At 43.8% G+C, this 72,089-nt stretch overlaps 1 protein-coding gene across 1 annotated transcript; it reads right to left on the reverse strand.

The window, feature by feature from the left end:
- Positions 1 to 6,198: 6,198 nt before the first annotated feature.
- LOC122946557 (3-galactosyl-N-acetylglucosaminide 4-alpha-L-fucosyltransferase FUT3-like) lies at positions 6,199 to 36,606 on the reverse strand. The gene is made up of 2 exons (XM_044306275.1): positions 36,416 to 36,606; positions 6,199 to 7,979 (listed from the first exon to the last, which is right to left on the reverse strand). Exons 1-2 carry the CDS (start codon positions 36,427 to 36,429, stop codon positions 6,872 to 6,874), a joined length of 1,122 nt encoding a protein of 373 aa, XP_044162210.1. The 5' UTR covers positions 36,430 to 36,606; the 3' UTR covers positions 6,199 to 6,871.
- Between the last annotated feature and the right edge of the window lie 35,483 nt (positions 36,607 to 72,089).

Genomic DNA, 72,089 nt, shown 5'->3' on the forward strand with positions numbered 1-72,089 from the left:
GTAACCCGGTCCCCGCCACTGCTTCTGGGACGCTCGTATTTACCTTTCTTATTGCCGTGCACCGCACTGTTCTGTACTTACTGTAGTACCGTATGTATAGCATTAAGATGGCGCAGACCGGCAGCTCCCTCGGTCATGCGCCGCCTGCCCCGCCTGCCGCAGCTCCCTCCTCATGCGTCGCCTGCCTGTTCATTCATAAAGTGAGATAAGCGGGCAGGCGGTGCATGAGGAGGGAGCTGTGGCAGGCGGGGCAGGCGGCGCATGACCGAGGCAGCTGCCGGTCTGCGCCGTCCTAATGCTATACATACGGTACTACAGTAAGTACAGAACAGTGCAGTATACATTAAGCTATGGATCGGATTGAATGTACTTAACAGCTGAGGGGGCCCGGTGTATTAGAGTAGAATCACTGCACCGGGCCCCGCCATAAGTGTCATCCACAGAGCCCCATCAGTGTAATCCACAGATCCCCCATCAGTGTCATCCACAGATCCCCCATCAGTGTCATCCACAGATCCTCCATCAGTGTAATCCACAGATCCCCCATCAGTGTCATCCACAGATCCCCCATCAGTGTAATCCACAGATCCCCCCCATAACAGTGCGTCATCCACAGATCCCCCCCATAACAGTGCGTCATCCACAGATCCCCCATCAGTGTCATCCACAGATCCCCCATCAGTGTCATCCACAGATCCCCCATCAGTGTCATCCACAGATCCCCCATCAGTGTCATCCACAGATCCCCCATCAGTGTCATCCAAAGATCCCCCATCAGTGTTATCCACAGATCCCCCATCAGTGTCATCCACAGATCCCCCATCAGTGTCATCCACAGATCCCCCATCAGTGTCATCCACAGATCCCCCCCATAACAGTGCGTCATCCACAGATCCCCATAACAGTGCGTCATCCACAGATCCCCCCATAACAGTGCGTCATCCACAGTCCCTCATACCAGTGCAGCATCCACAGACCACCATTAGTTCAAAACCTACCAAAAGCACACCTTTTGGTTCAAAATATATTTTTCTTATTTTCCTCCTCAAAAACCTCGGTGCGGCGTATAATCAGGTGCGTCTTATAAAGCGGAAAATACTGTATATTAAGAGACACTATAGTCACCAGAACCACTACAGCTAAACATAGTAGTTCTGGTGTCTATAGCATGTCTATGCAAGCTTTTTAATGTAAACACTGCCTTTTCAGAAAAAAAGGCATTATTTACATTACTGCCAAGGAACACCTCTAGTCGCCACTCATCAGACGGCCACTCATCAGATGGCCACTAGAGGTGCTTCCTAGTCCAGTGTTGCACAACGCTAAACACTCCTCATAGAAATACATTGATTCAAAGCATCTCTATGAAGCCACGTATGCTCAATAGCCTCCCAATGCTTCTCTATGGGAAAGCAGTGGGTTGGCTATGATATACTCACACACTGCACTTTCCTGTGCATTTTATTGCTGAGGTGATCTGTGAAGTACTTGCACATCGCACATTACTGTGAGTTGTATTGCTGTGGAGCTATGAGATACACTGAGACTGAGTGGTGGAGGGAGTGATTTTTTTAAAATTAATTTGTAAAAATTTATTTTGAAGATAACGAAGAGAAATTCTGTACCAAGTGTAGGTGACGTGGGCAGCGAGATATATGGGTGGGGCTGTGTGTGGGTGTGGCTTGAGGGTAGGCAAAGACAAAGGGGCCCCATAATCTCCTATTGCCTGGGGGCCCCATGAGTTGTCAGTCCGCCCCTGGGCCTGATGACCAGGTACAAACAAATACACTGTGATGAGATGAACTCCAGTAAACACTCAATAAATCCATAAAATGTCTTCTTTATAGTATAATCACATTAAAAACCACCTGCCATAGATGTGATGTTTTTTGCTCTGTTTAGCAACTCATGGGTGTATCCTCTCTCTCACGAGTATCAATAATGTGACGTTCCTGATCACAAGACTCAGCGTTAGAAAATGAGCGACATATGAACAAATATTCCTCCACAGGTAAATTATGGATTACATGATGTGTATACTGCTATTAGCATGTACAGCATCCTCCTCCAAGAGCCACATTAGTCTGCAAAGTGCAAAAATATCTTTGTCATGCTATATATGCATTTACTGTATATTTCCTATGCACATGGTAATCACAAGTCATATCTTTAGCCACCACTAGATGGGGAAGGTGTCATTCAGTACAAAAAATAACGGTCGCAGTCTTTGTTGTTCGTAGTGACACATTAGCCGTACATGCTGGTTGTCAGGGGCAACACATTGTTGTCGCAGCATGTATGGGCTTTGCTTCCCTTCTCCTGGTTCCTCCCCTGTCTGGCGCAGGAGGGGTTAACTCCCTAGCTGGGTTTTATCACCTGTGGCTTCCAGGCTGTAGTCAGTTGTACTCCAACCTTGGTGTGCACTGAAGTTATGCTCCTGGTCTGGATTTGCCATCTTCCTGTGTGAGGGCCACCTTGTGGGACATCAATGTCTCACCGATGTCTTCTATGTCATCCCGTTGTTTACCTTCCCTTCACTACCCTTGCATATGTTTGGTGATGTTTATGTATGGGTGGTTGTTGTCTTGTCTAGTGATTGTTACATGTCTGCTCTGTTGGTGTCTGTAGTCCAGCATGTTTGCTAGACATGTTCCCTGTGTGAAAGCCTCTGGAAGGGGGTCTCAGGGTTTCCCGGAGGGGGAAAAGGGGGTCTCAGGTTTCCCCGGAGGGGGAACCACAAGTCAGTGTGCAGCTCTGCCGGGGGTTGCCATGCATCCTGTCTGCATGGGGCTCCAGTTGTTGTTGCCACGGCAGGTAAGTGCGTGTTGTTTCTGGGCACTTGCCTGCCGATTCAGTAGCAGTGCACTGTCTGTCTCTTCCCTGGCAGCTAGGCCAGTGAGACTCCTGTTAATCCGTGTCTGGGATGAACAGGTCGTCTCAGCCCTTTCCTTATTTGAGGGATTATCAGGGCGACTAGGTTCCTGGGTGCAAAAAATCCCCCCTTATAAGGCCTCATGCACACGACCGTTGTTGTGTTCCGTGTCCGTTGTTCCGTTTTCCGTGATTTTCTGCAGACCCATTGACTTTTAATGGCTCCGTTGAAAACTCAGATGATGCACCGTTTGTCATCAGCGTCCGTGATCCATGTTTTCAGTCCGTCAAAAAAATATGACTTGTCCTATTTTTTTCACGGACAACGTTTCACAGACCCATTCAAGTCAATAGGTCCGTGAAAAAAAACGGAGGCATACAAGATTGTCATCCGCGTCCGTGATCCATGTCTGTTTTTTTCCTATCATTTGCAAGGCAAACTTTTTTTCCTTTTCCTTCATGTCTGGTAATCCTCCAAAAATCGAGGAAGACACACGGAAACAAAAACGGAAACGGATCACGGAACAACAGAACCCCATTTTGCGGACCGTGAAAAAAATACTGTTGTGTGCATGAGGCCTAATGTGCACCAGTGCAAAAAAAATGCCCCCTTATAATGTGTACCAGTACAAAAAGTACCCCATTATAATGTGCACCAGAACAGAATATTCCCCCATTATAATGTGCACCAGTACAAAAAATATCCCCTTATAATGTGCACCAGTACAGAAAATGCCAACTTGTAATATATGCCAGTACAAAATATACCCCCTTATAATGCACAGTACAACCCACCCCCCTTATAATCTGCACCACTACAAAAAATATCCACTTATAATGTGTACCAGTACAACCCCCCCCCCCCCTTACATACAAGCTTACCTTTTAGATATGATGTAATGTCTGGAGGTTACAGCAGCACTGGAGCGTTATATGAGGAGCGGCTGATATCAGTCACATATGATGTAATGTCTAGAGGTTATATAAGCACTGGAGCATTATAAGAGGAGCTGCTGATATCAATCACATATGACTGTGGATAGGTCATCAGTATCTGATCGGTGGGGGTCTGACATCCGGTGCCTCTGCTGATCAGCTGAGAAGGCATCGGTGCTCCTGTGAGCTCTGTGCCCTTCTCTGTTCTTTTCCTAGGCCATGTGACGTCACATTCATTGGTCAAGTGGCCTCAGCCCCATAGAAGTGAAAGGTGCTGAGCATGATACCAAGCACAGCCGCTATACAATGTACGGTGCTGAGCTTGGTGAGCTGTGAGGAGGCCGTGGTGCTACTGCGATTACTTCAATAAACGTATCTTTTGACTGGGTGGTTTATCTAGGACATGGAATGTCCACGTGTGGCTGCTGTCCAAACTACTGACTGTACATAACAGACACAGTTATCAACTAAATGAGTTGCTTAAGGGTACTTTCACACTTGAGGCAAAAGATCCGGCAATCTGGACACAAATAGATGCATTTGTGAGATGTGTCCGGATGTGGATCCGTCTCACAATTGTATTGCAATACTGAATCTGTCTTTCCGGTTGTCGTCCGGAAAAACGGATCCGGTATTATTTTTTTTCACAGATTTAATGGTCTGCGCATGCGTGGATAGAAAGAACTGATCCATTTTTTTCGGAACACTTGGGGCCAGATCCGGCATTAATGCATTTAAATGGAAATTAATGCCAGGTCCGGCATTCCGGCAAGTGTTCAGGACGAGGACGGAAATCATCACTGAAAAACAAAAACGCTAGTGTGAAGGTACCCTTATGGAAAACTATTTGATATAGTGCAGTGCACAATACTGTTCTGTTTAGCACATTGTATTTTGTGCTAAAATGCATACATTAATGTGCATGAGACTGAAAAATTAACAAGTAATATCTCCAGCTCTAGGGTGGCCCCGCAAAATCAATTCCACTGGTGGGCCCTAGTCACCCCAGTCTGACACTGACTCAGACCCCCATATCAGACACCCATATTAGATCTTTAGATCAGAAACCCATATCAGACCTCAAATCAGAACCCCATATCAGACCTCCAATCAAAACCCCCGATTAGATTCTCAGATCAGACCCCAATATCAGAGACTCAGATCAGACCCCCATATCAGATTCACAGATCAAACCCATATCAAATCTTCAGATAAGACCCTCATATAAGTTCCTCAGATAAGACCCCCATATCAGACTTCAAATCAGACCCCCATTTCAGATCAGACCCTATATCAGACCTCAAATCAGAACCCTCATCTATAGTGACTGTCCCCCTTTACCGTTATTTAGGAGACCTACCTGCTTTGACCATCGTTTTTTAGCATTTATATATTTAAATAATTTTTGGGGATTTGATTTGCTCTCTTTTGCCACCCGCTGTTTGTTTTGGATTTTTGCAGATTTTATCTCCTTTTTACAGATTTTATGATGAATCAATAGACAGATGGATAGATTTTTTTTCTTTGTGTTTCTAGCCATGGCAGCGTGCACCCGCGCATTGGGATGTGCTGACTGACCCCCTTTATCTTTGCAGTTTGTACTGGAGGCGTGGCTGACTCCATTTAGTCTTGCACCCCAGACCAGCTGGTCTGCCCCATAGGCTGATTTTAATTAATGTAAGTATAAAGCTGTAGCCTGCTCTCCCTGCACTCACTGGAAGCCTTTTGGCATCAGGAGAGGTATAGAGTGGACTCTCATTGCATTTATTGGAAGCCGTCTGGCACCAGGAGAGGTATAGGGTGGGCTCAGCATGCATGTTGGTACCTGCATCCCCGAAATTTAATGGAGGCCATTTTGGCACCAAAAATGATAAAAAGCAGAGTGGACCCAGCATGCATGTGGAACCTGCACTCCCTGAATTTCATGGTGGCCGTTATGGCACATAACAGGTAGAATTTTGTGTTAGGTTCCTGTCTTACAGAGATCGCCTTGACGTGTGGCAGACGGTCCCAAATAATTGTGTACAAAATATATTTGCAAAGAATCTCAAATTCACAAAATAAGCGTAGCATTTGCACCAGAATATTTTCTATTGCTGTGGCTTGATTTTTTTCTTAGATAGATAGAATGGATGGATAGATCGATATTGCTGTTGCATTGTGTTTTTTGCTTTAGAATTTTTAGCCACAGTGACATGTCCTTTTGATTTATTAAATTGTACAGGTTATGCTGACTTTGTCTTTTGTTTTTTTCAGTATGCATGTGGAGATGCAGCTGCCCTCATGTTGGATTTACACTCTAACCAGTAGCCACCATTGTTCTCTGATTTCATGTGAAGCCCAGTGGCACAAGGATGGGAGTCAATCTAGAGTAAGGTCACCTCGCCATGGTAGATGGGCAAATATTATTTTTTATTAAAATGTATTTGCTTAATACCTTGTTTGTATTTATATAGTGAGTGCAGCATTAGTAGCATTTAGAATCCATGTATTCAGTATTTGCAAAGAGCTGTTACATTGTGTTTTTGCTATTAGATTAATAGAAAGACAGACAGACAGATAGGTGGTATAAAATCCAGTCCAGAAAGGACCCTTTGGGGTGCACATCCCATTGTTTGAAAGAAAATGTCTATATATTTCTACTATTAGTAGCTCAGCTTGACTCTGATGACCACACACAGCCAAGAACTGATGACTATCAGGGGTGTAAAGAGAGAAAATGGCCACAATACAGTTACCCTTCACTTTAATTATATTCACTCCTCGTTCCATTGTGAAATTTAATTTTCTTAATGTGAAAATATAATTAACACTCGTACATCAATTATAAGAATAATATAGAGTGATGACCTAGTGACCGAGAGCTTCTGAACCACCACAGCAGCTGATATAACACTGAGTAGCACCAGTACTCATCCACTGATACTGTAGCTCCTTTAAGGGATTCCTTCCACTTCGATTAGTTTCACATTTAATTTATCTTTATGGGGTCCTTTAATGTCAACCTACTCGTGTTAGAGTAGAGACAGTAGAGATATCGGTTTTCAACTTTCTAGGTCAAAGATTACACATCTTCCAGAAACCACTTTTCCACACTATGAAGGACCTGGTAAACGGGACTTTCTCTGATGATTGCACATATTTTGCAGTAGCTATATGATGCTCCTCTACTAAAAGCAACACGATATTGAAATCTCCAGTTAAAAAACTTCCTGTACTTCTCATCGTCCTTGTCCAACTCTAGAAGATAGGCAGCCAATTCCTTAGGACTTGTGAAATCATCAACGTGAATGAAGGCATCTCCAGGGACAAAACGTTCATAGTTCTTCCGAGATGTTCCTAACACAACTGGAACCGCCCATGATCCAAAAGCATTGGACCACAACTTCTCGGTGATATAATCCTTGTAAACTGAATTCTCAAAGGCGAGGTAGAACTTGTACTGAGATATGGTGGCAAAGAAATCATCCCAGCTTAGTTTCTTGTGCTTTGCTCCATATACATCAATAGTAATGTGATTCTTTAGCTCCTCATAATATGCAATGCGGGGGGCACCAGGGTACCACTTACTGACGACCCAAGAGACCAGCTTGGATTTTTTGGGAATGGTAAAGTTTTGCCCTCTCTTTTTTAATGGCTCCATCTGACCATATGGACAATGTATATCTGAATCGCGCCGGAAGGTCATGGTCATGTTGAATAGGTTATCTAACATTTTCAAGTTCTGGATAATCCGTGGTGGTTCCATATTGTACCAGATCCAACGCTGAAAATTAGGTTTTGACTCTTGGGGCAAAGAGTTTTTGTCATACATAATATCTGCGTGATGAATGAGGACAGCATCGGCAACACCATATAGACTTCTATCTACTGTCAACTTGCATCCAAATATACCATATTCAGGACACTTATCTAAAGGAGATTGATATCCCCAGGGCCACTTCCAAATGAGGACAATAATGTCCTCCTCGTGTTTCTTTGGGGGCGTTGGGCTTTTTACTGCTGTCTCATTTTGGTTCTCTTTTCCTTGACAAATTAACTTTTGAATATTTGTTGACACCCCAGAGGTGATACTTGCACGTTTCCATACAAAGGATAAGATGAACAGGAAAAGAAAGAGGGCCAATATATTTAGATGTTTGCAGTTGACTGAAGACAAGATCATCTTTAGTCTGTAAGGAGATGGAGAATCCAAATATTAGTTGTGTAGATTAAAGGGTTTCTGTCATCAGAAATACCTAAATTAAACAGTCTGACATTAACGATGTGCTAATGTCAGCTAAACCTAACTAGCCTATTTCTAGCTTTATCCATGCCCCCGTTACTCCTTAAATGTACCTTGTATAATATGTAAATTAGCCTCTAGGAGCAGGGGGGTGTTGATCCTGCTCCTAGAGGCTCTGTTCTCCCACCTCTGTCACCTCTCTCCAAGTCTTGATTGGCAGGCCCAGGCAGCGTTCGCATCCTCCTGCTGGCCCTGAGTGCATGTTAAATCTCGCGTCTGCGCACTGCCGCTCAGTATTTGGCGCAGGCATAGTGAAGGAAGGGACGCTCACTGGCTGCCGACTTCCTTACTGCACCTGCGCTGAATACTGAACGGCACTGCGCAGGCGCAAGATTTACCATGCACTCAGGGCCAGAAGGAGGATGTGAACGCTGCCTGGGTATGTCAATCAAGACTTGGAGGGAGCTGTGTGTCTCCATGGTAACAGACTACAGATAATCCCTGCAAGTAGTCCGATCTGGCAAATATGCTCTCTTACATCTATCAGCATTGCCAGTTTTGGGTGGTTTTGGTTAATATATACCATCTCTAACTCTGACCTCAAACTAAAGATATTACATTTTACATGTATGATTGACCCATTTTGGATCCTCAATTTTGACAATGATGTTTTCATTTTTGCAATAACATTTTTATTGTTTGATCAACATATCTATCTATCTGAAGGCTCGTTTTGTTTGCAGGGTGAGTCATGGTGCAGAATAGAAAAAAACATTGTCCTTGGAATTCAAATGGGTGCCTCATTCATTGAGTCAGCATGTTCATGCTCATGCCAAATTACTCCTCTACTCTAGTTATTTAAATATCTCCGTGTCCCATTATTTTAACACCCCTAACTTTTTTTTCCCATTAACTGAGGTGTGTAAGGAAGGAAGAAAAAAGTCTCAAGGGAATGTTCACATTGAGTGCAGCAACACCTGAACAGTGTGCCGTTCTGCTATATGCGCAGCTGAATATACTGTACAATAAAAAGTTTGTTTTAAAGCTGTGCAACCTACTATTAACTTTTAAGTTGGGGGTGGGGTGAGCTTTAATTTTTATCTTTTATTCCATTTTTTGGATCAGTTCTGATATTCCTTTCTACAATACATTGCAATACTTCTGTATTGCAATGTATCATGTTGCAGAAGGATGGCTTTATGTAATCAGGGACATAGGGGGCCCTCCCTCTGTCTAACCACAAAGATGCCATGTTACAGATGTGTCCACACTTAACTGATCACAACATGTCCTGAGATGTGTGTCACGAAATGACGTTATATCTAAATTGGATCAATTGCAATACAACGTTCAGACAGCAGGTGGCACTTTTTTTTTACTGTGCAAAGATTACTTACCATATATTTTGACCTGTGCCATTGTTCACTACAATTCTATATGCCGTATACTATGATTTAGATACACTTGGTGTCAGTATACAGTGCTAGTTTAGTATTATATTTATTATATTCAAAATAACACACACCAACCACAGTATTCTGCAGAGAGTATTATATACATTTAACAGTCCCATCACATGTTACAAATGTACATAATACAATTCAGACACATTGGGTGTTAGTAAATACCACAATTTTTTCAAGACATTTAAAATACTTATTGATTATTGATTGTCTGCTGAGCTGTGTATCTAATCCTTCCATGTGTGATACTGCCTGATGAGTTGTGTATCTAATACTATTATGTGTGATACTGTCTGCAGAGCTGTGTATCTAATCCTATTATGTGTGATACTACCTACTAAGCTGTGTATCTAATACTATTATGCGTGATACTGACTGATGAGTTGTGTATCTAATTAATACTGTGTGATACTGTCTGCTGAGCTGTGTATCTAAGCCTATCATGTGTGATACTGTCTGCTGAGCTGCATATCTAATCCTATCATGTGTGATACTGCCTGCTAAGCTGCATAGCTAATCCTACCATGTATGATACTGTCTGCTGATCTGGGTATCTAATACTACCATGTGTGATACTATCTGCTGAGTGGTGTATCTAATCCTATCATGTGTTATACTGTCTGCTCAGCTGTGTATCTAATCCTATCATGTGTGATACTGTCTGCAGAGTCGTGTATCTAAGCCTATTGTGTGTGATACTGTCTGCTGAGCTGCATATCTAATCCTATCATGTGTGATACTGTCTGCTGATCTGGGTATCTAATACTACCATGTGTGATACTATCTGCTGAGTGGTGTATCTAATCCTATCATGTGTTATACTGTCTGCTCAGCTGTGTATCTAATCCTATCATGTGTGATACTGTCTGCAGAGTCGTGTATCTAAGCCTATTGTGTGTGATACTGTCTACTTAGCTGTGTATCTAATCCTATCCTGTGTAATACTGTCTACTGAGCTGTGTATCTAATTCCTACCATGTGTGATACTATCCGCAAAGTCGTGTATATAAGCCAATTGTGTGTGATACTGCCTGCTGAGTTGTGTATCTAACACTATCATGTGTAATACTGCCTCCTGAGTGGTGTATCTAATCATATCATGTGTGATACTGTCTGCTCAGCTGTGTATCTAATCCTATTATGTGTGATACTGCCTGATGAGTTGTATATCTAATCATATCCTGTGTAATACTGTCTCCTGAGCTGTGTATCTAATCCTATTATGTGTGATACTACCTGCTAAGCTGTGTATCTAATACTATTATGTGTGATACTGACTGATGAGTTGTGTATCTAATCCTATAATGTGTGATACTGCCTGCTAAGCTGTGTATCTATTCCTATTGTGTGATACTGTCTGCTGATCTGGGCATCTAATACTACCATGTGTGATACTGCCTGATGTGTAGTGTATCTAATTAATACTGTGTGATACTGTCTGCTTAGCTGTGTATCTAATCCTATCATGTGTGATATTGTTTGCACAATCTTGTATCTAATCCTATTCTGCGTGATACTGTCTTCTGAGCTGTGTATCTAATACTACCATGTATGATACTGTCTGCAGAGTTGTGTGTCTAATCCTTTTGTGTTTGATACTGTCTGCTGAGCACCATGTGTGATACGGTCTGCTGATCTGGGTATCTAATACTACCATGTGTGATACTATCTGCTGAACTGTGTATCTAATCCTATCATGTGTGATACTGTCTGCTGAGTTGTGTATCTAATCATATCGTGTGATACTGTCTGCTAAGTGGTGTATCTAATCTAATCCTGTGTGATACTGTCTGCTGAGCTATGTATCTAATCCTATCATGTGTGATATTGTTTACAGAGTTGTGTATATAATCCTATTCTGTGTGATAGTGTCTGTTGAGCTGTGTATCTAATCCTACCATGTGTGATACTGTCTGCAGAGTTGTGTGTCTAAGCCTATAGTGTTTGATACTGTCTGCAGAGTTGTGTGTCTAAGCCTATCCTGTGTGATACTGCCTGCTGAGCTCGATATCTATTTCTACCATGTGTGATACTGTCTGCTGAGCTGTGTATCTAATTCTTTCATGCATGGGCGTAGGGATCACCATAGCAGCCATAGCAATGGCTATGGGGCCCTACGCCACTGGGGGCCCGGGCTGCCTGCTGAGGATTATTATAATTTTTTTTTATTCATGTGGTATAGCTACAGGGGTCGCAGGCCCCTCCAGGACAGACATAGAAAGCGCTATCTGCAGGTCCTGTAGGCTGTGGGCAGTGCGATAGGGGGCGGCCGGAGGCAGAGAGGCGTACCTGCAGTGAGGAGAGGGAGTGGTCCCGCTCCCAGTCTGGGCGGCAGTCCTACTGGCCGGAAGTGGAAGAGGTGGAGTGTACAGCGAAGCTGCGTGCTGCTTGGCCTGGCAGCACTGCTGGAGTGTGGGCGCGTAGACGTTCAAGTGGCTGTGAGGTGAGGGCTGGCTGACTCTGGGACTGGTAAAATTTACTCTGGAGTCCTGGACCATTATATCTTGGGAGGAGGGGGGAGCAGGACCCTGGAGGTCTGGACCAGTACATTTAAGGAGAAGGGGGGAGCAGGACCTGGAGGTATGGTCTGGACCATTATTTAGGGGGGAACACAACACTTGGACCATTATATCTTGGGAGGAGGGGAGCAGGACCCTGGAGGTCTGGACCATTATATTTAGGGGGAAGCAGGACCCTGGAGGTCTAGACTAATTTATTGAGGGGGGAGCCGCAGGATCTCCAAGGTCTAAACCATTAAATTGTGGGGGGGAAAGCAGGACACTTGATGTCTGGACCATTATATCTGGGGACTGTCGGTGGGAGATTTAGGATGGGTGTGGGGGTGGGAGGTCTTGGAGAAGTGTGGGGATGCTGGGGTGGGAGGTACTGGAGGGGTGTTTTGGTGGGAGCTCTGGAAGGGGTGGGAGGTCTGAGAGGTATGTGGGGGTGGGAGATCCGGGAGGGGGGCCCATAAATTGTTTTGCTATGGGGCCCAGTCATTTCTAGCTACGCCCCTGCTTTCATGTGTGATATTGTTTGCACAGTTGTGTATCTAATCCTTTTCTGTGTGATACTGTCTTCTGAGCTGTGCATCTAATACTATCATGTATGATACTATCTGCAGAGTTGTGTGTCTAAGCCTTTTGTGTTTGATACTGTCTGCTGAGCTGTGTATCTATTTATATCATGTGTTATACTGTCTGCAGAGCTGCGTATCTAATCCTATTATGTGTGATACTGCCTGCTGAGTTGTGTATCTAATCCTATCATGTGTGATACTGTCTGCTAAGTGGTGTATGTTATCTAGTCCTGTGTGATACTGTCTGCTGAGCTATGTATCTAATCCTATCATGTGTAATATTGCCTGCTGATCTGCGTAGCTAATCCTACCATGTGTGATACGGTCTGCTGATCTGGGTATCTAATACTACCATGTGTGATACTATCTGCTGAACTGTGTATCTAATCCTTTCCCCTTTCGTCCTCCGGCAGCACATCATGGGTTAATAGGTTGGCATTTTCCTTTTAGGACCGCCCACCTAGCAAACAGGTAATCAATCAATTAATTAAACTAATATCCTGGCCTATAAGGGTCACCTCCCACAATGCCTTGGTGTGTTTTTTTTATTGTCCTCTTCAACATAGGATGTAGCCCACCTAAGAAGATTACTGCTTGGCCGCATACCTTGACACGGTTTTAAGGCCTGGGAGTAGGAATAGCCATGGTGTCCCCTGGCTCCACTCCTGTCCGCTCCAGCGCCATCCCCGAAGTCCCTGGGTTCTTCGGTAGCGGGGCTTGGATCTCCGGTTACAGCACTATCTTTTTACCGGAAGTCAAGTGCCGAACTTCCGGTTTTCGCGTGTGGAACGCATCGTGACACGCAGGCGCTTCCGGATGACGTCACAGGTGCCCCTCCGGCCCCGTTTGAGAGCCAAATTCAAATTGCTTAAGGTATTTAAGAGAGGATCTAGCTGGAGCTCGATGCCCTTTGTACCAGGCAGCAGAGCTCCAGCATTTAGAGGTATTATTTAGGATCTCTTCACTCTCTAAGGAGAATGTATTTTTCTCTTTCTTCCGCATGATTTATTTTACCTCCCTTAAATTTCAGATGTCCAGCGCATCAAGCAGGGGGGAAAAGAGATCCAGGAAGAGCAAACATAGGATGTGTCAGGCCTGTGAGCAACCGCTCCCTGATGATTTCCTGCAGGATCTATGTGCCAGGTGTCACCATGATACTCAAGATTCCTCGCCATACAAAAAGAAATCTCAGTCATCCCTCTGTATTTCGTGTCTTCACCAGTTACCCGCAGATCATTCCTCCAATATTTGTAAAGGATTGTACTCAGCCAGATAATCCGTCAGATGCCGAAACAGAGAAAATTATGTCTCTGTTCAAAGAGTTCCTCAAACAATCTAAGAATAAGGGGTCAAAGAAGCCGTGTTTATCCCCATCATCTTCTGAGGAGTCTCTTCGTTCGGAAGGCGAGATTTCTTCTGATTCAGATTCGCACTTCATAGAAGATAATTTTTTATTTAATAAAAAAGATGCGAATCGATTAATAAAAGAAGTCAAAAATATTATGGAGGCCAGTAAGGAGAAATCTGGCACTCGTGAGGAAGATTATCTTTTTCTACTTCCCCTACTTCCCCAAAAAGAAGGCTCCTGTGTTTCCCAGCCACCCGGTCTTGGACGCAATAATGCATAAAGAATGGGAGCAACTGGTGGGAAGGATTAATCTAGGATCTAGATTCAAAAATATCTACAAGCTTGATCCTGCGGAATCCACAAGTTGGAAGTCTCCCTCCAGAGTCTATTCAGCAGTAACCAGATTAACAAGAAAATCTTTCTTTCCTTCAGATGATTCAGCATTATTAAAGGACCCTATGGAGAAGAAGGCGGATGCTCTACTTAAGAGACTACATACGTACCTCGCTTCTATGAACAAAGCAGCTATGGCCACGGTACCGCTAGCCCGTGCTCTGAGGGTATGGCTTAGCCAATTAGGCAGAGATATTGAAGATGCCGTTTCCAGGGAGGATTTACTCCGGCAACTACCGACTTTGAAGCTGGCGGCAGAATTTCTTTGTGACTTTCCAGTTGATTCCTTAAGGCTTATTGCAAAAATGATGGCACTCACCAATTCCGTTAGAAGAGTCAGATGGCTAAAACTCTGGTCTGGAGACCCCTCTTCAAAAAGTAACCTATGTTCGCTTCCCTTTGAGCCAGGCAAATTATTCGGCTCTCATCTGGATAAACTGCTTGAGGCCAATATGGAAGATAAGGCGTTAAGTTTTCCACAGCCTAAACGCAGAGAGAAAAGATTTTTTCGTCCCTACAGGGGTAAAGATTCCAGGAGATCTACCTTTTAGAGGGCGTCCCAGTCGTGGAAGATCTGACCGTAGGACCTGGATTCCTGCGGAGAAGTCTAGAAAAAAGATCGACCATAACAGATCTACCAAGCCTGAATTCTGACGCCAGAGGTCCGAAAGTGGGAGGACGCCTGGCACTCTTCTACCCCAGATGGCGGCAGATTACCTCAGATGGCTGGGCACTGAATGTTGTTCACAAAGGCTATACACTGGAATTCAACCATCTCCCAAGAGACAGCTTTCTTCTCAATGATGGAAGAGACCTAAAGATCATTCAGCTTTTAGAAGAGTTCGTGGAAAAAGGAGCTCTAGAACCAGTTCCGGTTCATCAAGAATATTCAGGCGTCTACTCCAGGGTGTTTCGTGTTCCCAAACCCGACGGAAAAAGATGCTTAATTATAGACCTCCGCTATGTAAACCGCTGCATGAAAAAGATCCATTTCAAGATGGAAACAATAAGGTCCATTACTGCGGTCCTCAGAAAGAATCAGTTTATGTCCTCACTGGACTTAAAAGATGCATACCTCCACATTCCGATCCAGTTACAATCAAGAAAATACTTGAGAGTCGCCATCAGGATGGGGAAGAGAACGATGCATTTCCAATTCAAGGCCCTCCCGTTCGGCTTGTGTTCTGCCCCAAGGATCTTCACAAGATCGCTGTCATTGTTGTTGTGGAATTTCGTCTTCAGGGGATTCAAATCTTCCCCTATTTGGACGACTGGCTTGTCGTTGCAGAGTCAGAGAGTCTACTTCAGCATCATCTAGAAGAGACCATAAAACTTCTCCAGTCTGTAGGTTTCCTGGTAAACTGGGGAAAGTCCGATCTGATTCCTTCCACTTCCAAGATTTTCCTTGGCTTCCTGATAGACACAGTATCCATGAAGTTATACCTTCCTCTACCAAAGATGGAAGCATTGATGAAGGAAGTAAAGACACTAATATCTCTGCCTTCACCTTCCGTTCACAGAGTTATGAAGACACTGGGACATCTGACAGCTGTTGCGGATGCGGTGCCTTGGGCGAATAGCCACACCCGAGATCTTAAGCAGAATTTACTCCAATCCTGGCGGCACAGCCGTTACCTATTGGGGGCGAAGGTGAAGTTATCTTCCTCCACAGTACAGAACCTCAGGTGGTGGCTTCACTCCAGCAATCTGGTCAAGGGAAAGAATTTCCAGTTTCTCTCCTCAGTAACCATCACGGCGGATGCATCCAGCCAGGGCTGGGGAGCGCACCTCCAGAACAAGTGGGTGCAAGGCCACTGGTCCCCCAAAGAAAGGAGGCAGTCTTCAAATTACAAAGAATTGAAAGCTGTACTGTTAGCACTTTACAAGTTCAAAACCGAGGTATCAGGGAAGTCAGTACTGATCCGTTCAGACAATCTTGTCACGGTATTCTATTTGAACAAACAAGGGGGCATGAGGAGCAGCCTCCTGCTGCAACTATGCAAGAAGATTTTCGAATGGGCAGAATCACATCTTTCGGAGTTGAAAGCTCTGCATATGAGAGGGTGCACGAATACTCAAGCGGATCTTCTGAGCAGGAAGATAATCAACCAAGCGGAATGGGAACTAAATCCTATTATCTTCCAAAGCCAGATGGGGATGTCCGTCCTGGGACCTGATGGCATCTGCGACAAACAAGAAGTTAAGCAAATTCTGTTCTCTGAAGATCTCTGACAATCCTGCAGTGGTAGATGCCTTCTTAATGAGTTGGAAGAACCTCTCTGCCTACGTTTTTCCCCCAGTTCCTCTCATTCCGAAGACATTACGGAAGATTGTAGAAGAGAAGACTCTATTTATAATAATAATAACCCCCTTTTGGCCAAGGAGGTCATGGTTCCCGCTCCTCCTTCATCTATCCAGGGGAGAATTCTGGAGACTCCCTCTACGTCCAGATCTTCTTCTCCAGAACGGCCTATATCATCACCGTCTACATCTTACAGTCTGGAGGCTGAAAGATCTGAATTAGAGGGAAAAGGTCTTTTGTAGTCTGTCATTGATACCCTTCTTGCCTCTCGCAAAGACTTGACTAAAAAGAAATACGCGAAGATATGGAAGAAATTTGTTTCCTGGAGGTCTGAGTCTGACCATAAAGATCTTGATGTCTCCTCAGTTCTGCAATTTCTTCAAGAGGGTTTTCAGAAAGGGCTCAGACCCAATACCTTGAGAGCCCACATGACTGCCATTAACTCCATGACGGAGAATAGATTCCTTCATCACCCGCTGATCTTCAGATTCTTCAAGGCAGACTTTCTTCAGAACCATTTGATCCTTTACAGGAGGTAGACATCAAATGGCTTTCCTATAAGGCTTTATTTCTCACGGCTATCACATCCGCAAAAAGATTGGGAGAACTGCAAGCCTTGTCATCCAGATTCCCCTATGTACGCTTCCTACCAGATGGAGTATTATTATATACAATTCCAACTTTTCTGCCTAAAGTGCCTTCTTCAGCTAATAAAAACAGAGAATCATTTCTTCCGGTATTCTTTCCTGATTCAGTTAATGAGCAACAGACCCTTCTGAATATGCTAGATGTTAAAAGAACATTACAGATCTACCTCCAAAGAACTAAAGATTTCAGAAAAAAAGAAAATCTTTTTGTTCTCTTTGCTGGTCCAAGAAAGGGACTTCTGCCTTCCAGGAACTCTCTTGCGAGGTGGATAAAGTCTACAATTATGGAAGCCTATTCTCTCGAATCCATGCCTCCACCTTTTCCAATCAAGGCCCATTCCACCAGAGCTGCAGCAACCTCCTGGGCAGAGATGGCGCAAGTTCCTATTGAAGATATTTGCAATGCCGCATCATGGTCCTCGTCTCTGACGTTTGCGAAGCACTATCGTCTGGACATCAATGCTAGGAGCTCAGCCTTTGATACTGGGGTTTTGTCAGCAGCCTTGGATGAAGGTCCCTCCCTATGAGATCTATAAAAATCCCATGATGTGCTGCCGGAGGACTAAAGGGGAAAGGAAAAATTCGTACCTGGGATTTTACTTTCCTTGAGTCTGGAGGCAGCACAAGTTTACCCTCCCTAATAAATTACTTCTTTGCATATATTTGTCTGAGTCAATTTCTTAAACACGCCGAGGCATTGTGGGAGGTGACCCTTATAGGGCAGGCTATTTGTTTATTTAATTAATTGATTACCTATTTGCTAGGTGGGCGGTCCTAGAAAGAAGATGCCAACCTATTAACCCATGATGTGCTGCCTCCGGACTCAAGGAAAGTAAAATCCCAGGTACGAATTTTTCCTATCATGTGTGATACTGTCTGCAGAGTCTTGTATCTAAGCCTATTGTGTTCAATACTGTCTGCTCATCTGTGTATCTAATCCTATAATCTGTGATACTGTCTGCTGAGCTGTGTATCTAATCCTATCATGTGTGATACTGTCTGCTGAGTTGTGTATCTAATCATATCGTGTGATACGGTCTGCTAAGTGGTGTATCTAATCTAATCCTGTGTGATACTGTCTGCTGAGCTATGTATCTAATCCTATCATGTGTGATATTGTTTACAGAGTTGTGTATATAATCCTATTCTGTGTGATAGTGTCTGTTGAGCTGTGTATCTAATCCTTCCATGTGTGATACTGTCTGCAGAGTTGTGTGTCTAAGCCTATTGTGTTTGATACTGTCTGCAGAGCTGTGTATCTAATCCTATCATGTGTGATACTGCCTGCTGAGCTCCATATCTATTCCTACCATGTGTGATACTATCTGCTGAGCTGTGTATCTAATTCTTTCATGTATGATACTGTCTGCTGAGTTGTGTATCTAATCCTACCATGTGTGATATTGCCTATGAAGCTATTGTAGGTATGTGTATAGAGTGTTATACAGATACAGAGATAAGGAGCCCTCCTCTGTGCACATACTGTACACTCCAGCCACTTCTGAGAAAAGGGAGATGCAGATGGATTTCAGTCCCTGTATTTCTTGTCTTGTGGATGAGACCTGATTACAAGTTAAATAGTTATAGAATCCCATTCATGTTGCTATTGAAAACATAACACAAAACATTCTTAGGCCCCTTGCAGACGAACGTGTCCGGATGCGTTGCGTCTGCGATCAGGAAAAATCGCAATTTCAGTCAGTTTTGACTGCGATTGTGTTGTGTTGCTCTGTTTTTTCCACGCAAGTGCGATGTGTTTTGCTTGCGCGTGAGAAAAAACTGACTGTGGTACCCAGACTCGAACCGGACTTCTTCACTGAAGTTTGGGTTTGGTGTTCTGTAGATTTTATTATTTTTCCTTATAACATTGTTATAAGGAAAAATAATAGCATTCTTAATACAGAATGCTTACTAAAATGGGGCTTGAGGGGATAAAAAAAATTATAAAAATTAACTCAACCCATCCTCTTGTTGCACAGCCGGCATCTTCTTCTTTCTTCTTCTTTCAGGACCTGCCAAAGGACCTTTGATGGTGTAATCGCTCTCACCATGTGGTGACGTCGGCACAGGTCCTGCTGAATGAAGATAGAAGATTCTATCTTCATTCAGCAGGACCTGTGCTGACGTCACCACGTGTTGAGAGCGATAACGTAATCAAAGGTCCTTTGGCAGGTCTTGTAAGAAGAAGAAAGAATATGATGCCGGCGGCGCGAACAACAGGATGAGGTGAGTTAATTATTATTTTTTTTAACCCCTCAAGCCACATTTTACTAAGCATTCTGTATTAAGAATGCTATTATTTTCCCTTATAACCATATTATAAGGGAAAATAATACAGTAAATTAACTTGAATGGTGTCCGGGGTTGCTTTCATCCCTATCATCTCCTTAGCAACCATGAATGAAAATCGCACCGCATCCACACTTGCTTGCGGATGCTTGTGATTTTCACGCATCCCCATTCTTTTCTATGGGGCCTGCGTTGCGTGAAAAACGCAGAATATAGAACCTGCTGTGATTTTCATGCAGCGCACAAGTGATGCGTTAAAATCCCCGCTTATCTGAACAGCCCCATTTAAGTGTCACAACCAGACATCTGAGAAGCTCTGACAGATGTCTTTCAGAACCTCCTCCTTGAGCTTCTTTGTTTTGGTTTTCAGTTCCTCATCTCGTTAGCCTCTCTCAGCTGTCTTGTAGTTGGACTGATTGCTTCCCTTTAAATTCCTCCCCATAATGCATTAGTGTGCGGTTTATACAACTTCCTGGCGTGTGTGTGCATGCTGATCCATTTCCCAGTCTTCTACAAGATAAGTGTTGTACATTCATTTGTGATTTTATGTTTGCTGGATCCCAGGTGACCCTGACTCCCTCCGTGTCTAGTGTAGGGAGCCGGTGGTTGTGTCCCCTCACTATTGTAGGGTGTTCAGGTGTTATATAGTCGAGGTTCGTGGATATGCGATCATCCACCATTGGGGTGTTTGCATAGGCTGAGCAGAGTCAGGGAGAGTGCCAGGTCTTATGCAGGGGTCTCCCTTTTGTTCCTTAGTTTTGGATCCAGTGAGTCATATATTCGTTTTTGCATTGTCTTGTTTCCTGTACATCTTCCGTGACATTAAGTGAATGGGTCCAGATTCAGTGCTGGTGCAATGCGTTCACCTCCCGCATTGCACCCGCATGGAATTCTCGTCCGTGTGAAAGGGGCCTTATTGTCTTGGGTACCTGAGGCGGTGCTTATTTTTATGAAAAAAAAAAAAAAAAACACTTTCCACAAAGCATTACATGCCACTAGTTTTGTCCCCCTTACATTTTTTGGGGGGCGGTTCAGACCTTCACCCAGTAGCAGACCCAGGTATGTGGACCTTTAGAAAAAATGCTTGAGTACTCCTGATTCAGGGTTTAATTTTAATAAATTTTTATTATGGGTTTAACGTAGAAAATAACAATTGCACCATTTTCATTTACAACATTTCCCAATCCCAATGAATTACAATGGTGCAGCTGTAGTCCAGGACCACATCATGGATCTACAGTAGGTCTGCCCAATACTCTTCCATGACTGTATAAAGTCCTTCCATCACTAATGGAAGGACTTTATACAGATGATCAAAGTAATTGTTGCATTGTTGTATAGTTAGGACATCATCCCAGAACTTAAGTATCCCATCAATCCCATAAACTCCTGCTTAGTCCTTGGCTTTTTTCAGACCTTATAAATCTCCTGGAATTCCATACAGGTGTAGTACACCGGCACAGCCAACGCAGGACCTACCTATAAATGACATCCTTGCCTTCTCTGGGAGAGCTGTACCTGACATTTCTCTGACTGTCATCACCCCAGAACTGGCCGAATTATTGTTTGCCACAAGTCACGGACAGCTGCAATCTTCCAAGAGCATGAGCCACATGCGATGTACCTGACCTGGGTCAAGACTGTGAACTTTGATGGCAGTCGGGCAAAGAGAGCTCTGCCCAGCAACTTGAAGGAGGATATTTTATCCAGCTGCTGGTATAGGTTCAGGCTGAGACTAACAGAGATTGGCATTATCCGTGACACCTTAAATGCCTTGCTACGGATGCCCAGAGTCCAGCCATGGAAGAGCAATAAAGAACTAGCATCCCAGCAGCCATTGGGACGTTTCATTCCCTTTCCAACTGTTTTTGACTTTATAAGTCTGAGAAAGTTGCAAGTTATTAGATTCTGTAAATTAACAGTTTTATTGTGTGAGAAGACATGCTACATTAGCACTTGCCCATTGCAAATATAATGTATATGGTGTGGTTATACAGAATGTACTTAGATTTGTGTGATTGTTTTTGCTGGTGTTATTGTAAGTAAAATATATTTAAAACAAAATAACCACATGTATCTGTTGGGTTTTATATTTTAATTGTAAAGTAAAAATATGACTTTAGGCACAATAAATACAGGACAGTTAATAAAATAATATAGAAAAAGGTATAAAAAATTTAATTTACAATCAGAAGTGTAAAAAACAACTTTGGGACTGTGAGTTAACCCTTTCCCAACCTATTCTATATGGGGAGGAGCGATGACATTAGTGTTTGCTCCTCTTAATAGTATGAAGGAGATCACTACATGTAATAGCAGCGGTCTCCTTCAATGAGCAAAGCAATGATTCCCAAGTAATAATATCACCATAGTGCCCTCAGTATTTATAATGCTGCCCCTGCAGGGCCCAATGTAGTTCTAATGCCCTCTGCAGTTATAACGCCCCTGTACTGGATATTCAGGAGATACTCGGGAGGTAATCTGGAGGTGGATACAATCTAAAAAAGTAAGATTTGTTTGTTTAAAATCTTTCCCCTCTTTAAAATGGCAGACCTAGTTCTGTGCAGGAATTGTTGTGCTTTTATTTCATGTTCCACTCTTTGGAGGTTTGGATGCTGTCTGATCTGTAGACAGCTCTCCATAATGCAGCAGGAAATTCCATTCTTGAAATCTGAAATTTGTAAATTAACTGTTAAACAAACTCAGGCTGGGAATGTTACAATGCCACTGCCACAGAGGCCCCCTAGAAATGGAAGATGGGTTACTGCAGGTTCTGGTAGACTGAGAGTTGTGGATACAAGACATGTCCCACAGTCTGTTGCTCTCCATAATTCATTTGCAGCACTTTCCGAGAGCAAGAGCAACATGGAGGGTGGCTCAAGCAAAGTGGGTGAGGAACAATCATCTCCCATGCCTAAAGTATGTAAGACTGCAGCCAAAGACAAAAAGGAGAAGGTGAGGATTGATAGTAAGCAGCTGTTGGTGGGCGATTCCATCATAAGAGGTGTAAAGTTTGAGGAAAATGGTTTTGTGAGATGTCTCCCTAGTGCTACCACTAGCAGGGACACATGATGTATCCTTAATATTGTTAGGCAAGCAAAGCAGGAAAGGGAGGTGGATGTCATTGTCCATCCTGGGACAAATGATCTGGCTTGCAATGAGGTTTCAAAGGTGAAGGAAGCTTTTCACACACTTGGTAATGATATACGGGAGGTTGCATCGACTGTTTCATTCTCTGCAGTTTTGCCTGTGCATAACCTTCAGCATGACAGGAAGATGCGCATTAAGGAATTCAATGTATGGCTTGTTGAATGGTGTCTGAACCAAGGGTTTGGCTTTGTGTCTCATGTTAGCTCTCGTTGGAATGGAAAAGGACTGTACAAGAAAGATGGTTTGCATCTTTCTCTCAAGGGAACGAATGTCCTCAGTGAACAGTTCAAAGTATTTGCTAAGGAGCATTTAAACTAGGAAAGGGGGGCAAAAGAGTGATAATCCAGCATTCCGCCTGTCCCGCAGAACAATGCCAGAAGATGCCAGTAGCACATAGGTTAATAAATGACAAGATTAGAGTCTTGTCTACAAATGCTCGCAGTTTAGGAAATACAATCAATGAACTTGAGTCTATAATGGCTTCTGAGAATACAGATTTAGTGGCTGTTGCTTAGACATGCTTTAATGGGAGTAATGACTGGGATATAACAATACCAGGGTTCTCTCTATATAGGAAAGACAGAGAAGGTAAGAAGGGGGAGGGGTGGCCCTCTATGTGAAAGATAGCATAAAATCTAATTTAATACAAGTTAGGGAGACCAATTTAGAGTCAGTTTGGGTTACGTTGCAGCATTATAATCATAAGGTAACTGATATATAGACCACCTGGCCAAGTCAAAGAATTAGATGATCTACTAGTTGAGGAAATAGCTAAAATGACATTGAAAGGGGAAGTTATTATTATGGGGGACTTTAATCTTCCTGATGTAAACTGGAAAACCAAAATAGCTAGTTCTGCCAGGAGTACAGATATTCTAAATCCCCTACTGGGATTATCTCTACAACAAGTAGTTGAGGAGCCAACCCGGAAGGAGGACATTTTAGATTTAGTATTCACAAACAAGAGGTCAAACAAGTTATAAGAGCTTCTAAAGCACAGGCAGAAGAGAAATTATCTCAGTCATTGAAAAAAAGCAATAAGACATTCTTCAGATACATAAATGAAAAAAGGAAACTAAAACAAGGAATTAAAATTCAGATATTAGAGAGGGCTCACCAGCTGCTCAAGAGTGGTATGGGTGCTCCTGCAAGAGGATTCACCCAATCCTCTAAAACAATTGTAAAAAGGGGATAAAGTAGTAGGGCACACCACCACTTGATACCACACGGAGAATTGGTATATAAAGTGTTTATTCATTGTAACATATAATATTATTACTAAGCACACTAAACTACTTAACATTATTGCTATAAAATCCTTAAAACATATAACATCCTTAAAACATATATCATCCAATAGTGAAATTTATAAGAAGCAGTCTCTCTTAAGGGTTAATTAACCCAAACAATGTCTCTGGCAGGGTAAAGAGATTAATCAGATGAGATTATTTAGAAGATAGTCATTTGAGTCATGTGTGGTTTTAATTACCACTTGCCAAAATCGCACCAGTGCCGCTGTAATATCGCGGCCTATTTGTAGACATGAACCGGAATGATTTTACTCACTGTTTCAGGTGATACCGGTTTTGTTTTCTCACTCGTGGCGTCCCACATATAGTGAAGATCTTTATAGGCTGCGGTGCAATGCGATTTAACTTGCTGCGGTAATGGGATCCTCGGTGGTCGTATGTCGCTGTGTTTTTCTGGAGATCACCTGGTAACAGATATCCTCAGTGCGGTTCGATTCCGCAAGGTTAGTTAACACCAGGGGAAATGATCTCAACAAAGATCGCATTGCACCGCAGCCTATAAAGATCTTCACTATATGTGGGACGCCACGAGTGAGAAAACAAAACCGGTATCACCTGAAACAGTGAGTAAAATCATTCCGGTTCATGTCTACAAATAGGCCGCGATATTACAGCGGCACTGGTGCGATTTTGGCAAGTGGTAATTAAAACCACACATGACTCAAATGACTATCTTCTAAATAATCTCATCTGATTAATCTCTTTACCCCTGCCAGAGACATTGTTTGGGTTAATTAACCCTTAAGAGAGACTGCTTCTTATAAATTTCACTATTGGATGATATATGTTTTAAGGATGTTATATGTTTTAAGGATTTTATAGCGATAATTTTAAGTAGTTTAGTGTGCTTAGTAATAATATTATATGTTACAACGAATAAACACTTTATATACCAATTCTCCGTGTGGTATCAAGTGGTGGTGTGCCCTACTACTTTATCCCCTCTTTAAAACAAGGAATTATGAAATTAAAAACAAAAGAAGGAAGGCATATGGAAGAAGATAAAGAACTAGCTGACTGCCTCAATGAATACTTCTGTTCCGTTTTTACAAAGGAAAATGAAGGAAAAGGACCTCAGTTAGGAAAGAAGACTAATGATCTTTTAATGCATGTGTCTTTACAGAGGAAGAGGTTCTAAGTCAGCTGTCTAAAATTAATACGAATAAGTCACAGGGGCCTGATGGGTTACACCCAAAGCTATTAAAAGAGCTTAGCGGTGAACTAGCAACTATTAACAGATTTATTTAACCAATCACTGGTAACAGGAGTCGTCCCAAAAGATTGGAAATTAGCAAATGTTGTGCCCATTCACAAGAAAGGTAGTAGGGAGGAATCGGGCAACTATAGACCAGTAAGCCTGACATCAATAGTGGGGAAAGTAATGGAAACCCTACTTAAGGAGAGGATTTTGGAACATCTAAAATCCCATGGATTGAAAGATGAAAAACAGCATGGGTTTACTTCAGGGAGATCATGTCAAACTAATCTTATTGATTTTTTTGATTGGGTGACTAAAATAATAAATGGCGGAGGTGCAGTAGACATCGCTTATCTAGACTTTAGTAAGGTTTTTGATACCGTCCCACATAGAAGGCTTATCAATATATTAGAGTCTTTGGGCTTGGACTCCCATATTGTTGAATGGATTAGGCAGTGGCTAAGGGACAGACAACAGAGGGTTGTAGTCAATGGAGTATATTCAGACCATGGTCTTGTTACCAGTGAGGTACCTCAGGGATCTGTTCTGGGACCCATATTGTTTAATATCTTTATCAGTGAAATTGCAGAAGGCCTTGATGGTAAGGTTTGTCTTTTTGCTGATGACACAGAGATTTGTAACAGGGTTGATGTTCCTGGAGGGATACACCGAATGGAAAAGGATTTAGGAAAACTAGAGGAATGGTCAAAAATCTGGCAACTAAAATTTAATGTTGATAAGTGCAAGATAATGCACCTGGGGCGTAAAAACCTAAGAGCAGAATATAAAATCAGTGATACAGTCCTAACCTCAGTATCTGAGGAAAGGGATTTAGGGGTCATTATTTCAGAAGACTTAAAGGTAGGCAGACAATGTCATAGAGCAGCAGAAAATGCTAGCAGAATGCTTGGGTGTATAGGGAGAGGCATTACCAGTAGAAAGTATTGTGCGCAGTACTGGAAATCATATCTCCAGAAGGGTATTGATACTTTGGAGAGAGTTCAGAGAAGAGCTACTAAACTAGTACATGGATTACAGGATAAAACTTACTAGGAAAGGTTAAAGGACCTTAACATGTATAGCTTGGAAGAAAGACGAGACAGAGGGGATATGATAGAAACTTTTAAAGACATAAAGGGAATCAACAAGGTAAAAGAGGAAAGAATATTTAAAAGAAGAAAAACTGCTACAAGAGCACATAGTTTAAAATTATAGGGGCAAAGGTTTAAAAAGTAATATCAGGAAGTATTACTTTACTGAGAGAGTAGTGGATGCATGGAATAGCCTTCCTGCAGAAGTGGTAGCTGCAACTACAGTGAAGGAGTTTAAGCATGCATGGGATAGGCATAAGGCTATCCTTCCTTTTAAGATAGGGCCAGGGGCTATTCATAGTATTCAGTATATTGGGCAGACTAGATGGGCCAAATGGTTCTTTTCTGCCGACACATTCTATGTTTCTATGTTACTGTGCCCTGTTTAATGCCCCCTGAAGTGTCTATATATATATATATTTGTATTTAATGGCTCCAGTGTTTAATGCTCCTCTGTTTCCACCAGTAGTGCCAGTATATAATCCTCTCTCGACCTCCCTCCTCATATTGCATGCTTTGCCAATAAATATATATTGACCACCCTGTATTGCCAATGGAGAATTCCCCTGCAAAACATACAAGAATAGGACAGGTTCTAAATTTTTTGGGGGGGCACAGAACAGACATTCAGATGCAGGCAGCACATGGTGTTGTCCACATCTTTTTTGCCCCAATTGAAATGAATGGGTCCTCAAAAAATGTGGATCGGATGCAGACCAAAAATATGGTTATGTGAATGCACTAAGGCTAAATACAAATAAAGTTTTTTGGAGGAGGATTTGAAGCAGACCTGCCTACAGAAATGGATTGGAAAGGAATAAAAATATACAGTAAAGGAAGGATTTATACTTCTGGCTTTGGCTTAAAATCGGCTGTGTTTAACCCTGGTATGTCAGCATCTAGTGTTATAGCTTCTCACAAATGTCCCATCATCTAAGTCTCCAGGCCTCATATTTACTGCTTATGTCTAGGCTCCAGTCTCCAGGCCCTGTCTCTTTATCAGCTGTTTGTTTGCTCTGACTAGTCACCATTGTATCAAGCTGTTCTGTGATTAGTCCCTGATAAAGTTACATCCAGCCTCTCCTCTATTGTTCACACCTAGAAGTGTAAATGTAAGGCTTTAGTAAGGATTAGATACACAGATCAGCAGACAGTATCACACAGGATAGGATTAGATACACGGCTCAGCAGACAGTATCACACAAAATAGGATTAGATACACAACTCAGCAGGCAGTATCACACATGATAGGATTAGATACACAGCTCAGGAGGCAGTATCACACATGATAGGATTAGATACACATTTTAGCAGACAGTATCACACAAAATAGGATTAGATACACAGCTCAGCAGACAGTATCACACATGATAGATTTAGATATGCAACTCTTCAGACAGTATCACACATGCTAGGATTAGATACACAGCTCAGCAGACAGTATCACACATGCTAGGATTAGATACACAACTCAGCAGGCAGTATCACTCAAGGTATAATTACAGAGATACGCGGCTCCACAGACAGTATCACACATAATATGATTAGATACACAACTCATCAGGCAATATCACACACAATAGGCTTAGATACACGACTCTGCAGACAGTATCACATATGATAGGATTAGATACACAGCTCAGCAGGCAGTATCGCACATAATATGATTAGATACGCAGCTGAGCAGATAGTATCACACATGATATGATTAGATACACAGCTAAGCAGGCAGTATTACACATGATATTTGGATTCTGGATTTAGTGTTACTTTACTCTCATGTGTTTGACTTTCGCACATTTAATACTCTCAATAGATCTCACCAAATCTAGCTAGGTCTCCCGCTAAATATCTCATATTTGAGGCTAGCTTCTCTGCAGCTTAAGCACAAAGCTAAATGTGGAGCACTCACCACCCAGTGGTTGTGATATGTGTTGCAAACTTCCAGTTTGGAGATCAGGCAAGAGAGGACGCATCTGTACTATTGAGTGTATCTGAAAGGTTAATTTTATCACTGATTCCTGTCACTGCCTTCACATGGACATTTTCGTATGTAGCGATACCAATTATGTTCTTTTTTTTTATATGTCTTTGAAAAACATTGTATATTTTTATTCCACCTAAGGAACTTGAAATTCACTGCAATACTTCTAATTTTACCAGTATCGTTTTACAATACCTTTCCAGAAGCTAACATGGCACAATTGCACAGAGGGAGACAAGAATTGGTGGTTAGAGTCACTTTATAAGATGCGGTGTAGTGCCCTGGAGCAGGGGGTACTTTGAGTTTTTGACATTTGTTGACATTTGCCTATTTCTTCTATGCAAAGTTAAAAATTCTTACTTACAATATTTCACTTGAAAGGGTTAACTTGTACTGTTTCATACTGTGTAAGTGAATATTACATGTGTTTTGTCATATATACCCTGTTCATTATTAATGTATTTGCAAGGCTCTGTGGAAAGGGTTAATGAACACTGAGAGACTCTTAGGACTTTGAATGAGAAGCTGGTAATTTTCCACAGCTGCCATAGAGTTTAAAGAAGACCATGTTTTGGAGGGGAAAAAGCCAGACGTTGTTTACCACCAAAGCGAGACAGATTGACCCTTTAAATGTCTGGTTTTAGCTGTGTTGTTATGTCTGGAAACTTGTTTTTGTCTGGAAAAACTGCTGTGTCAATTGCCATTGAGTATCATTGAAGCTATAATTTAAGACTATGATAGACAGAAAGTGTTACAATGTATCTGTTTGTGCTGAGCTTCTCCACTCCACCCCTCCCACTAAAAGGTTCTAGTCTAGATAAAACTGTATATAAGGAGAGAGCAGTCAGAGTCTCTAGTGTGCTGCAATTAGTGAACAATACTTGGAAGAGGAGACTCTGCCAGACTACTGAGTAACTAGAAGACACTGCAATGGGTATACTCTGCCACAGACCCTGGATCACCAGCCTTCGACCAGGATACCAGCCTTCTGAAGAGAGAGAGGGACAGCTAGCTCAGGCCTTTCTTCAGGATGGAACCCTTCTTATGACAGGGAGGAGACTGGAGAAGCCAGCCCTATGGCTCGTTTGTATTGTTTTGTACCTGAATTCCTCCAGTAAAGAAGCACACTGGTTTACTGCAGACCCAGACTCTCTGGACTTATTTCCCATTTCGGGTGCACCACCTCTTACCATCCCGTCCGAAGAGCAGAAACACGTAGTGACACCTGGCTGGTGTCTGGGGGCCCAGCGTAGCTTTGGGGCCACCCCAATCCTGGCCACTGCAAGTTTTCATAGTTGCTGCAGCTAACGCTGTTGAATCTTTGCATGGCACCGACTTTTACTTGGATACAGCAGTCCCTTAATAAGGCCCACAAGACTGTGTGCAACACCATTATTCCCTAGAAGATAATTTTGTGCCTAGGACCAAGTGTTTCAAACAGTTTGCGTCCAAGTGCCTTGTATTTAAAACCACTTGGAACAACAACAATACAGTGCCTTTACTTGAGCAAAGCATTGAAATTGCATGTGCTTCCATGAACTGAAGCTCTGTCACTTTGGGGGTTTAATTGGTCATACAGTAGTTGTATCTTCTTGCTTGTAGTATCTGTCTTCATTAGAGAACCCCTTCAAGTTGAACTTTATGCAGTCTTACAGGCTCATACCTAAATTTTGGTGACATATGAGGTGAACAGAATACTAACCAGGGCATATACTGTAAGTTTAGACTTAAAATAAAGGCTTAATGTTGTCATGAGGGAGTCCATTGCGTGAATCACGCTCCGCGACATAAAGCTCTCAGTATGATCCTGTGGAAATAAGGTCAAGCAAAGGCACATATCATTATAAATCAGGATAATGCCGCGCTCTCCTGCAAGTCCAGAACGAAAGATCACGCTTACACATGAAGCGCGATTCTCACAATGGACTCGCTCGTGTGAAACAGTCCTTAACAGGTTGCCAACCTAGGATGAGAATGCTCATCCTAACTGGCCGGTACTTAATGTCTTAGGACGAGCATTCTTGTGCTAGGATTAACCGACTGCCTGTCATGGTCTTACCTTCTTGCTGTTCTCCTTCGTTTGACATGTGCTGGCGGCCATCTTGGTTTCTGGGTTTCTTGTAGCCTCCCACCCTGCGGCTTCTCCTTCCCACTGGGAGGAGCTGGATGCCTAGCTCATATATATAGGAGGTCTGTGGCTTCAGTTCCTTGCTTGGTCCTCCTGTGTTCACATGCTTCTAAGACTGCTGCTGCTTCTGGTTCCTGATCCTGGCTTCGTCTGACTACCCTGCTGGTTCCTGATCCAAGCTTCGTCTGACTACCCTGCTGGTTCCTGATCCAGGCTTCGTCTGACTACCCTTCTGGTTCCTGACCTCTGGCTTCGCAAGACCCTGCTTCGGTTTAGCCATCCGTTTGGACTTTTGCCTTACAGCTTGATTTTCAATAAAGCCTTCTTATTTCCACTTATCTCTTGTTGTACGTCTGGTTCATGGTTCCATGACATTAGGACCAAGCCATGAATTCTGACGGTACAGGGCCATCCTCGCTACCTACGCTGGTTGCCAGACTTGATCAGCAGGATCACCTGTTGGGTCGGTTCGCTGTGGCGTTGCAAACCCTGCTTGAACGCACGGCTCATTTAGCTTCCGTTGCCGATGGGTCGGTTGTCGCTCCTGGGCCCGCTCCTACTGCCGCTCCGGTTGTTGCGCCAGAGTCTACCCCGACACCTGTTGCTGCGCCTGCGGTGTTTCGGGGTATGACCGGTTCTGCCCCCCTTCCACAGCGCTTTGGGGGAGAGCCAACTCAGTGCCGAGGTTTCCTTAACCAGGTGGGCATTTATTTCGAGTTGCTGCCACATGCCTTTCCTACTGAGAGATCAAAGGTGGGCTTCTTGATCTCGCTGCTCTCGGACAAGGCCTTGGCCTGGGCCAGCCCTTTATGGGAGAACAACAATCCGGTGGTTGCCGAGTTTTCCGGTTTTGTTGCTTCTCTTCGGAAGGTATTCGATGTGCCGGCTCGTGCTGCCTCTGCTGCGAAGCTCCTTATGTCCATCAGACAGGGTTCACGATCCGTAGCTGAATACGCCATTGAGTTTCGTACCCTGGCAGCAGAGGTGGGCTGGAATAATGAGGCTCTGGTCGCTGCTTTCTCTCATGGTCTCTCGGATGCCTTGAAGGATGAGGTTGCAGCTAAGGACCTACCAGTGGAGCTCGAGTCTCTTATTTCTTTCCTGATTTTGATTGACACCAGACTCAGGGAGAGACCTTCCTTTAAGGAGAGCCTGCGGAGGCCTTCTAACAGATTGGCGCCTACGTTTGCTGTCCCACCCGTGCCTCCCTCTCCTCCCACGCCTCCTGGGGATGACTTGTCTGGGGGTGAACCCATGCAGCTGGGGTTTGCTCGCCTGTCCGAGGGGGAGAGGGCACTCCGGAGACGCGAGGGCCGATGCATGTACTGTGGTCTCGGTGGGCATTTTCGGTTGGCATGCCCGAACCGTCCGGGAAACGCTCGCACCTGAGATCCTGTCGGGGGCAGATCTTGGGTGGAGTCTCCTCGTCCCCGGTTTCCCGTGTTGACAAACCACTGATTACTGTTGTCCTCTCCTGGGTCGGGGGCTCGGTGACGACCCAGGCGTTGGTGGACTCTGGTGCTGGTGGTTTGTTCATTGATAGTGTGTTCGCTGCCGCCAATTCCATTCCTCTGCAGCCTCGAGGTTCCCCACTGGCTCTTGAGGCGATAGACGGCAGACCCCTTCTGCCGCCACACGTGACTCATGAGACCCTTCCAGTGGGGATGGCCATTGGTGCCGTTCACAGAGAGTCGGTCTGTCTCCAGGTTATTTCGTCTCCACACTACTCGGTGGTCTTGGGGTACCCCTGGCTCCAGAAGCATAATCCGACTTTCGATTGGAGATCGGCCGAGATCCTCTCGTGGTCACCGCAGTGTGGGGCTAGTTGCATCCATGGGTCCTGTCAAGTTGCTGTGTACTTCCTCGGACTCTCTGTTGCCTCCTGAATACGAGGAGTACCGGGATGTATTCGATAAGGTGCGTGCGGTTGCCCTACCTCCGCACCGCCCATACGATTGTGCCATAGAGTTACAATCTGGTGCCGTTCCTCCTCGTGGCAAAGTCTATCCACTGTCGGTAGCGGAGAATGAGGCCATGGAGGAGTACGTGAGGGAGGCGCTTTCACGCGGACACATTCGCAAATCCTCGTCCCCGGCAGGGGCTGGATTTTTCTTTGTGAAAAAGAAGGGCGGTGAGTTGAGGCCTTGCATCGATTACAGGGGTCTCAATCGCATCACGATCAAGAACGCTTACCCGATACCCTTGATTTCCGAGCTGTTCGATCGCCTCAAAGGGGCCACGGTCTTTACCAAACTCGACCTGAGGGCGGCATATAACCTGGTAAGGATCAAGGCGGGCGATGAGTGGAAGACCGCGTTTAACACCAGGACCGGTCATTATGAATCCTTGGTTATGCCCTTTGGGTTGTGCAATGCGCCCGCAGTCTTCCAGGAATTCATCAACGATGTTTTCCGTGACCTGTTGCAGCAGTGTGTGGTGGTCTATTTGGATGACATCTTGGTATATTCTGAATCCATGGAGGCCCACATTCTGGATGTCAGACGAGTGTTGCAACGGTTACGAGAGAACAAGCTGTTCGGTAAGCTTGAGAAATGCGAATTTCACCGATCCCAGGTAACCTTCTTAGGTTACATCATTTCCGCTGAGGGGTTCTCCATGGATCCTGAGAAGGTTTCGGCTGTCTTACAGTGGCCCCAGCCCAGTGGTCTTCGTGCCCTGCAGCGCTTTTTGGGCTTCGCCAATTATTATCGGAAGTTCATCAGGGACTTTTCCATGCTAGCCAAGCCTCTCACGGATCTGACCAGGAAGGGCAGTAATCCCCAGGTCTGGCCGCTCGAGGCCATCCGAGCTTTTGAGGCTCTAAAGTCCGCCTTTGTGTCGGCTCCGATTCTGTCGCATCCCAACCCTGGGTTGCCTTTTGTCCTCGAGGTGGACGCGTCTGAGACGGGAGTAGGCGCCCTTCTGTCTCAGCGTAGAACACCAGAGGGTCCTCTGCTTCCTTGTGGGTTTTACTCCCGGAAACTGTCTTCCGCGGAGTGCAACTATCAGATTGGTGACAGGGAGTTATTGGCCATCGTGCAGGCCCTTAAAGAATGGAGGCACTTGCTCGAGGGCTCGGTGGTTCCGGTTCTCATCCTGACGGACCACAAGAATCTGACCTACCTCTCTGAGGCCAAGAGATTGACACCACGTCAGGCCAGATGGGCTCTGTTCTTGTCACGTTTTAATTACGTGGTCTCCTACCTACCCGGTTCCAAGAACATCAGAGCGGATGCCTTATCACGGCAGTACTCCGAGCTGTCCGGGGAGGAGTCGATTCCGACTTCGGTCATACCTCCGAATCAGATCCTGGCCGCCATTCGCACCAGCCTGACCTCTCCCCTGGGTGAGCAGATTTTGGCGGCTCAATCTGGTGCTCCCTCTGGGAGACCCAACGGCAGATGTTTTGTGCCTGAGGAGTTGCGCACTCGGTTGTTGCGAACCTACCATAACTCCAAGGCCGCGGGGCATCCTGGAAAGAATCAGCTGTCCTGGGCTGTTTCACGTCTGTTCTGGTGGCCTTCTCTACGTTCCGACATCGCCGCATATGTAGCGGCATGCTCCGTTTGTGCCCAGAGTAAGTCCCCTCGGCACCGTCCGTTGGGTCCTTTTGCAACCCATAGCCACCGGGGAGCGTCCATGGTCACACCTGGGGATGGATTTCATTGTGGACCTCCCTGCATCCCGAGGCCATACGGTCATTCTCATGATTGTGGATCGGTTTTCCAAAATGTGCCACTGTGTTCCTCTCAAGAAGTTACCCTCTGCACAAGAGTTGGCCACGATTTTTGCCAGGGAGGTCTTCCGGTTGCACGGTTTGCCCAAGGAGATTGTGTCGGATCGGGGGAGTCAGTTTGTGTCCAGGTTCTGGCGCTCCTTTTGCTCCCAGTTGGGGATTCATCTCTCTTTCTCCTCGGCCTACCACCCTCAGTTCCAATGGGGCCGCAGAACGATCCAATCAGGCCTTGGAGCAATTCCTTCGTTGCTATGTCTCCGATCACCAAGACAATTGGGTTGACCTCCTGCCTTGGGCTGAGTTTGCCAGGAACACGGCGGTGAACTCTTCCTCTGGGACGTCTCCCTTCATGGCCAATTATGGGTTCCAACCTGCCGTGTTACCGGAGGTATTCTCTCCCCAGGATATTCCGGCTGTGGAGGATCACCTTTCCGTCCTACGTGCTTCTTGGGTACAGATCCAGAGGTCCCTTGAGGTCTCTGCGCAGCGCCAGAGACTCCAGGCTGATCGCAGACGAGCGCCCGCTCCTTCCTACCAGGTCGGAGACCGCGTATGGTTGTCCACCCGCAACCTCAACCTTCGAGTGCCCACTCCCAAGCTGGCGCCTCGCTTTGTTGGTCCCTTCCGAGTGCTTCGCAGGGTAAACCCGGTAGCCTATGCCCTTGCGCTTCCTCCTGGCATGCGGATCTCCAACTGTGTTTCATGTCTCCCTGTTGAAGCCACTGGTGTGTAATCGTTTCACTTCCTCGGTTCCTCGGCCTCGTCCGGTCCAAGTGGGCAATCGTGAGGAGTATGAGGTGAGCAATATCCTGGACTCACGCCTGGTCCGCGGTCGGGTGCAGTTTTTGGTCCATTGGCGTGGTTATGGTCCAGAGGAGCGTTCCTGGGTTCCCTCCGCAGATGTCCATGCTCCTGCCTTGCTCCGAGCCTTCCACGCACGCTTCCCTCAGAAACCGTTCTTCACTCCGCGGAGGAGGGGCCCTTGAGGGGGAGGTACTGTCATGGTCTTACCTTCTTGCTGTTCTCCTTCGTTTGACATTTGCTGGCGGCCATCTTGGTTTCTGGGTTTCTTGTAGCCTCCCACCCTGCGGCTTCTCCTTCCCACTGGGAGGAGCTGGATGCCTAGCTCATATATATAGGAGGTCTGTGGCTTCAGTTCCTTGCTTGGTCCTCCTGTGTTCACATGCTTCTAAGACTGCTGCTGCTTCTGATTCCTGATCCTGGCTTCGTCTGACTACCTTGCTGGTTCCTGATCCAAGCTTCGTCTGACTACCCTGCTGGTTCCTGATCCAGGCTTCGTCTGACTACCCTGCTGGTTCCTGACCTCTGGCTTCGCAAGACCCTGCTTCGGTTTAGCCATCCGTTTGGACTTTTGCCTTACAGCTTGATTTTCAATAAAGCCTTCTTATTTCCACTTATCTCTTGTTGTACGTCTGGTTCATGGTTCCATGACACTGCCCCACACGCGCTGCCACGAACAGCAGCAGGGGCCCGGCTGATACGGATCCTTATCCATTCAGAATGCATTGGAGCTGAACTGAAACAGATCTCACAGACGGACCCAGAAACGGTGGTGTGAAAGTAGCCTAAGCAAAAGCATTCCGAAGTTATCACCACATAAAATTACACTTGTCAAGTTTCAAAAAAACTGCTTGGTCCTTAAGGTGAAAAATGGCAAGATCCTTAAGTCTAAATATTTGCAGGGCGCCATGTTAGAAACTAGCTTGGGGAAATGGGTAGATGGAAGTCCATAGGTGATAGTGGCACTGTAAACACATCACCCATAGCCTACTATGGAGCCATACCATACCCCCAAGTTTCTCTAATTGTATATGGAGGCAGGGGTGTAACTATCATTGCGGCAGATCATATGGCTGCTATGTTGCCCAGGGCAAGAGGGGGCCCAGTCTTAGTTTGGATTATCTTCTCTTCTACTGAAAGTGAAAATTTGGTCAGGACTCTACCCTCTAAAGGAACAACTTTTAGCAAACGAGGCAGTGTAAAAATGGCCCAAGGGTCATTGAAAAGGGATTAGGCAGAAACCCTTCTGTCCTGTGTGGGGGGGCCTGGTTTTATACTTGCTATGGTACACTTACTTCTCTATGTAAGCCACTGTATGGAGGCACCCAAATATTGCAACTCATGGAGGTATTCTCCACTAGAATCATTTCTAGAGAATCACACAGTGCAGCACAGAGATTCATACCACAATTTTAGAACGTTATATAAAAATTGCTGCATAAAAACGAGAAGAGACACACTTACCTGGTGATGATCATTTGAACTTATTTAGATTTTCCTCTCGACTTCAAAGATAACTTTATATATCCGTATAAGTTTAGATTCCTCTTCAGTAAACGTCCTTAACAGCACCTAGCCTCTCACCTTCACAGAACTCGATAATGCAAACAAACAAATTTATTCATGTGCTAGTTAATTATTTATGCTCTCAGATTGTAATGATATTACTAATTAAGAGACCAACAGGTCGGACAACCTACAGTAAGTTGGTGAAGGATGGACACGACTGTTAAGAAGATGTGATTAAGCTCTGTGTATATTGTTTTGTTTAATTAGACTAGCAACGTGGAAAGTCAACTCGACATGTCAGGAAAGTGACAAAAAAAAGTAGTACTAACACATAACAATAGATTATTACAATGATTTATGTGTGAAGGTAACGATGATATATGTAAGAGATCACAATATTAGAGCGAAAGGAGAAGTTTATTAGGCAAACTGTAGAATGAACAGGAGGCTCCAGGACCCTGTTGGGCCAACTCTAATATACAGCTTCTAGCCTGGATTCAAGATGAGATATGGCCTACAGTCTGGATAAAAGATGAGATACGGCCTCTAGCCTGGATATAAAAATGAGATATGAGATACCTGGTTTCCCAGCTGGCACCATAAATGCTCAATTGGTGATAAACCTGTTGACTGGGCATGACAAGGAAGTGTTGTGCTGCTCCAAGACTCATCATATACTGAAAACTGCAAAAGGGTTAACAAAGTGTATATGCTTTAATATGGAATACTTGCATATGTATGTATATGCACAGTATAACAAAAGGCCATATTGATAACCACAACTAGATAGAGCTGGTGTCACCATCAACATAAATAGAGGAGTTAGAACATACCATTTCAGTCTAGTTTAATGCAGTCTAGCTTGGTTAAGGCTAGGAGGAGAAAGTTCATGTATAGCGTTGATCATCAAGCTCATTTTGGGCCCAGTACCACCCAGGACAGAGCCAGAACCCCAACAGAAAGCAGAGCAGATGAGAGAAGGCGGTGTAGGGAAAGACCATTAAAGATAAGTTGTCTGAAAGGGACTTATTGACTCTATGGCACCCATTGTCAGGAGTTGTCGCTGGTGTTTGAGCACACCAAAGCACAGTTTGGCCCACTGTGAACATCTCCACATCCCAAGGTGGATATCGTGGAAATGTGCTGTGAGTACATCAACCTGTTTGAAGCGTGGAACAGGCAGAAGAACTGCCACATGCCACGAAGGGGCATTCTGTTCCGGTGGGAACAGAATACCAGAGCTCTCTGGATCCAGCATTGCCAGATGCTACCCGAATGCCCCAGCCCCATTAACTACAATGGGGACAGGTGATTTTTTTGTCTGGCCAACATACATTTTCCCTGCTGGAACAGCCTGCTGGATCTCTTTAGCCTATGCCTGTCCTTGACTGTCTCTCTGAGCGTTAGTGACCCTACACCTATTCCTGGTTGTCTGTCTGGCAGCATCCCTGGATTCAGCTCCTAGTTGTGGACCAAGGCTTGCAACAGCAAACTGTGGTGAATAACGTCTGGTCACCAGGTACTTGACTCATCCCCTTCACTAAACAACCACAAAAGATATTTTTTTCTTTTGCTGAGGACAAGCCCCCAAAATATGCAGCAAAATCTGAATGTTCTGCATTGGGTTTTCCATGTTTTTACCAAATGTGAGCATAGATTTTACCATTTGATTTGCAAGGTAGAAAATCAAAGTCCAGATCTTAAAGGGTTTACCTCATCTCGGACTTTGATGGCATATCGCTAGGCTATAGCATCAAAGTCCGATAGGTGCGAGTCCCAGCTGTGAGACCCACATTTGTCTCTAGAACAGGCCCCCCTGAAGTGAAGGAGAGTGCACAGGAACAGCTACCCTCCTTTAACTTCAATGAGAGGTCCAAAGATAGCTGAGCTCGGCTATTTCTGCAAGTCCCATAGAGGTGCATGGAGAGGTGGCCATGCATAGTTGGTGCATTCACCATTCACTGACTTGGGAAATAGCAGAGTGCACTTGCTGGGCTATTTTCAGAACTCCCATAGCAGTAAATGGAGAACTCCTGCGCATGTGTGGTGCGCTCTCCTTCCTTTTTGGGGGCTCATTCTGGAGATAGGGGGTCACACTTCTGAGACCTGTACCTGTCTGACTTTGATGGCATATCCTAGCAATATGCCATCAAATTCTGAGATGAGAAAACCCCTTTAACCCCTTGGCTGTGACTGACAGCTGGGTCCCTGCTGTATCTACTGGGATCACTGTAAACGCTGATACTGGTGGATTAATCCAATATACGCCACGATCAATGCTGACCACGGCATATAAGAGGATCGCAGAGGAAGGGGGCTTCCTCTGCCTCTCCATCGGCCCCCGGCACTGCGGTGACAGGTTTGCCGGTGACCGCCATGGCAACCCCAGGCCTCCTAAAGGCCTTGGGGTCTGCCATGTACAGAAGTCTGTAAGACCCAGCTCCCAAACTGTGCGAAACCGACAGTTTCAATGTAGTACAATCCAGCATGTAAAAGTAAACGTTTACAGTAAAAAAAAGGTGTCCCTTTCCCTTCATTAACAGTTTTTTAATTTAAGAAAAAATTATAAAAATAGACATATTAAATATTGCTGCACCATTAACTAGCGGCTCTACAAAAATATCACATGACAAGTGTAATATTGAATCATCAAAAAATCTTATGTACCTAAAAATTTTACCAATTAAAGCGTCAACTCCGTAGGCGTGCGCACGAGGTGTGCCTGGGCACACCCTAATAGGTTTGTCACCAGCAAGGACTCTTTGAGGCAGAATTGCCACATAGTTTAAATTAACACCAAAACTGCAAGGTGACTTTTTGTTTGATTATGACTGCTTGTATTGTCACTTGCATAAAGTATGAATAAAACACTGAACTGTTTGATCCAAAGAACTTGTTGTAGGGAAAAATGGCTGCGCCTGCTAGGAGAACAATGGTGTGGTGCTCACTCCCTGCAACTCGCCCCGATGTCGCAGAATATAATTGGTATGGCAAAGCTAAATCAGGGTGGAGGGCACTCAACTATCTGGGATGTAATAAGGTGGATTAGTGCAGGTGTGAATGAATCAAATAGATACAGTTGCATATTTAAAAAGGGGTAGTTTATTAGTATAAACATTTATATAAAAATGAGTGTATGGTACCAAAGGATGAATATAAAAAATATTTGGTGTATATAAAAATAAATGTAGAAAAAACATAAAAAATATATATATTTTTATTAAAAAGATGAAAAATATTAAAGATGTGTATTCCAATAAATAATAGTAAGTTCAATGTCCAGGGTAGGATCTGGCATTGGCTTCAGAGAAAGTTATTCCAAATGTCTATATAAGATCCTGTACAGGATCGAAAGTTATTGTGATTGCTGGCACTTGTAGTGCTGCCTGTAATGATGTTATTATTTCTTCTTATTTTCCTGTTGGGTGGCAGCGTTCTTGGTGTATTTATTGGAATACACATCTTTAATATTTTTTATCATTTTATTTTTAATTAAAAAAAAATCTGCATTTTTTCTACATTTATTTTTATATGCACCAAATATTTTTATATACATCCTTTGGTACCAGCCTCTCATTTTTATATAAATTTTTATACTAATAAACTACCCCTTTTTAAATATACAACTGTATCTATTTGACACAAACACAAGACACTACACCAACCACCAACACCGACCACGACCCCAACAGAGGACATAATAATGAATTTGAGTCAAGTGAATCTAACAGATACACAAACCCTATTACTGAACAAAGGCCTTAAATATGCACCTACAGTCAAAATAGATACATTTTCTACCTACATAGGTATAGAGAAATACATCAGGAAGCTCTGTTTGAAAAAATACTTCATAAAAAATCCCATAGAAAAAGAAACCAATGAACCTACGGTATACAAACATGCAGATTTGAAAATAAAATCAAAAAAATTTCCAAGCCAGGAGATACACAAAATGTAGAAACAGAAATCAGGAACCTAAAGTGTAATCAATCAAGAACCAATATCACTAAAAAAGAAAGAGACGCCATACAACAATTACAAACCGAGAATGAAATTGTAATTAGGCCAGCAGACAAAGGCGGCGCTTAAACACTGATCTGATCAGACACTCAAACAAACAGACTTCTTGTAAAAATCTTTTTATAGATCTTTTCAGTTACATATGCTTCGAGTTACAACATATAAAAGTTTCAACAATAAATTTATATTGTACAAAAAGATAGTATTCATACAATTTCAGCTTTAATGTTATAGGTTGTATCTATACCATGGGTTTGTTGGTAATGTAAATGTTATTAACATTGTGTAATAACAACGCTATATGTAGCAACATCATTTGGGTGTGTAATTTCAGCTTTAATCACCTAGATTATATCGATGGCGCGAGTTCATTAGTAGTGTTGATTTTATTGAAATTGTGTAATAATGACAGTGTTTAAAGGGAACCTGTCACCGGGATTTTGTGTATAGAGCTGAGGACATGGATTGCTAGATGGCCGCTAGCACATCTGCAATATCCAGTCCCCATAGCTCTGTGTGCTTTTATTGTGTAAAAAAAAACGATTTGAAACATATGCAAATTACCCTGAGTCCTGTATGTGAGATGAGTCAGGGACAGGACTCATCTCAGGTTAATTTGTATATGTATCAAATCGTTTTTTTTACACAATAAAAGCACAGAGAGCTATGGGGACTGGGTATTGTGGATGTGCTAGTGGCGATCTAGCAGCCCATGTCCTCAGCTCTATACACAAAATCCCGGTGACAGGTTCCCTTTAATAGAATAATTACAATTCTCAGGCATGTCCTGCTCATATAGTCAATTGCAGTGGTTATCCATGTATTTGTCGTATATGAAACATATCTTTTGGATTGCCATTATTGCAGGTATTGAAATTACTGTTAAACTGTAGTTATAATAAAATAACAAATAAAGTAGTAATAAAAATAAAATAGTAACAAATAAGTGTGCAGGTTTATCTCTCAAATATTCAAAGTTGAGAACTGTAAAAGGTGCTATCCATCCATCTGTTCCATCTATAGTGAAAGGAGGGATTTTTATCTTGGACTCGGGCAATTACTCTCTCAAATGAGCAAGTGTTATTGACTGTTTGCCAAACTTCTTGTATATGGGGGGGTATCTCTAGATTTCCAGTATCTTGCTATTACCAGTTTGGTGGCCATGACTATATGTGCTATTATGGATCTATGTTCATCTGGGAAACCATTTAGACCTATAAGAAGTAGTGCTAGTTGTGGGGGTATATTTATTTGTCACCCTAGAATGGAGTTTAGCAATGTCCTTGTATCGGACCAGAGAGGTTTAATTGCATCGCATTCTCATAGGATGTGTAGCAATGTACCTTTCCTTCCACACTGTCTCCAGCATCTATCTGTAGTGTTTGGAAAAATTAAATGAAGCTTGCTAGGTGTGTGATACCATCTTAGATAGGTTTTGATCAAGGCTTCTCTGTGGATGAGACAACCACTGAAGTATCTATAAGTATTTGAAAATAGGTCATGCCAGTCAGATAGATCAATTTCTAGTTGTAGGTCTTCCCTCCATTTCTCCATATATGAATTTGTGGACATGTTTTGTGTTTCTGCTAATTCACTATAGAATATTGAAATTCCTCTGGATTTCCTAAATAGCTTGGAGGTCAAGGTCATATTTTGTAATTTTTTCCTATCAGTAATTTTATGTTTGGTTATAAATTCTCTTATGTAAAAAATTTGTGAAAATCATATTTTTCCAATTTAAACATAGTTTTGAGATCTGTAAAGGAGGTGAGTGTCCCCCCTCCAAAAAAGTCCTGGAGGGTGGTAACACCCATGTCCTTCCATTTCATCAAGGAAACATTAGTGATATGATCTTGTAGGAACTCTATGGTGGAGTCAGATAAAGGGGAGTGTATCTTTCCCTTTCTTTGTTTGAGGACCCATTTCCATGTATCATCAGACAGTTTTATTACGTCTATTGGAGGAGAAGGCGGAGAAAAACCCTAGATATGTGCCAATAATGTAGATCTCATTGAGATTTGTCCGCATAGATTTCTTTCTATTTGGACCCATAGTTTGTTGGGGTTGTCAAACCACCAGTGTGACAGTTGGTCCAGTATCGCAGAATAATAGTAGTTTTGTATATGTGGGGCTCCCAGGCCTCCTTTTTTGTGGTGTCTGGTGATAGTTTTAGAGGGGATTCTGTTTTTTTTTAATCACTCCATATAAAGGATTTCAGTTTTGTGTTTACAGATGTAAAGTAGGTTTTTGGTATTTCAATTGGTAGTGATCTGAAGAGGTACAGTAATTTTGGCAAGAGCAGCATTTTGTATGCTGCTATCCTGCCCAACCAAGATATCATATTTTTTGAGAATTCAGCTGTATCTTTTGCAATTTCAGTGGCTATTTTAGGGAAGTTTGAAACAAAAATTTAGAGGAAGTGTACGTCACCTGAATGCCCAGATATGATATTTCTGATTGTTGCCAATCCAAATTGTAGTCTGATTGGAGCTTCCTTAGGAGAGTTGGATTCAGGCCTAGAGATAGAGCTTGTGATTTATCCTGGTTAATTTTATAGTAGGATATTTTACTGAAGGCAGAGGTGGTCTCAAAAAAGGCTTTTAGTGAGTGTTGGGGATTTGTAAGGGTTTGAATGTCATCTGCGAAGAGAGCTCATTTATATTCATTTTTACCCCCTTAATATCTTGGTTTAGCCTAATAACAGTAGCCAAGGGTTCCATAGACAACACGAAAAGTAGGGGAGAGAAAGGGCAGCCTTGGCGGGTGCCATTTAATATGTCAAAGTTGTCAGATAAGGAGCTGTTAACATATACATTTGCAGAGGGATTACTGTATAGTGCTTCAATACCTGAGTGAATGGTGCCCAGTATACCAAATTCTTCTAGTACTCTGAAAGCATAATTCCAGTTAATAAGGTCAAATGCTTTTTCTGCATCTATTGTTAAGAAGATGGCTGGGGTGGTTGTTCTCTCGCAGTATTGAAGCAAGGAAATAATTATTCTAGTGTTATCTGGGCCTTGTCTATCTTTTAAAAAGCCTACTTGGTCTTTTCCTATCAATTCAGGCAATATATTGTGAAACCCAGTGGCTAGTATTTTGACGTAGATCTTTATGTCTATGTTTAATAAGGATATTGGTCTATAGTTTTTGACCTCTGATTCATCCTTCCCTGGTTTAGGAATAGTTACAATCAATGCTCTTAACATATCTTTGGGGAATTTTCCTGTGATGAATGCTTGGTTGTAGATTCTGTGAAGGTATGGGAGTAATATTGGAGAGAACTTTTTGTAGTATTTGGTTGGGGGATGATAATATAGCTTTGGTTATTTCGCTAAGGGAGATCGGAAGGTTAAATTCTTTAAGGTGTTCTCTTTTTATTTTTGGAATTCTGAAATTTCTGAGTTAGTTAGGAGAGATGTTGAGTCAGAGGTCAGGTTATACAGCTTCTCATAATAATGTTTAAATGTATTTGCTATATCCCTGGGTGCAAGTTTGACTTGTTTAGTGATAGGATGGATAATTTTTCAAATTTTTGTCTTTTGTATTTTCGCTTTCAATTTTCTAGCAAGCAGTGCTTTAGTTTTAGTTTTCTTTACGGATTTTTCATAGTTGTGTAGGAGTAGGTTATACATATGAAACCTTGTTTTTTGTAGTTCTAGTGTTATGTGGTAAGATGTGTTTGTTTAAATTTGGGACTCTACATTTTTAATTTTCTTTAGAGTATTGTTTATATCCTTTTCCCTCAGTTTCTTGACAAAATAGCTTAGTGACATAAACAAACCCCTTATTTTAGCCTTATGAGCACTCCAAACAAAGAAAGGGTCTATGTCTGGAGTGTCATTTATTTTAAAGTATTTCTTGAGATCTGCCTCAATTAATTCTGCTAATTTAGTGTTAGATAGAATGTATGAGTTTACTCTCCATATATAGTCATTTACATGGTGTTGGGATATTGAGAGTGTTAGGTTAATTGGAGCATGGTCAGACCATACAATACTTCCCAATTTATGTTTCAGATACCGAATCTATTAATGGTCTCTCTATTAGGAAAAGTCTATACACTGAGTATGAATTGTGTCTATTGACAGGTGTGTATAGTCCCTTTTCTGTAGAGTGTTGTAGTCTCCATATGTCATGGAGGCCATACTGGTCTACTAGTTTCTGGAAGGCAGAATCTCTGTATCTGCCACTGTGTGTAGTATCCGGGGTAGAGTCTAAAACTGCATTAAAGTCCCCACCTATCAGAAGGTGACCATTTTTAATTGAATTGATTTTCTTGATTGTTTTCCTCAGAATTTAGGTTTGGCCTGAGTTGGGGGCATATATATTGGCTAATGTGAGAAGTTTATTTCTCACCTAGGGCTACAACTAATTATGAATCGTCCTCCAGAGTCAATATATTGGTCCTGGATTTCTACTGATTTAGAGTCCCGAAATGCTATCAATACTCCTCTTTTTTTTATTTATAAAGGTGGAGTATACTATTTTTGGGATTTTTTTTATGTTGAAGCTTAGGAGGATTATCTTTTGAGATATGTGTTTCCTGGGCAAGCAGGATGTCGCATTTTTGAGTCAAAGCTTCCTTCCACAATTGATTTCTTTTAAGTGGGGAGTTTAAGCCCCTGACATTAATTGACAATATATTTATAGCCATAGTGTGTTATTAGATAAAGCTGTGTACCATTTTACCTCTAGATCACCAACCAATTCAGTTTTAGGTTGGAGTACATCTTTCTTCTTATATAGTGGGATGGATTTGTGTAGATGGATGTAGTCAGACGTCTTTGAGTATTGAGGAATGCCTGCAATAAAATTAATTAGTGAAAAATCAAATAAAATAACAATAACATTAAACTTCAAAAGTAAGGTAATTAGCCAAGTATGGATCATGGCAAAACACAGTTGATGAGCCAGGGTCATCAGTGAAATAATGGGGTGGGTGATTCTGGCAAACATGAAATTTGCAATCTCAATATTATCTCAAGCTCCTTGTAGATAGATCATGTAATGTCTCTCGCTTTGGATGTGCTCATCTGCTCTTTGGAAGGATGTGGTCTCTCTGAACGTTGTCTATCTCGTGGATCTTTAGGGAGTCTGTTCTGGTTAGGAAGAGATTGATCAATCTGGATGTTCCATTTTTTAAGTATCTCCAGGGCAGTTTCTGGTGTTTTAAGTACATGCAGAGTGCCATCTTTAGTAGCTAGGATCTTAACTGGGAAGCCCCATCTGTAGCTGATGTTGTTAAGTCTCAGTGTCCTTGTGACCAAGGAGAAATCCTTTCTAGCTTTGATGGTAGCTGCTGAAAGGTCTGTTAATAGTTTTAGTCCAGTATATTGATCAGGTAATGTAGGCTCTTTTCTCATTTCTTTAAGCATCTGTTCCTTGACATGGAAAAATGTGAATCTAGCAAGTACATTTCTAGGAATATCTTTAGGTAGATTTGTTGGTTTTGTTACTCTATGTGCCCTATCTATACTCAATTCAAAGTCCTATACCTGTGGTATCAGTAATCTGGTCAGTTCTGTGATATATGGTATGAGAACAATTCCAGCATATAGAGTAACCCCTAAAATAACAATTTTATTGGTATACCTTAAAAGGGATCCCGTTTGGGTCCACTTGTTATAACGTAAATAATATATAAACAGAAAAGTGTATCCTATAATCACATCCAGTATACTTGGTAACCTGGGGTATGGGGATATTTGTCCCTATAGCTACCCCTATCCTATAACCTCATCATCAACTGAATGCAGAAAAAAAGAGAAAAGAAAAAACAACAATAACGTGGTACAGACATATACAAAAATACGATTAGTCAGGGTTGATTAGCGGACTCCTCCAGAGATATACAGTATATTCCGCATCCTATGGGGCAGAAAATGATCATACACCCAAGTCAGTTTGACGTTTATCATCCAGAAATGCATAAGTACAGAGATCAGTGCGGACTCACAGTTTAGATGGTAGGGAAGATCCCAGTAAGAGATTATTCCTGTTGTCCCCCCATCATGAAGTCCTAGTGAGACCCACACTAAAATCAAAAATCATAGTCACAAATAATACTCATGTTGAATAAAAGTTAAGTGGTCCAGAAACTTGTAGTTCTAATGACAAGGTGTATATAACTTACATGCTGGAGTCCTTCCCTGTGTTCATGTTCCCCCTGGTAGGCAGTTTATTCCTGATGCTGCAGCTGTATTTAAAGTGCTGCCACTTGGCGCCCTGTAGCCCCATTGGTAGTCTACCTGGCTTCCTGGTTAATGTCACTTCCTGTTGTTGGAACGCATATGCGTTCCACAGGGCGGATGTTCCTGTTATTCACAAGTCAGGTTAGCACAGTGAATGCTGCGTCATACTTCTGGTCTTTGGAACGCATATGCGTTCCACAGGGCGAATGTTCCGGTTATTGGCACAGCAGACTAGCACATTCGTTGCTGCACTGTCCTTCCAGTCTCTGGAACCCAAATGCGCCCCAAATCGCGGCCCCCGATCTCTGAGTCACTTCCTGGTTCCTGAATGTATCGTAATGTGATATATTATTGCGTTCCACGCGGTTATTAGCATCCCCACTTACAGCACAATGGCCAAATCAATTAATTGTATCCCATCTAAATAAGAAAACTTTATAGTGGGTTATATCGTACCTATGGTTATACAATAAACCGTAGGGAGTTTGCTTCATGAATATAAATCAGGGCATGCCTATCACAGGCATATGTTATGCTGCCTCATAGATCATGCCCAGGAAGAGATTTGCAAGGAGATAGGATATAGAAAAATCCTGTTGATGGAACAGACGCGGACACCATAATTATGGGACATGATTCATCTACCATATGGGTAATTATAGAAATGCCAAAGTGGTGCACCATAATAAAAGATCTCATAAACGTTGCAGCATCGTTATACTCAATCCTGATATATATATACTTTCACAAAAGAGATAACCGCAGTACGTGGTCAATCTCAGGACAGTAATAGTAAGGGTCCATTCACACGTCCGTTGTTTCTTTCCTGATCCGTTCCGTTTTTTGCGGAACAGATCTGGACCAGATCTGGACCCATTCATTTTCAATGGGTCCTGAAAAAAAATCAGAAATTGTGCTGTCCGATTATTTTCAGGACCCATTGAAAATGAATGGGTCCAGATCTGGTCCAGATCTGTTCCGCAAAAAACGGAACAGATCAGGAAAGAAACAACGGATGTGTGAATGGACCCTAAGAAGGTTGCAGCACACAGTTTTTCTTGTTGCTATTAAGTTTTAATTTCACATTTTTTTCTTTTCACATTTTTTTACATGGTTAAAGTTCCGGTGCAATATTCACAGCAATAAGAATAGAAGAAAAACGACCAGACGTTTCGGCCTTTCACGGCCTTCCTCAGTGGTCTAAATCTATAAAGATAATGTATATACGTATGAGTTATATAATATATGCATTGGTACCTTCGTTACATGAGGAAAAAAATGTTTAGGAAAAGTTTTCTAGTATATATAAATATATACACACACATACAATTGAACATAAGGGAAAAATATATACAAGGGATATAGTATAAAAACAATAGACAGCTCATTGTCATCTGTGAGTAAACATGATTTTATCAGCGATTATAGTTTAAGTCAATGAAGTTTAGTATGCTACTGTTGGTAAGTGGATTACTGAATGTGGTGCATTACAGTATCATAGTTGCACACATGGCGGTTCTGCACAATGTGGGACACATTTGCACTACTGTACAGGTATTTCATATAGAGGATCCATCAAGAAGGCAAAGGGTCTTGTGGAATATTTGTATATAACTATGGAGAGGTATATAAGGTTAGTGCGATGTGTCTATGGCTGGGCAGCCCCATGAGTGCATATAATTTAGTCTATAATCAAGAGATCATCCACTAATTGTTGTTGCTGGCGGCTGTCCCCCCATCCTACTGTTTAAGCATGTACAGGTCTCTTAGGAACATATAGGCAGCCAACAATATATCGAGTAACAAGCCAGTAGATATGCAGTAATTACCTTGGATGCTGTGTGTCAGGGGTTAAGCGCCGGATGCACTGTATGCGCGCCAGTTTAGCGCTTTTTAAAGTCGCGGGGAACGCCGCTGCGCTTTGAATCATGGGGCATGTCCGGTCATGTGATCTTGTTGGGGCGTGCGTGCGTTCCACTTGCGTGTCAAGCACGCAGATTGGCCGTTCACTAAGCTGCAGTGCGCATGCGTGAGCAGGGCGGAACTGTCCTGCGTTCCACCTGCGTGTCACTCGTGCGACTATATGGTAGTCAGGGGGAAGGAGTTTTATGTGATGTGACATCGTAATATATTGTGCGCTAGGTTTGCGCTAGACACCCTTGTGTGTCTAGATAGTGGGGCCATATATATTTTAATGTAGATCCTGGGTGAAATTAATGACAGGGGATGAATTGGCACACTGGAATAAACGGCAAAGCACAACATATAATACCAGAGCATACTTTTGTCGAACTTGATTCAAGATAGAGAACTATTGGTATATAGTAAATCTATAATGTCCCTAACGTAATGGATAATTGGTGGGGTGGATAACGGGAAAGGAGGATAGGGAAGAGCTGAGGAGGGGGAAGGAGGGGGAGGGAGGTGGCGAGGGAAGAGGGAAAATAGGGGTAGGGGAAAAACAACTGAGTGAATATAAGAAACACACAGAATTGAACAAGCGACAAAAATTCGTACGCGACGAGGAGGATTATCGCCTTGACAACGTCTATCGATGGAAAAGGAATCCCCAGCACAATCCGTGGAATAACAGATACCAACAGTATACCGGTTCATCATCCGACAGTGATCGATCGGGAAACTACAAACATCCAGCTCGTTTTTTTAGGCAACCGACGGAGAGGACGGGGACCAGGACCAGGCGCACCAGGAGAGGCGGGAGGAGACGGTCAAGGAAGCCAAGTACAGACCAGATCGCAGGTAAGGAGAACAACTTAGTTGTAAATATCTCCTCTACCAATCTTTCCCCCGCACAGACTCACATACTCCAAAAGGGACTATCCTTCTGCCCAACACCAAGCCTGAGCACATTCACCCTGGAACAAGAACTCCAGAGGTTCTACCGAACTTTAAGACTGAAGGCACATTTTAGCGAGGCGGAACCCGGACCATCCAATACCACAGAATCACCAGGGGCATTATCCCTGGAGACATTAGGCCTTAGAAATAAAAGCTCATTTATGCCACCACGCAACAAACACCCGATAGAAACATACATTTCCTTTGCCCAAAAATCCATACAAGAAATCATAAAAGACCACAAACAAGGTCGTTATAAACATACAAACAATTTGACGGCAGAAGAAAAGATGGCCCTAGATTTGCTACAAACACAAAGCGACATTATAATCAAACCAGCCGATAAAGGTGGTGCCCTTGTGGTGATGGACAAGATTAAATACATGTGAGAAATAAGAAGACAACTAGATGATGAAACAACATATGAAATCTTAAGACAGAATCCGACATCACAAATCCAGGAGTTGATCTCCAATATTCTAAGCACATATAATAATCTAGAGATAATTGATTTCAAGACCGTAACGTTCCTCACCAAACAAGATCCCATCATACCAGTATTTTACACCTTACCCAAAATTCACAAAAATTTACAAGATCCCCCAGGACGCCCCATTGTTGCCTCCACAGATTCCATATTCTCCCCGTTGGCCATTTACCTAGAAAAAATTCTCACTCCTCTGATTAAAACATCTAGATCGTTTCTTCTTGACACAACAGACTTCATCTCCAAATTACAACAGATAGATAAACCACCTGATTGCACACTAATCACTCTAGACGTGAACAGCTTGTACACATCAATCGAACACGAAAAGGGAATTCAAGCCACAGCCAGATTATTATGTAATCATTCAAATCTGGAAATAATACAACAGAAATTCTGTATAGAACTATTAACAACTATACTGACCAAAAACGACTTCATGTTCGGGGACACATATTACGGTCAGAAAAAAGGTACCGCCATGGGATCAAATGTGGCCCCACCATATGCAAATGCCTACATGATATCCTTTGAGGAAGATCACGTATATACCCATCCTTTGTTCAATCAATTTTCAATCACGTGGCTACGATTCATCGATGATATTTTTTGCATATGGGGGGGCCCCACAACCACTATTGACAAATTCGTTCAGGACCTCAATTCTGTCTATCCAGAATTATGCTTCACCATACAGTCAAGCAAAGAAAAAATAAGCTTCCTAGACACAATAGTCAAACTTGACCTAGCAGGCAACATAACATTGGATCTATACAATAAACCCACCGACCGTAACAGTCTTCTTCACTATAACAGCTGCCACCCTAGGGCCACCAAAAACTCTCTGCTGAAATCTCAGTTTATAAGAGTCAACCGTATTGTTACCGACACTGATGTGAGAGAAACCAGATTGAAGGAGATGACAGAGAAATTCCAGACAAGAGGTTACCCACAAACACTCCTTAATTCCACATTAAATAACATTACTGAAAAAGTCCAACCGCGTCAAAAGGAACTCAAAAGGCTAGCCTGCGTTACAACATACCACCCCTTGATACCTAAAATCCACCAGGCGTTGAGAAAACACTGGCCATTACTCATAAAAGCATACCCTAACATTCCAGAATTTAGCAAACCTCCAATCACGTGCTATAAGAGACCCCACAATGTCAAAGACAAATTGGTCAAGGCGGACATAGGTAGCCTTACCAAGCTACCAAAACAAACTTTCCTAAGGAGTCAACGACAAGGGACATTTCCTTGTTTACATTGCGCACAATGTTCAAGCGTCACTAGAGGCGAACACGTCACCCACCCAAGAACTGGACGACCATACCAGATTACAGGATTTTTTACATGTGATTCTAGTTTTGTAGTTTATGTACTGAAATGCCCATGCGGACTGGCGTATGTGGGCGAGACAACTCAACATGTGCGCGACCGTGTAAGTAAACACAAATCCACAATTAGACTCGGACACACCCTGCTACCCGCCCCATACCATTTTAACGAGAAAAACCATCGGGTATCCCAATTACAGTTCCAGATATTAGAACAAGTCGACTTTCCGAGACGCGGCGGAAACCGGATCCTACATTTAAAACAAAGAGAAGCGTATTGGATCCACACACTCGGGACTCTCTCACCACATGGTCTCAATCGAGAATGTGATTTTTCTATTAATGTCTAATGTATCGGGTAAATTACAACTTCTATGTGTGATTAACAAACTCTTATTTTCCCTTACAGACCCGTTGATATTACGACCTGCAAGGGTGAGATAACCAAACCCCCTCCCCCCCCCCTTTTTCCCCTACCCCTATTTTCCCTCTTCCCTCCCCACCTCCCTCCCCCTCCTTCCCCCTCCTCAGCTCTTCCCTATCCTCCTTTCCCGTTATCCACCCCACCAATTATCCATTACGTTAGGGACATTATAGATTTACTATATACCAATAGTTCTCTATCTTGAATCAAGTTCGACAAAAGTATGCTCTGGTATTATATGTGGTGCTTTGCCGTTTATTCCAGTGTGCCAATTCATCCCCTGTCATTAATTTCGCCCAGGATCTACATTAAAATATATATGGCCCCACTATCTAGACACACAAGGGTGTCTAGCGCAACCCTAGCGCACAATATATTACGATGTCACATCACATAAAACGCAGGTGGAACGCAGGACAGTTCCGCCCTGCTCACGCATGCGCACTGCAGCTTAGTGAACGGCCAATCTGCGTGCTTGACACGCAAGTGGAACGCACGCACGTCCCAACAAGATCACATGACCGGACATGATTCAGAGCGCAGCGGCGTTCCCCGCGACTTTAAAAAGCACTAAACTGGCGCGCATACAGTGCATCCGGCGCTTAACCCCTGACACACAGCATCCAAGGTAATTACTGCATATCTACTGGCTTGTTACTCGATATATTGTTGGCTGCCTATATGTTCCTAAGAGACCTGTACATGCTTAACCAGTAGGATGGGGGGACAGCCGCCAGCAACAACAATTAGTGGATGATCTCTTGATTATAGACTAAATTATATGCACTCATGGGGCTGCCCAGCCATAGACACATCGCACTAACCTTATATACCTCTCCATAGTTATATACAAATATTCCACAAGACCCTTTGCCTTCTTGATGGATCCTCTATATGAAATACCTGTACAGTAGTGCAAATGTGTCCCACATTGGGCAGAACTGCCATGTGTGCAACTATGATACTGTAATGCACCACATTCAGTAATCCACTTACCAACAGTAGCATACTAAACTTCATTGACTTAAACTATAATCGCTGATAAAATCATGTTTACTCACAGATGACAATGAGCTGTCTATTGTTTTTATACTATATCCCTTGTATATATTTTTCCCTTATGTTCAATTGTATGTGTGTGTATATATTTATATATACTAGAAAACTTTTCCTAAACATTTTTTTCCTCATGTAACAAAGGTACCAATGCATATATTATATAACTCATACGTATATACATTATCTTTATAGATTTAGACCACTGAGGAAGGCCGTGAAAGGCCGAAACGTCTGGTCGTTTTTCTTCTATTCTTATTGCTGTGAATATTGCACCGGAACTTTAACCATGTAAAAAAATGTGAAAAGAAAAAAATGTGAAATTAAAACTTAATAGCAACAAGAAAAACTGTGTGCTGCAACCTTCTTAGGGTCCATTCACACATCCGTTGTTTCTTTCCTGATCTGTTCCGTTTTTTGCGGAACAGATCTGGACCAGATCTGGACCCATTCATTTTCAATGGGTCCTGAAAATAATCGGACAGCACAATTTCTGATTTTTTTTCAGGACCTATTGAAAATGAATGGGTCCAGATCTGGTCCAGATTTGTTCCGCAAAAAACGGAACGGATCAGGAAAGAAACAACGGACGTGTGAATGGACCCTTACTATTACTGTCCTGAGATTGACCACGTACTGCGGTTATCTCTTTTGTGAAAGTATATACGGTATATATCAGGATTGAGTATAACGATGCTGCAACGTTTATGAGATCTTTTATTATGGTGCACCACTTTGGCATTTCTATAATTACCCATATGGTAGATGAATCATGTCCCATAATTATGGTGTCCGCGTCTGTTCCATCAACAGGATTTTTCTATATCCTATCTCCTTGCAAATCTCTTCCTGGGCATGATCTATGAGGCAGTATAACACATGCCTGTGATAGGCATGCCCTGATTTATATTCATGAAGCAAACTCCCTACGGTTTATTGTATAACCATAGGTACGATATAACCCACTATAAAGTTTTCTTATTTAGATGGGATACAATTAATTGATTTGGCCATGGTGCTATAAGTGGGGATGCTAATAACCGTGTGGAACGCAATAATAGATCACATTACGATACATTCAGGAACCAGGAAGTGACTCAGAGATCGGGGGCCGCGATTTGGGGCGCATTTGGGTTCCAGAGACTGGAAGGACAGCGCAGCAACGAATGTGCTAGTCTGCTGTGCCAATAACCGGAACATTCGCCCTGTGTTCCAAAGACCGGAAGTATGACGCAGCTTTCACTGTGCTACCCTGGCTTGTGAATAACCGGAACATCCGCCCTGTGGGACGCATGTGCGTTCCAACAACAGGAAGTGACATTAACCAGGAAGCCAGGTAGACTACCAATGGGGCTACAGAGCGCCAAGCGGCAGCACTTTAAATACAGCTGCAGCATCAGGAATAAACTGCCTACCAGAGGGAACATGAACACAGGGAAGGACTCCAGCATGTAAGTTATATACACCTTGTCATTAGAACTACAAGTTTCTGGACCACTTAACTTTTATTCAACATGAGTATTATTTGTGACTATGATTTTTGATTTTAGTGTGGGTCTCACTAGGACTTCATGATGGGGGGACAATAGGAATAATCTCTTACTGGGATCTTCCCTACCATCTAAACTGTGAGTCCGCACTGATCTCTGTACTTATGCATTTCTGGATGATAAACGTCAAACTGACTTGGGTGTATGATCATTTTCTGCCCCATAGGATGCGGAATATACTGTCTATCTCTGGAGGAGTCCGCTAATCAACCCTGACTAATCGTATTTTTGTATATGTCTGTACCACGTTATTGTTGTTTTTTCTTTTCTCTTTTTTTCTGCATTCAGTTGATATATATGTATATCTATGAATGATTTATAGCCTCACCTCATATTTTGGTAAACTAGGAAACATCCCTGATGTACCCCCATAGGGACCTGTGAGGGGTAGGAGTCTAGGTACGTGGACAGGGGGCCTCCACCACTAGGAGCCCTCCCTGGGCTGAGGTTATAGGATAGGGGTAGCTATAGGGACAAATATCCCCATACCCCAGGTTACCAAGTATACTGGATGTGATTATAGGATACACTTTTCTGTTTATATATTATTTACGTTATAACAAGTGGACCCAAACGGGATCCCTTTTAAGGTATACCAATAAAATTGTTATTTTAGGGGTTACTCTATATGCTGGAATTGTTAACAACTATTTACCCCACTATATATTTATGTATATTGACATTGGAAATTGATATATGGTATGAGAGCATTATTTGTGACAGTCTCTGGGATGCCTCTGAATTTGATGCTAATCCTCCTGCTTCTATCCTCTAGGTCAATGATCTTGGCCTGCAGGGTTTCAATTTGATCTTCCATAGCATTATAGCGGTCTATAACTTCGTTTGGGGAAACTGCAAATTCGCCCATTTTGTTCTCTATATGGGATACTCTGTCGCCTATAGCATCAATGGCTTGTTGAAATGGCTTAATGGATTGTTTAAAGTCTGCGTTTATTGAACTGCACAGTGCAAGTAGCATATCTTTAATCAAGTTGGGAGACAGTTCTTTGTCTCTCGCTTGGAAATCAGTAAAATTACCAAATGCATCATTATGCGATTGTTCTGTATTCACTGTGCCCTGTGATGGATCGTGTGAGAATTTATTATTTTGCTTTAGAGGACTTGCTGTTGGCGTATCATCCTCCTGGTGTTCAGGACTCCGAATGTTCTCAAATCTGTACTCAGTAGATATGAGTTTTGTTAATGGTTGGGGATGCAATTTATTTTTCAGTGCTTTTGCGCTTTTCCCCACCATTTTAATCGCTCTCTCAGGCAAGTTATTTAATGTCTCATGTTCGCAGGCGAGCTGTTCTTAATAAATGTTTGCTGGTCTCCCCTTCTTCACCGGAGTGTTAGGGGGTTTATGGCGATTCTTTTCTCCCGATTTGATCGGAGTGCTCGGTACCGCTTCTTTGTCTGACATGCAGGAAGGCTGGTAGCTGGAGCATGAGGAAGCGTCTGAGAGCGCTCCGGCGCCATCTTGGTTTGCATACATGTGTGCAGAAAGTGCAAAATCCGGTTTGAGCGTTCAGAATCTTTCAGTCTTCTAGACCTAGATTGTCTGTTTCTTTGTGGTCCAAAAAAGGTGGTCATTGTGAGGTTTAGTCGGGTGGAAGTTGCTTTTGGAACTATATTGCAGAGGAGCCTCTGCTTCACACGGCCATCTCAGTCAGCAGCCAAGCCACGTCCCCAACATACAGACTTCTGAAACAAGACCCGACAGAAACATTCCACAAACAACTGGTGAAACTCTGTAACAAGGGCTACGATAAAGAGATCCTCTTGGAATGAGAATGAAGATTCATAATAAACACCCAAAAATGTTTACCTGTCTTCTATTGTTTGCCAAAAGTCCATAAAGACCAAAAAAATCCCCCCCCGACGACCTATAATATCCGGTATAGGCTCTATCTCCACCAATCTATCTCAATACATTGACAGAATCCTACAGCCGATAGTAACACAAACCCCTTCGTACATTAAAGACACCACTGAAATTATAGCGGTCCTAGAAAAACGTACTATTGAAGAGAATTGGACTATAAGCACCATGGATGTGAACTTATTATACACTATAATAGAACACCAACAAGGCCTGGATGCCCTAAAAAAAAAAATAACTTCAAATAACACCCTGAAAAAAGACCAAATTGATTTCATTCTAGAAGGAGTATCATACATTTCGACCCGCAACTATTTCACATTCGACTCAAAATTCTAGCTACAAAAAAAAAGGCACAGTCATGGGAACCAGATTTGCCCCCAGTTATGCCAATATCTTTATGGCCCAGTGGGAGAGTGAGGTCATCGGGCCTAGACTGGGGACAAGTCTGGTGCTATGGAAAAGATATATCGACGATATTATATTCATTTGGCGAGAAACAGCGGACAACCTTGACAATTTCATGAGGGAAATACATTTAAATGATAGGAACCTTCGGTTCGACACAACCATTAGCAAAACACAAGAATTTTTAGACATATCAATCAATATAATCAATCAAAAAATATGTAAGACATATCACAAGCCAGTTATGAAAAACAGCTTCATTCCATATACGAGTTGCCACCTTCCTAGATGGCTTCTCAATATACCCACAAGCCAATTCAGACGAATCAAACGCAACTGTACTAATAACGACCAATTTGAATTAGAAGCATACAAGCTCAACCAAGAATTCCTAACTAAGGCATACCCAATGGACTCAATAAAGAACTCACTCAACAAAGTTAGGGCCATGAATAGAACAGATTTTTTCACACCAACAGACAAAACACCAAAACAGGAAGATAATTTCCGTATAATCCTACCCTTTCATGCCCAATATAAGAAAGCGGAACAAATAATAAACAAACACTGGCCACACCTCTTGAAAGATAAGATTATAGGACCCATCCTCACTGAGAAACCGCGAATTACATACACCAAAGCCGTGAACTTAGGCCTTAAAATAGCACCAACTATTAAGACCAAAAGCACTCCACCCACATCCAATTGGCTGTCATTTAAAGGTTTCCACAGGTGTGGCAAGTGCAATAACTGCAAGACAACCACTTTCCCCAAAAAAACAACAGACATCAAATCTTTACAAAACTCCTACACATTCCAAATTAAAGATGGTCTAACCTGTGACTCAACGGATGTCATTTACATCCTGGAATGCCCATGTAACAAACAGTATGTTGGACGCACCAAGCGTACCCTTAAGAAAAAAGTCTCGGAGCACATGACGAACATAAAAAAGGGTTTCAAACTTTTTCAAACTACATTCAGTCTCCAAGCATTACAAGGATCACAATAGTGACCCCTCCACTCTTAGATTTACAGCAATAGAGAAGGTTAGGAGACACTGGAGAGGAGGCGACCATATTAGTAATATGTCTAGAATGGAATCAAGAGGAATCTACGAATTCGACACCCTCACCCCAGCAGGACTGAATGCAGACATTGAACTATTCAGTTTTCTATAACTTTACTGATTCCCTGGGTGGCTGTCCGCCTGGGACGGGATGTCTAGGTGCTCTTACCAGCACCTCGACATCATCTCCTGAATGGGCCGCTAGCCATGCTACCTACAATCAAATACTACATACTAACGACAAACATAAAAGATTGCTTAACCAAAAACCTTTATACAATAAAAAAAATTCCAATAAATTTCACAACAGAATTTTTTTTTCTACAACATATATTCTCTTACCATTAATAATTCTCTATGACAACAATTTACCACAGGAATTGACCACAAGAACCCTCAATAACACTTACCTACACATCCATCCGGGTCATTCCTCTGGGAAGACACGCTTGAATCAAATATGATGCCTAAAATCTGAGAAAATAGGTATACCGATAAAGATTCTAAAATTGTTCACAGGCACACACAATATATAGAATAGGTAGAACATCCCAAGAAATACCCCATACTCTCCATCACGCGTTCCCATTCAGGGGCTTCTACGTTATGTATTTTTTATACACTTGTCTATATACATAACATTCTCCATAAATCCCTTTTTATATTTTGCATACCAATATCTCTGTCACCCTCACCCCAAGATCCCTCATGCACACATACATGTGCACAATAAATACACACATATAAAAATCACTACAAAAATCCCCAAAATTTGGGAAACATTCCCAAATAAAACTCAACAAAACCGCACCCTAGCCCCCACACGATGTCGATAGGTGTGTGTACACACACGAATATGTGAAGTAATACCCTCACATATTGAAAGACAGTTTCCATGAAAAGAACGCATTAAAACCGCACTCTGAACCAACTCCTTATCCCAGCGTACGATCACAAGTCTAATCACATCCAAAAATCACATGACCGCGCCTTGAACACACCCCATTCTGATGCATATGATCTAATCACCTGACCAGAACACACCCCCTTCTGATGCACATGATCCAATCACCTGACCAGAACACTACACTGACATCATAATGACAATTCAAAAAAAACACCTATCTTTTCACAACATAGGTTTGCTCAAGGGACTTTGTCCCCATGACGCACTATGGAGCATTGCCGCAACACCATTATGGAATATCGCTTAAACACCAATTAAATCCAACAGCTGGGATATCATAACCATGCCCCCTTCCTTCCGTCATCAGGAACGCCCCCACTCTCCCATTATATGCCGAGAAAATTCACTATGCTGCAGGCCACTGAAGAAGAAACATCCTGTTTTGAAACGCATCTGGTTCCCCTGCAGCAGTGTAAGAGGCAGCCCTGAATCAACCAGCAGCATTTCCACACTTATATCTATGCAGACTGTCATGTTTCCCTCCGGTCACCAGAGGACACTGTGACTGAACAGGAACCTGAGGTGTTCTGGCCAGAGGCTAAGAAAGAGTTAAGAAGTTTTTCCTGGGCTGTTCGAGAAGTTGCTGGGGGCCTTGCTGAGATAACAGGGAGAGATGGACTGCTGAGAGATAACAGTAAAAGACTGTAGCAGCAGGAGGCTATATTAGCTGAGATTTCCCTGACAGCTGTGGAGCTGCACACAGAGGACTTCACTGTGTGTTCCAGAGGAGTGGGACCATGTGTAGAGACCAGTACAAGCCGGATCCTTCTTGCCAGAGCTGAAACTAGGCGGAGATCTGCATCTGTTGTGACCAGAGAGAGAAAGACAGCCAAGCAAGCGACCGGACCTGGATCCAGACTGCATCTTATTGTACCCAGGAGAATCTTCAGAACTGTGAGTAGTCAGTGCGCTGTAGAAGCGTCCCCTGGGTAGCAGGGCTAGATAGGAAATTGGTAGTGAGAGTAGCTTGCAAGCTGACTGCTTACTGTTTAGCTCATTCTGTGTATATACAAAACTCCATTGCAATTGTTGTTGATTTATGTTTACCTGTTACCATTCCTGTCTTTGACCCATTGTGCCTCTGGTGCGGTGGTACTGTATTGTTACTCAGGTTTTCCGGCAGTTTCATTTTGCTCCTTAATAAAGCCGGTTTTTGCTTCAGTCCTCTTGTCCGCTGTACTGTACTTGAATCCTGCTTTGCGGTCTCTCCCTCCTCTGACCGCTACAAGTGGCGCTGCGAGCAGGGTACAGTCACAGAGATGGAGGCGGCTGAAGGCAATGTACATAATGCTAATGTAAGCCCCTCAGACAATGGTGGAACATCTGCAAGGGCCCTCCCTATTGGCACGTTGTTTAACTTGCTACCTAAATTTGATGGCCAGAACATGTCACTGTCGGACTGGGTGTCAAGATTACAGAGTGCTGCTAGGATTTACAATGTCAGCCCACAACTACAAGTAGAAATTGCTTTGGCCGCTCTAGAGGGTGAGGCTCGACAAAATGTCCTACTACAACCAGAAGCCATGCGCAATACATTAAAAGAGATTCCTGGAAGAAATATATACGGTGAAACAGCCAGTGCAGGGCACCTCAGGGCGAAATTCTTTTACCGAATTCAGCAGGAAGGTGAAGGTGTCTCGCAGTATGCAATGGCGCTACAGGAAGTGTTGGCCGAGGTGCAGAAAAAAGAGACGGATGAGTAACCGCCATGGGAACTGCAGATTGTATCCTGCGGAAACAATTCATTCTGGGACTCTACAGCACTTTCCTGAAACAGGCCCTGCAGGAACGAGTTAGGGTGGACTCTACACTAACCTTTAGACAAATATTAGCAGAGGCAGTGGCACAGAGCAAAGAAGAAAGTTATGTGTCTGGAGTGATACGGACCCAGACCGTCACCTCCCCCGGGGTTTCAAAGAGCGAAGAGGTCCTGGTCAGAGTAGTACAAGACTTAAAGAGCTCTCTGAGTGCTATGCACGAAAAGTTACCACACCTGGAAAAACGGATGGAGTCACACTATACCCCTAAAACTGCCTACCCGGCCCGACAATAAATTTATCATTGGACATTATGCCAGAGAGTGTCGGAGTGATGTGGCTAGACGCCCAGAGCCACCGTTAAACTTCCTACCCCCGCAGTAGTGGGGCGTACTGCGGGGGAGTTGGAGAGCCAAGATACCCAGTATAGCTCCGAGCAGCTGGTCGCAGGGTGTCCCACCATTCGAGCTGAATTTGAAGGCATTCCGGTCGACTGCTTAGTGGATACCGGGTCACAAGTAACGACTATGCCTGAGTCACTCTTCTACCGTTACTTCCAAGCGCTGGCCAAGCCAGAGCGAGAGAGACGCTGGTCCGGGTTACAGCGGCAAATCAACAACAGATCCCTGTCACAGGAGTCGTGTGGATGAATGTACGGCTATGTGGGCAAGAAGTGGGACGGAAAGGTATCCTGTTGGTCCCTGAGACGTTCAAAGAAGATATGCCTGTGATAATGGGCATGAACATTCTGCGAGAATTAGATCAGATAATGTTCACCAAACGGGGGCCAGGCTATTGGAAGCAAGCCACTCCGCACAAACCTACTCAGAAAGCATTTCAACGGCTGATCCAATTCTGTGGGACACAGAAAAGTGTCCCAGCACACCAGTCTGTAGGAACGATCCGAGCGCCAGGAAAGGCTACCCTCACCATCCCCCCTGGACGGGAGACCATGTTGACGTTACCCGTGGAAACCTTCCGCAATATTGAAGGTATGGAGGTGTTCATCCAACTCACGGCCCTAGGAGAGTTGGGTCAGGATGTCCTGGTGGCCCGAACACTGGGAGTGGTCCAGAATGGATGAGTACCCATATGAGCTGTGAATATAGGACATCAAGAAGTTTCCTTGACGGCAGGTGTGGAACTGGCTCGTGTGTAACTACATCGGGGAGAAGTATTGAGTCAGAGAGAAGTGACTCTAGCTTTGGTAGGTGATGCTGTTTGGGCCCTGGCAGTTACTGCCAGTGTAGAAGATATGCCGACCCCAGAATGGAATGGGAGAACCATCTTGGATCAAATGGAAATAGATGTGAAGGCCCTCAGTTCAGACCAACAGCAAGCAGTTGAAAACATGCTGCGGAAGAATCAGGCTGCATTCGCCCGTCACGCCGATGACTTTGGCTGCTTGGATGCTATCACAAATGAGATACCGATGGGGGACACTCCTCCAATTCGGGAAAGATATCAGCAGATTCCGCCCAAGTTGTACCAGGAAGTGAAAACGTTGTTAAAACAGATGATAGATTCTGGAGTGGTGCGGGGTAGCCAGAGCCCTTGGCCAGCCCCAGTGGTGCTTGTTAAAAATAAGGATGGCACTAATCGGTTTTGTGTGGATTACCGGCGGTTGAATGCATGCACCGCGCGAGACTCATATCCTCTGCCATGTATAGAGGAGTCTCTGACTGCTCTAGGACGAGCCAAAGACTTCTCTACCTTGGACCTGGCGAGCGGGTACTGGCAGGTACCAGTGGCTGAGCAAGACAAGGCAAAGACAGCGTTCATACTCCCCATGGGACTATTCAAATTCAACAGGATGCCATTTGGGCTGACTAATGCCCCGGAACCTTCCACTGGCTGATGGCGAGATGCCTGGGAGACCTGAATTTTGAAGCTACTCTGATATACCTGGACGATATCATCGTATACTCTACTTTTCAAGAACACCTGAATCGGCTAGGGCAGGTACTCGAGCGACTGCGATCCCATGGCCTGAAGGTAAAGTCAAAGAAGTGTCATCTCTTCAAGAGGGAGATCGAGTACTTGGGCCATTGGGTGTCTCAAGACGGAGTGTTGCCGTCTCAAGACAAAGTGGCTGCAATACGACAATGGCTAGTGCCCAGAACGCTGCAGGAGTTGAAGGCCTTCCTTCGACTGACCGGGTACTACCGGCGGTTCATCAAAGACTATGCCAAGATAGCGGGCCCTCTGAATGAGATGATGAGATGTTGAGAGAAACGGCTAGGCAACCCAAGGGCCAAAATATTCCCTGGGGGCAGAAGCAGGAAGAGGCCTTCCAGGCCCTGAAAGAAGCTCTGACATCAGTCCCCATATTGGCTTATGCCGACTTTGATAAACCATTTCTCTTATCTACTGATGGCAGTCTCTACGGACTCGGGGCAGTCCTGTCGCAGGTACAAGATGGATATGAGAGGGTGATCACCTACGCCAGTAGATCCTTGCGAGAGACAGAGCGAAACCCCCACAACTACAGTTCCTTCCAGCTAGAACTCCTTGCCCTGGTGTGGGCCATGACGGAGAAGTTTGCAGGATATTTGACAGGAGCTAAGTTCTTTGTACGGACTGATAACAATTCACTGGCCCATCTGGACACTGCCAAGTTGGGAGCCCTGGAGCAACGCTGGGCAGCTCACCTTGCAAAATATGACTCAATTTGCTACCGTTCCGCTACGGAGAACACTAATGCCGATGGCCTGTCGAGGGTTACTTTTGAGACCCCAATAGGGGATATCAATGAACAAAAAGAAGAAGATGAAACTCTGAAGATGAAGTTCGTTCTGCCCACAGTTGCGGCCCAGACAAGTGGGGAGGCCTGTAAGCTACCCAAGGCATTGAGGAGGACTAATGAGGACTGGGTCAACTACAGGATGAAGATGTTGGACTGCGGCAGATAAAAAGCTGGGTAACCCAGCAAAGGAAGCCCAACAAAGAAGTAAGGGCTGACCTGGATGCCGAGATGAAGTCTGTTCTACATCAATGGGACAGACTGGAAATGCACAGAGCTGTTCTGTACCGCAAGTGGCAAGAGCCCAATGACCTAGAGGCGAGGTGGCAAGTAGTCATTCCCGGAAGCATGGCATGTGAGATAGCCAAAGAAGCCCATGAATTTGGAGCTCACTTCGGGCCCGCCAAGACTTACCAGTGGCTGCAGCGTTATGTGTATTGTCCGCGACTGGAGGCCGTGGTGGAGGAAGTTAGCCGACAGTGTTAAGTGTGTGAACTCACTAAAAGCACAGAACAGAGGGTACCCCTGCAGTCCATACAGACCAAAGAACCGCTGGAATTGATGATGATAGTCTACCTCCTTGTGGGACAATCATCAAGAGGCCCACAGTACTGCCTGGTCATGGTTGACCACTTCTACAAATTTGCGGTAGTCTCCCCAACTTGGGATCAGACGGCTGAGTCCGCAGCACGCGCTATCTGTCAGGATTTCATCCGGGTCTACAGGTGTCCCAAGCGGATTCACTCAGATCAAGGGGCGTGCTTTCAAGGGAAAGTAATGGAGGAGCTACATTGACTGTATGGTATTGAAAAATCCAGAACGACCCCCTATCATCCCCAAGGGAATGGGGCCTGTGAGCGCTTCAACTGGACACTGCTACAAATGCTGAGAACGCTAGAGGAAGACAAGAGGGCACACTGGCCTGATTACCTGCTGGAACTAGTCTGGGCCTACAATAATCGGGTCCATACCACCACCGGTTACACCCCGTATATGTTACTGTTTGGGAGAGCTAGTAGAGAAATCGTTGAATTGAACCTGGAAGAGCCAGAAGACCTAATGGGGCGATCAACCACCTCATGGGTGAAAGAACACCGTCAGCGACTCCAGACCATCAGCTGTTTGGCAGGCCAGCGGTTACAGGAGAGAACTCATACGGACCGTCCTCCAGTCCAGGAGGTGCCACTGCAGCCTGGAGACCGAGTCCTGGTATGAGAGAAACGCCCCAGAGGCAAATTGAGTGAGCATTGGGAAGTACAGCCATACAAAGTGATCAAGAGAGTGTACCCTAATGGTCCAGTTTACGAAGTGCAAGTTGAAAATGAGGAGTTTGCTTCGCAGACTTTACATAGGAATATGCTACAGCCATGCCAGTCCGCAGATCCTCCACCTATTCAGAGGACACCTTCTCCTCCTGCCCCATACCCAGAATGTGTTATCTCAGATGAAAAACGAATGTGAAGACTGGTGGACCGTTCCTGACACTGCGGAAGGTCCCCGGGCCGTAGGTGATGAGGCTCCTGCTACAGAACCACTACCATCTCGCAGTGAGGAGGAACCCGCGAACACACCCAGATCTCCTTCTGTAATGGAAGAGCCCAGGTTAACTACTCCCAGTGGAGAAAGTCAGGTCCTAGCAGATAGTCAAGACCTCCGGAGATCCAGTAGGTCTACTGCAGGGGTTCCACAAAACAGGTATGCTGCTGATGAATTAATTTGGTCTGCCTGTAGGTATTGTGGACAATGTTGTACTGGCGTCTAAAGGTTTCATTAACCCCTTTGTTTTCCATGGACTATATAGCGAGGCCGAGGACGGCCACCTTTTAGTGTGAAGGCATGTAAGAGGCAGCCCTGAATCAACCAGCAGCATTTCCACACTTATATCTATGCAGACTGTCATGTTTCCCTCCGGCCACCAGAGGCCACTATGACTAAAAAGGAACCTGAGTTGTGCTGGCCAGAGGCTAAGAAAGAGTTGAGAAGTTTTTCCCGGGCTGTTTGAGAAGTTGCTGGGGGCTTTGCTGAGATAACAGGGAGAGATGGACTGCTGAGAGATAACAGTAAAAGACTGTAGCAGCAGGAGTCTAAATTAGCTGAGATTTCCCTGACAGCTGTGGAGCTGCACACAGAGGACTTCACTGTGTGTTCCAGAGGAGTGGGACCGTGTGTAGAGACCAGTACAAGCCGGATCCTTCCTGCCAGAGCCGAAACTAGGTGGAGATCTGCATCTGTTGTGACCAGAGAGAGAAAGACAGCCAAGCAAGCGACCGGACCTGGATCCAGACTGCAACCTGTTGTACCCAGGAGACTCTTCAGAACTGTGAGTGGCACCAGTGTTTTCCTGTGATAGGTTATAGAGTCAGGGACTTAGTCAGTGCGCTGTAGAAGCTTCCCCTGGGTAGCAGGGCTAGATAGGAAATTGGTAGTGAGAGTAGCTTGCAAGCTGACTGCTTACTGTTTAGCTCATTCTGTGTATATACAAAACTCCATTGCCATTGTTGTTGATTTATGTTCACCTGTTTATACCATTCCTGTCTTTGACCCATTGTGCCTCTGGGGCGGTGGTACTGTATTGTTACTCAGGTTTTCCGGTAGTTTCATTTTGCTCCTTAATAAAGCCGTTTTTTGCTTCAGTCTCCTTGTCCGCTGTACTGTACTTAAATTCTGCTTTGCAGTCTCTCCCTCTTCTGACCGCTACAGCCGCACAAGGATTATTGCCCTCTCAAAGAAGAGCAGACATCTATCCCTGGATTGATTCCCCTACAGTAGTAGAAGGATTATTGCCCTCTCAAAGAAAAGCGGACATCTATCCCTGGATCCAAAGAGCCATACGGCCTGGAACAGCGCTACTCCCGCCCACGCTCCTCAAACAAGCCCATCGCCCGCCCTTGTGGAATGCCACTAGTGGACCTGGTGAGTATAAAGGGTGTCTGTATTTACCTGCACTACGGAATACCGCGATTGCGGCAGCATTACAACAATACGGGTAAGGCTTTAACTATGTTCCTCACACATATGGTTACACTTACATCTGTGTAAATTCCATAAAAGAAGGATGACTCACATGGTGAAACAGCCAGATTGCACAATAATCACGGTCCCTGCAAATACATTGCAATAGAGGCAGTTGCAACATTTACCTACAATCAGGAGGATCCCTTGGTATACACCAAGAACGCTGCCACCCAACAGGAAAATAAGAAGAAATAATAACATCATTACAGGCAGCACTACAAGTGCCAGCAATCACAATAACTTTCGATCCTGTACAGGATCTTATATAGACATTTGGAATAACTTTCTCTGAAGCCAATGCCAGATCCTACGCCGGACATTGAACTTACTATTATTTATTGGAATACACATCTTTAATATTTTTCATCTTTTTATTTTTAATTTAATATTTTTTTTCTACGTTTTTTCGACATTTTTTTTAATATACACCAATTATTTTTATATACATACTTTGGTCCATCCACTCATTTTCATATCAATTTTTATACTAAAAAAATACCCCTTTTTAAATATACAACTGTATCTATTTGATTCATTCACACCTGCACTAATCCACTAAAAAAACTTGTTGTTGCCTCTATACTGCGTCCGCTAATCCTGGCTACTAGAGCGAGTCTCCACAATTGGTGGAGAATGCTGGCAAGAGCAGTGAGGCTGGCGTGAACGCCAATATTTTTGATTTCTGCATTTTTCTGGCCCGGTTGTATGTCATACATTAAACCAGCTGTATTACAAACAGTGCACCACAACAAAATGGAGGCTGCTGTGAAGGCCCTCATGGAGGCTAATCTTCAGCAGCGAGAGACAAACCTGCAGCAACGTGAGGCTAATAAGCAGCAGCAGGAGACTCACCAGTTGCTGCTTCAACACGTGATGGCTTTGCAGACAGAAGGAGAAACCCTGAGTGTCCACAATGCCCGGAAATCAGTCCGTGCCGCGATTCCTAAGATGACCACCGCAGATGACATCGAAACCTACCTGGCGATGTACGAGAAAGTAGCCATCAGGGGAAAGCTACCCCGTGACCAGTGGGCTGAGGTCCTCGCTCCATTCCTGGCATCCGATTCCCAGCGGGTGTATTACGACTTGTCGGATGATCGAGGACCCAGTATTATGACTTATTCCACTAAGTATACTGGCCCAAAAGTTGGAGTGATGTGCATTTACCGAGACTTTAAAGACTACCCCACCACGCTGGTGTCTCTAACCATGGTGGCCGGTAGATGGATCCATGAGGTGGCTGTCGCCACAAATCTACATTATGAACTCATAATAAGGATAGACTTCCTGGGCTTCCCCGCACTGTGGCCTGCTATGAGAATGACTGATACCCATGAGACAGGGGTAATTCTAGCAGAGTGGCCCAGCTCAGGGGGAGACCAGAACCCTGGGAACCTGAGACCAAAGGGCCAGTAGTAGAGGTGACCGCTACTTTGGTGGAAATGGGGCAGATAACCCCCTAAGTGTGATGGTGGGAGACAAGGAGGACTTTCCGCCAGGTCCTGAATTGGCAGACCTTAGTGTCTCCGGGGATAATTTTGGTACCGCGCAACATTGGGACCCAACCCTATCCCGTGCCTCGAAAAATGTGTTAATAGTAGATGGTGAACCACAACCTGGGGCAGAGTCAGTGTTTCCCCATTTTGTGGTTCATCAAGATATGTTGTATCGGGTAAACCAACTATGGGGTGAGCCTATTGAACAGTTTGTGGTCCCCAAGGCTTATCACAAGCTTGTGTTAGATCTAGCCCACCAACACGTTCTCGGGGGTCACATAAAAGTGTAATTTAGTACGTTACCCAGATGCAAGATCAGCTAGAGACAGTGTAGTCTTGTTAGGGAGCATATGGAGGCAGCTCAGCGAGCCCATAATCGTCAGGCTCGGGTCCGGATCTTTATTCGTGTGATCTGGTTTTGGTTCTGGTGCCAACCGTGGACAGTAAGTTCCTGGCTAGGTGGCAGGGGCCCTACGAGATACTCGAGAAAACCAGCCAGGGCAGCGAATGACTAAGATGTAATACCCCAACTTCCCTGACAAAGCCGCATCGCAGTATAGGGCAAGATCCATAACCAATAGAGTCGTAATTATTGTCCAGCTCAATACATATTGTGTTAATGTTTGGAGGCTAACTGCCTGATCTCCCAGGGTGTGAGATGTGTGAATGAATGATGGATGTCTGTCGCATAGGGATATAGGAATACATTGTATCTATTTACAATAGAAACTCCTATACTTAGGACCTTTAGGGACACCAAACAATTCACCATTGAAAACACACCTGGTAACCTGCGATGATACATGGTCACAGAGTATCCATGAAGTTAACCACCTCTTAAATAGAATGTAGAGCGAGCGACAGCGCCCCAAAAAAAGACATAAAGTAAATGACTTAGCCCGAAACTACAACCTGATATTTTTAAATTACCTTGTAGTATTGGTTTCTCTAAGTATTTTTGTTTTAAAAGTAAATAATAAAGGTTAAAGTTTTAACATATAGATAGGACCCCTAAAAGGAGGTGACCATGGTTGGACTTTTGGATGAAGGCTTGCTACCTGTTTGGCGTGAAAACAGGTTGGTGCTGCTATCAGCAAGAACTCTTTGAGGCAGAATTTCCACAGGGTGTGAATTACCACCAACACCGCAAGGTGACTTTTTGTTTGAATATGACTGCTTGTTTTGTCACTTGCCTAAAGTGTGAATAAAACACTGAACTGTTTGATCCAAAGAACTTGTTGTTGCCTCTATACTGCGTCCGCTAATACTGTCTACCAGTGCGAGTCCCCACAAACTGTATGGAGCAGGAGCGCCGCACAGTATTAGAATGTATTGGCTCCGATAAGCCGAAGTTATTATTTAGTGAAGTCTCGCAAGACTGCACAATAATGTCATAAATTAATTAGTACCGTAAAAAAACATTTCCTGAACTTGGGTTTGATTTTTTTTTAAATCTACTTTGGATGTTTCATCCGAAGTTGATTCACTCATCTCTTAGAGATAAGGGAATTTCTCAAAAATTTGATTAGGGCCAGTTCGCAGAATTTTCTGAAAAGATTTGTTTTTTATCCAAATTTATTAGCAGCGAATCACGTTAAAAAACTTCTATTTCCTGGCTGCAGAGAGCCTTTATAGTGGTGTAGAACACTGTGCCTTGCAGTAACACGCATAGGGAGTCTGTTGTGGTAGTGAAATAATACAGTGAGTCAGTATGACATGCAGATGACAGGCATCGCTCTTAGAATCACTGCACACTTCACTTATTTGGGGCAGTTACAGGGCCAAAACTTACCAAATAACTGAAGTGTGAAATTAGCCTTACAGGTTGAAAGAAGCGTGCAGAGGCCAAAGATCCTACTGTAGCCTGAAAGCGCGCACTCCTTTTACACCGTCGTTAGTTGATTCCACATAGATGTCTACAGAACCTGTTCTTTTAAACACTTAGACAAGTAGAGCCGACCGACTCCCCCCGGAGTGGAGAGGGTGTCAGCAGTAAGTTTGTGTTGACGTCACTGATTGTTTTGCCCTTCCTCTGATCTGTCAGAACAATAACCCCCAAAAAAAAAACAATAACCCCCAAAAAATGGTTCTGTCTGATGAGCATCCGCCTTCACTTGGTCAGCATTTTGTCAGTAAACATCAGTAACATAGTAACATAGTTTATAAGGCCGAAAAAAGTAATCTGTCCGTCCTGTTATCCTACAAGTTGATCCAGAGGAAGGCAAAGAAAAAAAAACTGTGAGGTAGAAGCCAATTTTCCTCACTTAAGGGGAAAAAGATTCCTTCCCGACTCCAATCAGGCAACAGCTTGAGAAGTCCACAGAGTGGCCCAATGACATAGTGTAGAGATAGCAGCAGCATGAGGAGACCACAGACTGGCAAGGTGACATAGTGTGGAGGTGGCAGCAGCAGCATGAAGAGACCACAGAGTGGCAAGGTGACATTGTGTGGAGGTGGCAGCAGCATGAGGAGGCCACAGAGTGGCCTGGCGACATAGCGTTGAGTTAGCTGCAGCAGCAGCATGAGGAGTTGAGGTGGCAGCAAGATGAGGAAGCCACAGAGTGGCCCAGTGACATAGTGTTAAGTTAAAAGCAGCATGAGGAGGCAACAGACTGGCAAGGTGACATAGTGTGGAGGTGGCATCAGCAGCATGAAGAGACCACAGAGTGGCACAATGACATAGTGTGGAGGTGGCAGCAGCGTGAGGAGACCACAGAGTGGCACAATGACAGAGTGTGGAGGTGGCAGCAGCAGCATGAGGAGGCCACAGACTGGCAAGGTGATGTAGTGTGGAGGTGGCAGCAGCAGCAGCATGAGGAAGCCACATACTGGCAAGGTGACATCGTGTGGAGGTGGCAGCAGCAGCATAAGGAGGCCACAGAGTGGCACAATGCCAGAGTGTGGAGGTAGCAGCAGCATGAGGAGACCTGAGTGGTGAGGTGGCAGCAGCATGAGGAGACCACAGAGTGACCTGGTGAATGAGTGGGAAGGTGGGTGGAAATAACAGTACCCGCTGATGATTGTGGGTCTAAGAAGGAGCACTTGGCATCAGATGTGTTACATCAGACGGGTGGCAGCATCGGAACATCGGATGTAGGTACATTAGGTGGTCATTGGAATTTTTTGTTTACTGTAGGCCAGTACAGGCTCCAAAAATTAGGCATTCACCTGACAGAGAAGAACTTGTGATGATGTGGCTGGAGGTACATTAGGCGCTCACTGGATAAAAATTTTACTGTAGGCCAGCACAGGCCCAAAAAATTAAGCATTCACCTGACAGAAAAGAACTTGTGATTTTGTGGCTGGAGGTACGTACATTAGGAGGTCACTGATTAAAAAATTTACTGTAGGCCAGTACAGACCCCAAAAATTAGCCACTAACCTGACAGAAAAGAACTTGTGATTATGTGGCTGGAGGTACATTAGGCCGTCACTGGATACAAATTTTACTGTAGGCCACTAGAATACACGCCACAAAAATTAGGCATTCACCTGACAGAAAAGGCCTTTTATGCCGCTGTATATACATAAGACAAGGACCATTCTTTGTTCTGAGTGGTGGCAGATATGTGTGGACTGGCATGAGGAAATTCAATTACACATGGTCGTCACAGGTGTTGAATCCATGCCTCATTAATTTTTAGAAATGTGAGGTAGTCCACACTGTCGTGAGCTAGGCGAATGTGCTTATTGGTCACGATTCCCTCTGCTGCGCTGAACGTTCTTTCGGACAGGATACTCGATGAGGGGCAAGCCAAGAGATCCATGACAAATTGTGCCAGCTCTGGCCACAGGTCAGACCTGCACACCCAGTAGTCAGAGGGTTCCTCGCTTCTCGGAGCATCAACATCTGCCATTAACCCGATGTAGTCGGAAGCCTGTTGGTCTAGGCGTTCCCTGAGGCTAGATCTGGAGGGCGGCTGTCGATGGGTTGGCTGCATGAATGATCTCATATCCAAAGTGACCAACACATTTTCAAACCGCCCTCTTCTTGCAGGCACGGTAGGATTGGTACCTGCACCTGTTTCGCTGTGGGTGGAAATTCCTTTGCCAGTGCCCACAGCGAGGCCTGGAATTGCTGCATTCTGCCAGCCCTCTGCGGCATTCTGCCAGCCCTCTGTGATGCTGGTAACATGTTCACCATTTTGTGTTTGTACCGGGGTCTAAGTATGTTTCCACCCAGTACTGGTCCTTGCCCTTTATGCTTTTCATACGGGGGGTCCCTCTTCAAACACTGGAGCATGAAAGCCCTAATTTGCACTAAATTTGAAGCTGCTCATCGCCCAGGAGAATGTCGTCCTTGGTCTCCTCCGCCCAGCCACAGACAACACCAGGGATCCCTGAAAAGTTTAAAGTCCCCCT

The sequence above is a fragment of the Bufo gargarizans genome, chromosome 9 (assembly GCF_014858855.1).
Source record: "Bufo gargarizans isolate SCDJY-AF-19 chromosome 9, ASM1485885v1, whole genome shotgun sequence".
In the NCBI taxonomy this organism is placed as follows: Eukaryota; Metazoa; Chordata; class Amphibia; order Anura; family Bufonidae; genus Bufo; species Bufo gargarizans.